Source organism: Heterodontus francisci, chromosome X (assembly GCF_036365525.1).
Source record: "Heterodontus francisci isolate sHetFra1 chromosome X, sHetFra1.hap1, whole genome shotgun sequence".
NCBI lineage: Eukaryota > Metazoa > Chordata > Chondrichthyes > Heterodontiformes > Heterodontidae > Heterodontus > Heterodontus francisci.
The window spans coordinates 36,416,168-36,481,636 of NC_090421.1; positions in this window are offsets into that span (position 1 = coordinate 36,416,168).

The following is a 65,469-nucleotide window of genomic DNA, read 5'->3' on the forward strand; positions in this document are numbered from 1 at the left end:
CAATGACAACTGGCTGTTCACCCTCTCCCTTTAGAATGTTCTGCAGCCGATCTGAGACGTCCCTGACCCGTGCACCTGGGAGGCAACATACCATTCGGGAGCCTCGTTTTCGACCACAGAACCGCCTATCTACTCCCCTTACAATCGAATCCCCTACGACTATAGCCCTTCCACTCTTTTTCCCGCCCTTCGGAACAGCAGAGCCAGCCACGGTGCCATGGACCTGGCTACTGCTGCCTTCCCCTGGTGAGCCATCTCCCTCAACAGTATCCAAAACGGTATACTTGTTTTGGAGGGAGATGACCGCAGGGGACTCCTGCGCTGCCTTCCTGCTCTTTCTCTGCCTTTTGGTCACCCATTTCCTTTCTCCCTCAGCAATCCTAATCTGCGGTGTGACCAATTCACTAAACGTGCGATCCACGACCTCCTCAGCATCGCGCATGCTCCAAAGTGAGTCCATCCGCAGCTCGAGAGCCGTCATGCGGTCTAACAAGAGCTGCAGCTGGACACACTTCCTGCACGTGAAGGAGTCAGGGTCATCAGCCATGTCCCGGAGCTCCCACATTGAGCAAGAGGAGCATGATACGGGTGTTACAGTTTGTGGGGAAGGTGTTTCAGTGTGTGGGGAAGTCGTTTCAAAGTGTGGGGAAGGGTTTCAGTGTGTGGGGATGTGATTTCCGTGTGTGCGGAATGTGTTTCAGTGTGTGGGGAAGGTGTTTCAGTGCGTGGGGAAGGGGTTTCAGTGTGTGGGGAAGGTGTTTCAGTGCGTGTGGATGTGCTTCAGTGTGTGGGGATCTGTTTCAGTGTGTGGGGATGTGTTTCAGCGTGTGGGGAAGGTGTTTCAGTGTGTGGTGATGGGTTTCAGTGTGTGGGGAAGGTGTTTCAGTGTGTGGGGAAGGTGTTTCAGTGTATGCGGAAGGTGTTTCAGTGTGTGCGGAAGGGGTTTCAGTGTGTGGGGAAGGTGTTTCAATGTGTGGGGATGTGTTTCAGTGTGTGGGGAAGGGTTTCACTGTGAGCCGAAGGGGTTTCAGTGTGTGGGGAAGGTGTTTCAGTGTGTGGCGAAGGTGTTTCAGTTAGTGCGGAAGGGGTTTCAGTGTGTGGGGATGTGCTTCATTGTGTGGGGAAGGAGTTTCATTGTGTGTGGAAGGGTTTCACTGTGTGCGGAAGGGGTTTCAGTGTGTGGGGAAGGGGTTTCAGTGTGTGGGGAAGGTGTTTCAGTATGTGCGGAAGGGGTTTCATTGTGTTGGGAAGGTGTTTCAATGTGTGGGGAAGGTTGTTCAGTGTGTGCGGAAGGGGTTTCAGTGTGTGCGGAAGGCGTTTCCGTGTGTGGGGAAGGGGTTTCAGTGTGTGGGGAAGGGGTTTCAGTGTGTGGGGAATGTGTTTCAGTGTGTTTGGAAGGCTTTCAGTGTGTGGGGAATGTGTTTCAGTGTGTGGTGAATGGGTTTCAGTGTTTGGGGAAGTGTTTCAGTGTGCGGGGAAGGTGTTTCAGTGAGTGGGGAAGGTGTTTCAGAATGTGAGGAAGGGGTTTCAGTGTGTGGGGAAGGGGTTTCAGTGTGTGGGGATGGATCTCAGAGTGTGGGGATGGGTTTCTGTGTGTGCGGAAAAGGGTTTCAGTTTGTGGGGAAGGGGTTTCAGTGCGTGGGGAAGGGTTTCGGTGTGTGGGGAAGGGGTTTCGGTGTGTGGGTAAGGTGTTCCAGTGTGTGCGGAAGGCGTTTCAGTGTGTGGGGAAGGTGTTTCAGTGTGTGGAGATGGTGTTTCAGTGTGTGGGGAAGGGGTTTCAGTGTGTGGGGAATGGTTTCTTTGTGTGGGGAAGGTGTTTCAGTGTGTGCAGAAGGGGTTTCAGTGTGTGGGGAAGGTGTTTCAGTGTGTGGGGAATGTGTTTCAGTGTGTGGGGAAGCTGTTTCAGTGTGTGGGGAAGGGGTTTCCGTGTTTGGGGAAGGTGTTTCAGGGTGTGGGGAAGGGTTCCAGTGCGTGGGTAAGGGGTTTCAGTGTGTGGGAAAGGTGTTTCAGTGTGTGGGGATGGTATTTCAGTGTGTGGGGAAGGAGTGTCAGTGTGTGTGGAAGGGTTTCACTGTGTGCGGAAGGGGTTTCAGTGTGTGGGGAAGGTGTTTCAATGTGTGGGGATGTGTTTCAGTGTGTGGGGATGGGTTTCACTGTGAGCTGAAGGGGTTTCAAAGTGTGGGGAAGGGTTTCAGTGTGTAGGGATGTGATTTCCGTGTGTGGGGAATGTGTTTCAGTGTGTGGGGAAGGAGTTTCAGTGTGTGGGGAAGGGGTTTCAGTGTGTGGGGAAGGTGTTTCAGTGCGTGTGGATGTGCTTCAGTGTGTGGGGATCTGTTTCAGTGTGTGGGGATGTGTTTCAGTGTGTGGGGAAGGTGTTTCAGTGTGTGGGGATGGGTTTCAGTGTGTGGGGAAGGTGTTTCAGTGTGTGGGGAAGGTGTTTCAGTGTGTGCGGAAGGTGTTTCAGTGTGTGCGGAAGGGGTTTCAGTGTGTGGGGAAGGTGTTTCAATGTGTGGGGATGTGTTTCAGTGTGTGGGGAAGGGTTTCACTGTGAGCTGAAGGGGTTTCAGTGTGTGGGGAAGGTGTTTCAGTGTGTGGCGAAGGTGTTTCAGTTAGTGCGGAAGGGGTTTCAGTGTGTGGGGATGTGCTTCAGTGTGTGGGGAAGGAGTTTCAGTGTGTGTGGAAGGGTTTCACTGTGTGCGGAAGGGGTTTCAGTGTGTGGGGAAGGGCTTTCCTTGTGTTGGGAAGGTGTTTCAATGTGTGGGGAAGGTGGTTCAGTGTGTGCGGAAGGGGTTTCAGTGTGTGCGGAAGGCGTTTCAGTGTGTGGAGAAGGGGTTTCAGTGTGTGGGGAAGGGGTTTCAGTGTGTGGGGAATGTGTTTCAGTGTGTTTGGAAGGCTTTCAGTGTGTGGGGAATGTGTTTCAGTGTGTGGTGAATGGGTTTCAGTGTTTGGGGAAGTGTTTCAGTGTGCGGGGAAGGGGTTTCAGTGTGTGGGGAAGGTGTTTCAGCGCGTGGGGATGTGCTTCAGAGTGTGGGGAAGGGGTTTCAGTGTGTGGGGAAGGGTTTCAGTGTGTGGGGATGCATTTCAGTATGAGGGGAAGGGGTTTCAGTGTGTGGGGATGGGTTTCTCTGTGTGCGGAAGGGGTTTCAGTGAGTGGGGAAGGGGTTTCAGTGCGTGGGGAAGGCGGTTCAGTGTGTGGGGAAGGGGTTTCAGTGTGTCGGGATGTGTTTCAGTGTGTGGGGAGGGGGTTTCAGAGTGTGGGGATGTGTTTCAGTGTGTGGGGAAGGTGTTTCAGTGTGTGGGGAAGGGTTTCACTGTGTGTTGAAGGTGTTTCAGTGTGTGGGGAAGGCGTTTCAGTGTGTGGGGAAGATGTTTCAGTGTGTGGGGAAGGTGTTTCAGAGTGTGTGGAAGGGGTTTCAGTGTGTGGGGATGTGTTTCAGTGTTTGGGGAAGGGGTTTCAGTGTGTGGGGATGTGTTTCAGTGTGTGGGGAAGGTGTTTCAGTGTGTGGGGAAGAGTTGCACTGTGTGCGGAAGGGGTTGCAGTGTGTGGGGAAGGGGTTTCAGTGTGTGGGGAAGGTGTTTCAGTATGTGCGGAAGGGGTTTCAGTGTGTGGGGAAGGGGTTTCAGTCTGTGGGGAATCTGTCTCAGTGTTTGCAGAAGGGGTTTCAGTGTGTGGGGAAGGGGTTTCAGTGATTGGGCAATGTGTTTCAGTTTGTGGTGAATGGGTTTCAGTGTTTGGGGAAGGGTTTCAGTGTGTGGGGAAGGGGTTTCAGTGTGTGGGGAAGGTGTTTCAGTGTGTGGGGAAGGGTTTCAGTGTGTGGGGATTGGGGTTCATAGTGTGGGGAAGGTGGTTCAGTGTGTGGGGATGTGGTTTCAGTGTGTGGGGAAGGGGTTCCAGTGTGTGGGGAAGGTTTTTCAGTGTGTGGGGAAGTGTTTCAGTGTGTGGGGAATGTGTTTCAGAGTGTGGGGAAGGGTTTCAGTGTGTGGGGAATGTGTTTCAGTGTGTTTGGAAGGGGTTTCCGTGTGTGGGGAAGGGGTTTCGGTGTGTGGGGAACGTGTTTCAGTTTGTGGGGAAGGCGTTTCAGTTTGTGGGGAAGGTGTTTCAGTGTGTGCGGAAGGGGTTTCAGTGTGTGGGGAATGGGTTTCAGTGTGTGGCAAAGGTGTTCCAGTGTGTGCGGAAGGAATTTCAGTTTGTGCGGAAGGGGTTTCAGTGTGTGGGGAAGGTGTTTAAGTGTGTGCGGAAGGGGTTTCAGTGTGTGGGGAAGGGGTTTCAATGTGTGGGGATGTGTTTCAGTGTGTGGGGAAGGGTTTCACTGTGAGCCGAAGGGGTTTCAGTGTGTGGGGAAGGTGTTTCAGTGTGTGGCGAAGGTGTTTCAGTTAGTGCGGAAGGGGTTTCAGTGTGTGGGGATGTGCTTCAGTGTGTGGGGAAGGAGTTTCAGTGTGTGGGGAAGGGTTTCACTGTGTGCGGAAGGGGTTTCAGTGTGTGGGGAAGGGTTTTCAGTGTGTGGGGAAGGGGTTTCAGTGTGTGGGGAAGGTGTTTCAGTATGTGCGGAAGGGGTTTCAGTGTGTGCGGAAGGGGTTTCAGTGTGTGCGGAAGGCGTTTCAGTGTGTGGGGAAGGGGTTTCAGTGTGTGGTGAATGGGTTTCAGTGTTTGGGGAAGTGTTTCAGTGTGCAGGGAAGGTGTTTCAGTGTGTGGGGAAGGTGTTTCTGCGCGTGGGGATGTGCTTCAGTGTGTGGGGAAGTGGTTTCAGTGTGTGGGGAAGGGTTTCAGTGTGTGGGATGTATTTCAGTGTGTGGGGAAGGGGTTTCAGTGTGTGGGGATGGGTTTCTCTGTTTGCGGAAGGGGTATCAGTGTGTGGGGAAGGGGTTTCAGTGCGTGGGGAAGGTGTTTCAGTGTGTGGGGAAGGGGTTTCAATGTGTGGGGATGTGTTTCAGTGTGTGTGGAAGGGGTTTCAGTGTGTGGGGATGTGTTTCATTGTGTGCGGAAGGGGTTTCAGTGTGTGGGGAAGGTGTTACAGTTTGTGGGGAAGGTGTTTCAGTGTGTGGGGAAGTCGTTTCAAAGTGTGGGGAAGGGTTTCAGTGTGTGGGGATGTGATTTCCGTGTGTGGGGAATGTGTTGCAGTGTGTGGCGAAGGGGTTTCAGTGTGTGGGGAAGGTGTTTCAGTGCGTGTGGATGTGCTTCAGTGTGTGGGGATCTGTTTCAGTGTGTGGGGATGTGTTTCAGTGTGTGGGGAAGGAGTTTCAGTGTGTGGGGATGGGTTTCAGTGTGTGGGGAAGGTGTTTCAGTGTGTGGGGAAGGTGTTTCAGTGTGTGCGGAAGGTGTTTCAGTGTGTGCGGAAGGGGTTTCAGTGTGTGGGGAAGGTGTTTCAATGTGTGGGGATGTGTTTCAGTGTGTGGGGAAGGGTTTCACTGTGAGCCGAAGGGGTTTCAGTGTGTGGGGAAGGTGTTTCAGTGTGTGGCGAAGGTGTTTCAGTTAGTGCGGAAGGGGTTTCAGTGTGTGGGGATGTGCTTCAGTGTGTGGGGAAGGAGTTTCAGTGTGTGTGGAAGGGTTTCACTGTGTGCGGAAGGGGTTTCAGTGTGTGGGGAAGGGGTTTCAGTGTGTGGGGAAGTTATTTCAGTATGTGCGGAAGGGGTTTCATTGTGTTGGGAAGGTGTTTCAATGTGTGGGGAAGGTGGTTCAGTGTGTGCGGAAGGGGTTTCAGTGTGTGCGGAAGGCGTTTCTGTGTGTGGGGAAGGGGTTTCAGTGTGTGGGGAAGGGGTTTCAGTGTGTGGGGAATGTGTTTCAGTGTGTTTGGAAGGCTTTCAGTGTGTGGGGAATGTGTTTCAGTGTGTGGTGAATGGGTTTCAGTGTTTGGGGAAGTGTTTCAATGTGCGGGGAAGGGGTTTCAGTGTGTGGGGAAGGTGTTTCAGCGCGTGGGGATGTGCTTCAGTGTGTGGGGAAGGGGTTTTAGTGTGTGGGGATGGGTTTCAGTGTGTGGGGATGCATTTCAGTGTGAGGGGAAGGGGTTTCAGTGTGTGGGGATGGGTTTCTCTGTGTGCGGAAGGGGTTTCAGTGTGTGCGGAAGGGTTTTCAGTGCGTGGGGAAGGTGTTTCAGTGTGTGGGGAAGGGGTTTCAGTGTGTGGGGATGTGTTTCAGTGTGTGGGGAAGGGGTTTCAGTGTGTGGGGATGTGATTTCCGTGTGTGGGGAATGTGTTGCAGTGTGTGGCGAAGGGGTTTCAGTGAGTGGGGAAGGTGTTTCAGTGCGTGTGGATGTGCTTCAGTGTGTGGGGATCTGTTTCAGTGTGTGGGGATGTGTTTCAGTGTGTGGGGAAGGAGTTTCAGTGTGTGGGGATGGGTTTCAGTGTGTGGGGAAGGTGTTTCAGTGTGTGGGGAAGGTGTTTCAGTGTGTGGGGATGTGTTTCAGTGTGTGGGGAAGGGGTTTCAGTGTGTGGGGAAGGCGTTTCAGTGTGTGGGGAAGATGTTTCAGTGTGTGGGGAAGGTGTTTCAGAGTGTGTGGAAGGGGTTTCAGTGTGTGGGGATGTGTTTCAGTGTGTGGGGAAGGGGTTTCAGTTTGTGGGGATGTGTTTCAGTGTGTGGGGAAAGTGTTTCAGTGTGTGGGGAAGAGTTTCACTGTGTGCGGAATGGGTTGCAGTGTGTGGGGAAGGAGTTTCAGTGTGTGGGGAAGTGTTTCAGTGTGTGGGGTTTGTGTTTCAGTGTGTGGGGAAGGGTTTCAGTGTGTGGGGAAGGTGTTTCAGTGTGTTTGGAAGGGGTTTCCGTGTGTGGGGAAGGGGTTTCGGTGTGTGGGGAAGGTGTTTCAATGTGTGGGGATGTGTTTCAGTGTGTGGGGAAGGGTTTCACTGTGAGCTGAAGGGGTTTCAGTGTGTGGGGAAGGTGTTTCAGTGTGTGGCGAAGGTGTTTCAGTGTGTGTGGAAGGGTTTCACTGTGTGCGGAAGGCGTTTCAGTGTGTGGGGAAGGGGTTTCAGTGTGTGGGGATGTGTTTCAGTGTGTGGGGAAGGTGTTTCAGTGTGTGGGGAAGAGTTTCACTGTGTGCGGAAGGGGTTGCAGTGTGTGGGGAAGGGGTTTCAGTGTGTGGGGAAGGTGTTTCAGTATGTGCGGAAGGGGTTTCAGTGTGTGGGGAAGGGGTTTCAGTCTGTGGGGAATCTGTCTCAGTGTTTGCAGAAGGGGTTTCAGTGTGTGGGGAAGGGGTTTCAGTGATTGGGCAATGTGTTTCAGTTTGTGGTGAATGGGTTTCAGTGTTTGGGGAAGGGTTTCAGTGTGTGGGGAAGGGGTTTCAGTGTGTGGGGAAGGTGTTTCAGTGTGTGGGGAAGGGTTTCAGTGTGTGGGGATTGGGGTTCATAGTGTGGGGGGGGTTTCCGTGTGTGGGGATGTGGTTTCAGTGTGTGGGGAAGGGGTTCCAGTGTGTGGGGAAGGTTTTTCAGTGTGTGGGGAAGTGTTTCAGTGTGTGGGGAATGTGTTTCAGAGTGTGGGGAAGGGTTTCAGTGTGTGGGGAATGTGTTTCAGTGTGTTTGGAAGGGGTTTCCGTGTGTGGGGAAGGGGTTTCGGTGTGTGGGGAACGTGTTTCAGTTTGTGGGGAAGGCGTTTCAGTTTGTGGGGAAGGTGTTTCAGTGTGTGCGGAAGGGGTTTCAGTGTGTGGGGAATGGGTTTCAGTGTGTGGCAAAGGTGTTCCAGTGTGTGCGGAAGGAATTTCAGTTTGTGCGGAAGGGGTTTCAGTGTGTGGGGAAGGTGTTTAAGTGTGTGCGGAAGGGGTTTCAGTGTGTGGGGAAGGGGTTTCAATGTGTGGGGATGTGTTTCAGTGTGTGGGGAAGGGTTTCACTGTGAGCCGAAGGGGTTTCAGTGTGTGGGGAAGGTGTTTCAGTGTGTGGCGAAGGTGTTTCAGTTAGTGCGGAAGGGGTTTCAGTGTGTGGGGATGTGCTTCAGTGTGTGGGGAAGGAGTTTCAGTGTGTGGGGAAGGGTTTCACTGTGTGCGGAAGGGGTTTCAGTGTGTGGGGAAGGGTTTTCAGTGTGTGGGGAAGGGGTTTCAGTGTGTGGGGAAGGTGTTTCAGTATGTGCGGAAGGGGTTTCAGTGTGTGCGGAAGGGGTTTCAGTGTGTGCGGAAGGCGTTTCAGTGTGTGGGGAAGGGGTTTCAGTGTGTGGTGAATGGGTTTCAGTGTTTGGGGAAGTGTTTCAGTGTGCAGGGAAGGTGTTTCAGTGTGTGGGGAAGGTGTTTCTGCGCGTGGGGATGTGCTTCAGTGTGTGGGGAAGTGGTTTCAGTGTGTGGGGAAGGGTTTCAGTGTGTGGGATGTATTTCAGTGTGTGGGGAAGGGGTTTCAGTGTGTGGGGATGGGTTTCTCTGTTTGCGGAAGGGGTATCAGTGTGTGGGGAAGGGGTTTCAGTGCGTGGGGAAGGTGTTTCAGTGTGTGGGGAAGGGGTTTCAATGTGTGGGGATGTGTTTCATTGTGTGCGGAAGGGGTTTCAGTGTGTGGGGAAGGTGTTACAGTTTGTGGGGAAGGTGTTTCAGTGTGTGGGGAAGTCGTTTCAAAGTGTGGGGAAGGGTTTCAGTGTGTGGGGATGTGATTTCCGTGTGTGGGGAATGTGTTGCAGTGTGTGGCGAAGGGGTTTCAGTGTGTGGGGAAGGTGTTTCAGTGCGTGTGGATGTGCTTCAGTGTGTGGGGATCTGTTTCAGTGTGTGGGGATGTGTTTCAGTGTGTGGGGAAGGAGTTTCAGTGTGTGGGGATGGGTTTCAGTGTGTGGGGAAGGTGTTTCAGTGTGTGGGGAAGGTGTTTCAGTGTGTGCGGAAGGTGTTTCAGTGTGTGCGGAAGGGGTTTCAGTGTGTGGGGAAGGTGTTTCAATGTGTGGGGATGTGTTTCAGTGTGTGGGGAAGGGTTTCACTGTGAGCCGAAGGGGTTTCAGTGTGTGGGGAAGGTGTTTCAGTGTGTGGCGAAGGTGTTTCAGTTAGTGCGGAAGGGGTTTCAGTGTGTGGGGATGTGCTTCAGTGTGTGGGGAAGGAGTTTCAGTGTGTGTGGAAGGGTTTCACTGTGTGCGGAAGGGGTTTCAGTGTGTGGGGAAGGGGTTTCAGTGTGTGGGGAAGTTATTTCAGTATGTGCGGAAGGGGTTTCATTGTGTTGGGAAGGTGTTTCAATGTGTGGGGAAGGTGGTTCAGTGTGTGCGGAAGGGGTTTCAGTGTGTGCGGAAGGCGTTTCAGTGTGTGGGGAAGGGGTTTCAGTGTGTGGGGAAGGGGTTTCAGTGTGTGGGGAATGTGTTTCAGTGTGTTTGGAAGGCTTTCAGTGTGTGGGGAATGTGTTTCAGTGTGTGGTGAATGGGTTTCAGTGTTTGGGGAAGTGTTTCAGTGTGCGGGGAAGGGGTTTCAGTGTGTGGGGAAGGTGTTTCAGCGCGTGGGGATGTGCTTCAGTGTGTGGGGAAGGGGTTTTAGTGTGTGGGGATGGGTTTCAGTGTGTGGGGATGCATTTCAGTGTGAGGGGAAGGGGTTTCAGTGTGTGGGGATGGGTTTCTCTGTGTGCGGAAGGGGTTTCAGTGTGTGCGGAAGGGTTTTCAGTGCGTGGGGAAGGTGATTCAGTGTGTGGGGAAGGGGTTTCAGTGTGTGGGGATGTGTTTCAGTGTGTGGGGAAGGGGTTTCAGTGTGTGGGGATGTGATTTCCGTGTGTGGGGAATGTGTTGCAGTGTGTGGCGAAGGGGTTTCAGTGTGTGGGGAAGGTGCTTCAGTGCGTGTGGATGTGCTTCAGTGTGTGGGGATCTGTTTCAGTGTGTGGGGATGTGTTTCAGTGTGTGGGGAAGGAGTTTCAGTGTGTGGGGATGGGTTTCAGTGTGTGGGGAAGGTGTTTCAGTGTGTGGGGAAGGTGTTTCAGTGTGTGGGGATGTGTTTCAGTGTGTGGGGAAGGGGTTTCAGTGTGTGGGGAAGGCGTTTCAGTGTGTGGGGAAGATGTTTCAGTGTGTGGGGAAGGTGTTTCAGAGTGTGTGGAAGGGGTTTCAGTGTGTGGGGATGTGTTTCAGTGTGTGGGGAAGGGGTTTCAGTTTGTGGGGATGTGTTTCAGTGTGTGGGGAAAGTGTTTCAGTGTGTGGGGAAGAGTTTCACTGTGTGCGGAATGGGTTGCAGTGTGTGGGGAAGGAGTTTCAGTGTGTGGGGAAGTGTTTCAGTGTGTGGGGATTGTGTTTCAGTGTGTGGGGAAGGGTTTCAGTGTGTGGGGAAGGTGTTTCAGTGTGTTTGGAAGGGGTTTCCGTGTGTGGGGAAGGGGTTTCGGTGTGTGGGGAAGGTGTTTCAATGTGTGGGGATGTGTTTCAGTGTGTGGGGAAGGGTTTCACTGTGAGCTGAAGGGGTTTCAGTGTGTGGGGAAGGTGTTTCAGTGTGTGGCGAAGGTGTTTCAGTGTGTGTGGAAGGGTTTCACTGTGTGCGGAAGGGGTTTCAGTGTGTGGGGAAGGGGTTTCAGTGTGTGGGGAAGGTGTTTCAGTATGTGCGGAAGGGGTTTCATTGTGTTGGGAAGGTGTTTCAATGTGTGGGGAAGGTTGTTCAGTGTGTGCGGAAGGGGTTTCAGTGTGTGCGGAAGGCGTTTCCGTGTGTGGGGAAGGGGTTTCAGTGTGTGGGGAAGGGGTTTCAGTGTGTGGGGAGTGTGTTTCAGTGTGTTTGGAAGGCTTTCAGTGTGTGGGGAATGTGTTTCAGTGTGTGGTGAATGGGTTTCAGTGTTTGGGGAAGTGTTTCAGTGTGCGGGGAAGGTGTTTCAGTGAGTGGGGAAGGTGTTTCAGAGTGTGGGGAAGGGGTTTCAGTGTGTGGGGAAGGGGTTTCAGTGTGTGGGGATGGGTCTCGGAGTGTGGGGATGGGTTTCAGTGTGTGCGGAAAAGGGTTTCAGTTTGTGGGGAAGGGGTTTCAGTGCGTGGGGAAGGGCTTCGGTGTGTGGGGAAGGGGTTTCGGTGTGTGGGTAAGGTGTTCCAGTGTGTGCAGAAGGCGTTTCAGTGTGTGGGGAAGGTGTTTCAGTGTGTGGAGATGGTGTTTCAGTGTGTGGGGAAGGGGTTTCAGTGTGTGGGGAATGGTTTATTTGTGTGGGGAAGGTGTTTAAGTGTGTGCAGAAGGGGTTTCAGTGTGTGGGGAAGGTGTTTCAGTGTGTGGGGAATGTGTTTCAGTGTGTGGGGAAGCTGTTTCAGTGTGTGGGGAAGGGGTTTCCGTGTTTGGGGAAGGTGTTTCAGGGTGTGGGGAAGGGATCCAGTGCGTGGGTAAGGGGTTTCAGTGTGTGGGAAAGGTGTTTCAGTGTGTGGGGATGGTACTTCAGTGTATGGGGAATGTGTTTCAGTGTGTGGGGAAGATGTATTAGTGTGTGGGGAAGGGGTCTCAGTGTGTGGGGAAGGTGTTTCAGTGTGTGGGGATGGGTTTCAGTGTGTGGGGATGGGTTTCAGTGTGTGGGGATGGGTTTCAGTGTGTGAGGAAGGAGTTTCCGAGTGTGGGGAAGGTTTTTCAGTGTGTGGGGAAGAGGTTTCAGTGTGTGGGGAAGGGGTTTCAGTGTGTGGGGATGGGTGTCAGTTTGTGGGGATGGGTTTCATTGTGTGCGGAAGGGGTTTCAGTGTGTGGGGCAGGTGTTACAGTTTGTGAGGAAGGTGTTTCAGTGTGTGGGGAAGTCGTTTCAAAGTGTGGGGAAGGGTTTCAATGTGTATGGATGTGATTTCCGTGTGTGGGGAATGTGTTTCAGTGTGTGGGGAAGGAGTTTCAGTGTGTGGGGAAGGGGTTTCAGTGTGTGGGGCAGGTGTTTCAGTGCGTGTGGATGTGCTTCAGTGTGTGGGGATCTGTTTCAGTGTGTGGGGATGTGTTTCAGTGTGTGGGGAAGGTGTTTCAGTGTGTGGGGATGGGTTTCAGTGTGTGGGGAAGGTGTTTCAGTGTGTGGGGAAGGTGTTTCAGTGTGTGCGGAAGGTGTTTCAGTGTGTGCGGAAGGGGTTTCAGTGTGTGGGGAAGGTGTTTCAATGTGTGGGGATGTGTTTCAGTGTGTGGGGAAGGGTTTCACTGTGAGCTGAAGGGGTTTCAGTGTGTGGGGAAGGTGTTTCAGTGTGTGGCGAAGGTGTTTCAGTTAGTGCGGAAGGGGTTTCAGTGTGTGGGGATGTGCTTCAGTGTGTGGGGAAGGAGTTTCAGTGTGTGTGGAAGGGTTTCACTGTGTGCGGAAGGGGTTTCAGTGTGTGGGGAAGGGCTTTCATTGTGTTGGGAAGGTGTTTCAATGTGTGGGGAAGGTGGTTCCGTGTGTTCGGAAGGGGTTTCAGTGTGTGCGGAAGGCGTTTCAGTGTGTGGAGAAGGGGTTTCAGTGTGTGGGGAATGTGTTTCAGTGTGTGGTGAATGCGTTTCAGTGTTTGGGGAAGTGTTTCAGTGTGCGGGGAAGGGGTTTCAGTGTGTGGGGAAGGTGTTTCAGCGCGTGGGGATGTGCTTCACAGTGTGGGGATGTGTTTCCAGTGTGTGGGGAAGGTGTTTCAGTGTGTGGGGAAGGTGTTTCAGTGTGTGGGGAAGGGGTTTCAGTGTGTGGGGAAGGTGTTTCAGCGCGTGGGGATGTGCGTCAGTGTGTGGGGATGTGTTTCAGTGTGTGGGGATATGTTTCAGTGTGTGGAGAAGGGTTTCAGTGTGTGGGGAAGGGGATTCAGTGTGTGGGGAAGGTGTTTCAGTGTGTGGGAAGGGTTTCACTGTGTGCGGAGGGGGTTTCGGTGTGTGAGGAAGGGGTATCAGTGTGTGGGGAAGGTGTTTCAGTATGTGTGGAAGGGGTTTCAGTGTGTGGGGAAGGGGTTTCAGTCTGTGGGGAAGCTGTTTCAGTGTGTGCGGAAGGGGTTTCATTGTGTGCGGAAGGCATTTCAGCGTGTGAGGAAGGGGTTTCAGTGTGTGGGGAATATGTTTCAGTTTGTGGTGAATGGGTTTCAGTGTTTGGGGAAGGGTTTCAGTGTGTGGGGAAGCTGTTTCAGTGTGTGGGGATGTGTTGCAGTGAGTGGTGATGGGGTTTCAGAGTGTGGGGAAGGTGTTTCAGTGTGTGGGGAAGGGTTTTCAGTGAGTGGGGAAGGGGTTCCAGTGTGTGGGGAAGGTGTTTCAGTGTGTGGGGAAGTGTTTCAGTGTGTGGGGAATTTTTTTCAGTGTGTGGGGAAGGTGTTTCAGAGTGTGGGGAAGGGGTTTTCAGTGTGTGGGGAAGGGGTTTCAGTGTGTGGGGATGGGTTTCAGTGTTTGGCGAAGGGTTTCAGTGTGTGGGGAAGGTGTTTCAGTGTGTGGGGATGTGTTGCAGTGTGTGGTAATGGGGTTTCAGAGTGTGGGGAAGGTGTTTCGGTGTGTGGGGAAGGGTTTTCAGTGCGTGGGGAAGGGGTTCCAGTGTGTGGGGAAGGTGTTTCAGTGTGTGGGGAAGTGTTTCAGTGAGTGGGGAATTGTTTTCAGTATGTGGGGAAGGGTTTCAGTTTGTGGGGATGGTGTTTCAGTGTGTGGGGAAGGGGTTTCAGTGTGTGGGGATGGGTTTTAGTGTGTGGGGATGTTTTTCAGTGTGTGGGGATGGTTTTCAGTGTGTGGGGATGGGTTTCAGTGTGTGAGGAAGGAGTTTAAGTGTGTGGGGAAGGTGTTTCAGTGTGTGGGGAAGGGGTTTCAGTGTGTGGGGATGTGTTTCAGTGAGTGGGGAAGGTGTTTCAGTGTGTGGGGAAGGTTTTCTGTGTGTGGGGAAGGGGTTTCTGTGTGTGGGGAAGGGGTTTCAGTGTGTGGGGAAGGTGCTTCAGTGTGTGGGGATGGGTTTCAGTGTGTGGGGATGGGTTTCAGTGTGTGTTGAAGGTGTTCCAGTGTGTGGGGAATGTGTTTCTGTGTGTGGGGAAGGTGTTTCAGAGTGTGGGGAAGGGGTTTCAGTGTGTGGGGAAGGGGTTTCAGTGTGCGGGGATGGGTTTCAGAGTGTGGGGACGGGTTTCAATGTGTGCGGAAGGGGTTTCAGTGTGTGCGAAGGTGTTTCAGTGTGTGGGGAAGGGGTTTTGGTGTGTGGGGAAGGGGTTTCAGTGTGCGGGGAAGGTGTTTCAGTGTGCTTGGAAGGGGTTTCCGTGTGTGGGGAAGGGGTTTCGGTGTGTGGGGAAGTTGTTTCAGTGTATGGGGAAGGGGTTTCAGTGTGTGGGGAAGGTGTTTCAGTGTGTGGAGAAGGTGTTTCAGTGTGTGGGGAAGGGGTTTCAGTGTGTGGGGAAGGGTTTCATTGTGTGGGGAAGGGGTTTCAGTGTGTGGGGAAGGGTGTCAGTCTGTGGGGAAGCTTTTGCAGTGTGTGCGGTAAGGGTTTCAGTGTTTGAGGAAGGTGTTTCAGTGTGTGGGGAATTTATTTCAGTGTGTGGGGAAGGTGTTTCAGTGTGTGGGGAAGGGGTTTCAGTTTGTGGGGAAGCTGTTTCAGTGTGTGGGGAAGGGGTTTCAGTGTTTGGGGAAGGTGTTTCAGTGCGTGGGGAAGGGTTCCAGTGTGTGGGGAAGGGGTTTCAGTGTGTGGGAAAGGTGTTTCAGTGTGTGGGGATGGTATTTCAGTGTGTGGGGAAAGTGTTTCAGTGTGTGGAGAAGGTGTTTCAGTGTGTGGGGAAGGGGTTTCAGTGTGTGGGGAAGGGTTTCATTGTGTGGGGAAGGGGTTTCAGTGTGTGGGGAAGGGTGTCAGTCTGTGGGGAAGCTTTTGCAGTGTGTGCGGTAAGGGTTTCAGTGTTTGAGGAAGGTGTTTCAGTGTGTGGGGAATTTATTTCAGTGTGTGGGGAAGGTGTTTCAGTGTGTGGGGAAGGGGTTTCAGTTTGTGGGGAAGCTGTTTCAGTGTGTGGGGAAGGGGTTTCAGTGTTTGGGGAAGGTGTTTCAGTGCGTGGGGAAGGGTTCCAGTGTGTGGGGAAGGGGTTTCAGTGTGTGGGAAAGGTGTTTCAGTGTGTGGGGATGGTATTTCAGTGTGTGGGGAAAGTGTTTCAGTGTGCGGGGAAGATGTTTTAGTGTGTGGGGAAGGGGTCTCAGTGTGTGGGGAAGGTGTTGCAGTGTGTGGGGATGTGTTTCAGTGTGTGGGGATGTGTTTCAGTGTGTGGGGAAGGGTTTCAGTGTGTGGGGAAGGTGTTTCAGTGTGTGGGGATGGGTTTTAGTGTGTGGGGATGGTTTTCAGTCTGTGAGCAAGGAGTTTCAGTGTGTGGGGAAGGTGTTTCAGTGTGTGGGGAAGGGGTTTCAGTGTGTGGGGAAGGTGTTACCGTTTGTGGGGAAGGTGTTTCAGTGTGTGGGGAATGTGTTTCAGTGTGTGGGGAAGGTGTTTCAGTGAGTGGCGAAGGGGTTTCAGTTTGTGGGGAAGCTGTTTCAGTCTGTGAGAAAGGGGTTTCAGTGTTTGGGGAAGGTGTTTCAGTGTGTGTGGAAGGGGCTTCAGTGTGTGGGAAAGGTGTTTCAGTGTGTGGTGATGGTATTTCAGTGTGTGGGGAAGGTGTTTCAGTGTGCGGGGAAGATGTTTTAGTGTGTGGGGAAGGGGTCTCAGTGTGTGGAGAAGGTGTGTCAGTGTGTGGGGATGTGTTTCAGTGTGTGGGGATGTTTTTCAGTGTGTGGGGATGGGTTTCAGTGTGTGGGGATGGGTTTCAGTGTGTGAGGAAGGAGTTTAAGTGTGTGGGGAAGGTGTTTCAGTGTGTGGGGAAGGGGTTTCAGTGTGTGGGGAAGGTGTTCCCGTTTGTGGGGAAGGTGTTTCAGTGTGTGGGGAAGTGGTTTCAGAGTGTGGGGAAGGGTTTCAGTATGTGGGGATGTGATTTCAGTGTGTGGGGAAGGTGTTTCAGTGTGTGGGGAAGGTGTTTCAGTGTGTGGGGAAGGGGTTTCAGTGTGTGGGGAAGGTGTTTCAGCGCGTGGGGATGTGCTTCAGTGTGTGGGGATGTGTTTCAGTGTGTGGGGATATGTTTCAGTGTGTGGAGAAGGGTTTCAGTGTGTGGGGAAGGGGATTCAGTGTGTGGGGAAGGTGTTTCAGTGTGTGGGAAGGGTTTCACTGTGTGCGGAGGGGGTTTCGGTGTGTGAGGAAGGGGTATCAGTGTGTGGGGAAGGTGTTTCAGTATGTGCGGAAGGGATTTCAGTGTGTGGGGAAGGGGTTTCAGTCTGTGGGGAAGCTGTTTCAGTGTGTGCGGAAGGGGTTTCATTGTGTGCGGAAGGCATTTCAGCGTGTGGGGAAGGGGTTTCAGTGTGTGGGGAATGTGTTTCAGTTTGTGGTGAATGGGTTTCAGTGTGTGGGGAAGGGGTTTCAGTGTGTGGGGAAGGTGTTTCAGCGCGTGGGGATGTGCTTCAGTGTGTGGGGATGTGTTTCAGTGTGTGGGGATATGTTTCAGTGTGTGGAGAAGGGTTTCAGTGTGTGGGGAAGGGGATTCAGTGTGTGGGGAAGGTGTTTCAGTGTGTGGGAAGGGTTTCACTGTGTGCGGAGGGGGTTTCGGTGTGTGAGGAAGGGGTATCAGTGTGTGGGGAAGGTGTTTCAGTATGTGAGGAAGGGATTTCAGTGTGTGGGGAAGGGGTTTCAGTCTGTGGGGAAGCTGTTTCAGTGTGTGCGGAAGGGGTTTCATTGTGTGCGGAAGGCATTTCAGCGTGTGGGGAAGGGGTTTCAGTGTGTGGGGAATGTGTTTCAGTTTGTGGTGAATGGGTTTCAGTGTTTGGGGAAGGGTTTCAGTGTATGGGGAAACTGTTTCAGTGTGTGGGGATGTGTTGCAGTGAGTGGGGAAGGGTGTCAGTCTGTGGGGAAGGTGTTTCAATGTGTGCGGAAGGGGTTTCAGTGTTTGCGGAAGGTGTTTCAGTGTGTGGGGAATTTATTTCAGTGTGTGGGGAAGGGTTTTCAGTGCGTGGGGAAGGGGTTCCAGTGTGTGGGGAAGGTGTTTCAGTGTGTGGGGAAGTGTTTCAGTGTGTGGGGAATTTTTTTCAGCGTGTGGGGAAGGGTTTCAGTGTGTGGGGAAGTGGTTTCAGTGAGTGGGAAAGGTGTTTCAGTGTGTGGGGTGGTATTTCAGTGTGTGGGGAAAGTGTTTCAGTGTGCGGGGAAGATGTTTTAGTGTCTGGGGAAGGGGTCTCAGTGTGTGGGGAAGGTGTTGCAGTGTGTGGGGATGTGTTTCAGTGTGTGGGGATGTGTTTCAGTGTGTGGGGAAGGGTTTCAGTGTGTGGGGAAGGTGTTTCAGTGTGTGGGGATGGGTTTCAGTGTGTGGGGATGGTTTTCAGTCGGTGAGCAAGGAGTTTCAGTGTGTGGGGAAGGTGTTTCAGTGTGTGGGGAAGGGGTTTCAGTGTGTGGGGAAGGTGTTACCGTTTGTGGGGAAGGTGTTTCAGTGTGTGGGGAATGTGTTTCAGTGTGTGGGGAAGGCGTTTCAGTGTGTGGCGAAGGGGTTTCAGTTTGTGGGGAAGCTGTTTCAGTGTGTGGGAAAGGGGTTTCAGTGTTTGGGGAAGGTGTTTCAGTGTGTGGGGAAGGGTTCCAGTGTGTTTGGAAGGGGCTTCAGTGTGTGGGAAAGGTGTTTCAGTGTGTGGTGATGGTATTTCAGTGTGTGGGGAAGGTGTTTCAATGTGTGCGGAAGGGGTTTCAGTGTTTGCGGAAGGTGTTTCAGTGTGTGGGGAATTTATTTCAGTGTGTGGGGAAGGGTTTTCAGTGCGTGGGGAAGGGGTTCTAGTGTGTGGGGAAGGTGTTTCAGTGTGTGGGGAAGTGTTTCAGTGTGTGGGGAATTTTTTTCAGCGTGTGGGGAAGGGTTTCAGTGTGTGGGGAAGGTGTTTCAGTGTGTGGGGATGGTATTTCAGTGTGTGGGGAAAGTGTTTCAGTGTGCGGGGAAGGTGTTTTAGTGTCTGGGGAAGGGGTCTCAGTGTGTGGGGAAGGTGTTGCAGTGTGTGGGGATGTGTTTCAGTGTGTGGGGATGTGTTTCAGTGTGTGGGGAAGGGTTTCAGTGTGTGGGGAAGGTGTTTCAGTGTGTGGGGATGGGTTTCAGTGTGTGGGGATGGTTTTCAGTCTGTGAGCAAGGAGTTTCAGTGTGTGGGGAAGGTGTTTCAGTGTGTGGGGAAGGGGTTTCACTGTGTGCGGAGGGGGTTTCGGTGTGTGAGGAAGGGGTATCAGTGTGTGGGGAAGGTGTTTCAGTATGTGCGGAAGGGATTTCAGTGTGTGGGGAAGGGGTTTCAGTTTGTGGGGAAGCTGTTTCAGTGTGTGGGAAAGGGGTTTCAGTGTTTGGGGAAGGTGTTTCAGTGTGTGGGGAAGGGTTCCAGTGTGTTTGGAAGGGGCTTCAGTGTGTGGGAAAGGTGTTTCAGTGTGTGGTGATGGTATTTCAGTGTGTGGGGAAGGTGTTTCAATGTGTGCGGAAGGGGTTTCAGTGTTTGCGGAAGGTGTTTCAGTGTGTGGGGAATTTATTTCAGTGTGTGGGGAAGGGTTTTCAGTGCGTGGGGAAGGGGTTCCAGTGTGTGGGGAAGGTGTTTCAGTGTGTGGGGAAGTGTTTCAGTGTGTGGGGAATTTTTTTCAGCGTGTGGGGAAGGGTTTCAGTGTGTGGGGAAGTGGTTTCAGTGAGTGGGAAAGGTGTTTCAGTGTGTGGGGATGGTATTTCAGTGTGTGGGGAAAGTGTTTCAGTGTGCGGGGAAGATGTTTCAGTGTCTGGGGAAGGGGTCTCAGTGTGTGGGGAAGGTGTTGCAGTGTGTGGGGATGTGTTTCAGTGTGTGGGGATGTGTTGCAGTGTGTGGGGAAGGGTTTCAGTGTGTGGGGAAGGTGTTTCAGTGTGTGGGGATGGGTTTCAGTGTGTGGGGATGGTTTTCAGTCTGTGAGCAAGGAGTTTCAGTGTGTGGGGAAGGTGTTTCAGTGTGTGGGGAAGGGGTTTCAGTGTGTGGGGAAGGTGTTACCGTTTGTGGGGAAGGTGTTGCAGTGTGTGGGGAATGTGTTTCAGTGTGTGGGGAAGGTGTTTCAGTGTGTGGCGAAGTGGTTTCAGTTTGTGGGGAAGCTGTTTCAGTGTGTGGGAAAGGGGTTTTCAGTGTGTGGGGAAGGGGTTTCAGTGTGTGGGGATGGGTTTCAGTGTTTGGCGAAGGGTTTCAGTGTGTGGGGAAGGTGTTTCAGTGTGTGGGGATGTGTTGCAGTGTGTGGTAATGGGGTTTCAGAGTGTGGGGAAGGTGTTTCGGTGTGTGGGGAAGGGTTTTCAGTGCGTGGGGAAGGGGTTCCAGTGTGTGGGGAAGGTGTTTCAGTGTGTGGGGAAGTGTTTCAGTGTGTGGGGAATTGTTTTCAGTGTGTGGGGAAGGGTTTCAGTTTGTGGGGATGGTGTTTCAGTGTGTGGGGAAGGGGTTTCAGTGTGTGGGGATGGGTTTTAGTGTGTGGGGATGTTTTTCAGTGTGTGGGGATGGTTTTCAGTGTGTGGGGATGGGTTTCAGTGTGTGAGGAAGGAGTTTAAGTGTGTGGGGAAGGTGTTTCAGTGTGTGGGGCAGGGGTTTCAGTGTGTGGGGATGTGTTTCAGTGTGTGGGGAAGGTGTTTCAGTGTGTGGGGAAGGTTTTCTGTGTGTGGGGAAGGGGTTTCTGTGTGTGGGGAAGGGGTTTCAGTGTGTGGGGAAGGTGCTTCAGTGTGTGGGGATGGGTTTCAGTGTGTGGGGATGGGTTTCAGTGTGTGTTGAAGGTGTTCCAGTGTGTGGGGAATGTGTTTCTGTGTGTGGGGAATGTGTTTCAGAGTGTGGGGAAGGGGTTTCAGTGTGTGGGGAAGGGGTTTCAGTGTGCGGGGATGGGTTTCAGAGTGTGGGGACGGGTTTCAATGTGTGCGGATGGGGTTTCAGTGTGTGCGAAGGTGTTTCAGTGTGTGGGGAAGGGGTTTCGGTGTGTGGGGAAGGGGTTTCAGTGTGCGGGGAAGGTGTTTCAGTGTGCTTGGAAGGGGTTTCCGTGTGTGGGGAAGGGGTTTCGGTGTGTGGGGAAGTTGTTTCAGTGTATGGGGAAGGGGTTTCAGTGTGTGGGGAAGGTGTTTCAGTGTGTGGAGAAGGTGTTTCAGTGTGTGGGGAAGGGGTTTCAGTGTGTGGGGAAGGGTTTCATTGTGTGGGGAAGGGGTTTCAGTGTGTGGGGAAGGGTGTCAGTCTGTGGGGAAGCTGTTGCAGTGTGTGCGGTAAGGGTTTCAGTGTTTGAGGAAGGTGTTTCAGTGTGTGGGGAATTTATTTCAGTGTGTGGGGAAGGTGTTTCAGTGTGTGGGGAAGGGGTTTCAGTTTGTGGGGAAGCTGTTTCAGTGTGTGGGGAAGGGGTTTCAGTGTTTGGGGAAGGTGTTTCAATGTGTGGGGAAGGGTTCCAGTGTGTGGGGAAGGGGTTTCAGTGTGTGGGAAAGGTGTTTCAGTGTGTGGGGATGGTATTTCAGTGTGTGGGGAAAGTGTTTCAGTGTGCGGGGAAGATGTTTTAGTGTGTGGGGAAGGGGTCTCAGTGTGTGGGGAAGGTGTTGCAGTGTGTGGGGATGTGTTTCAGTGTGTGGGGATGTGTTTCAGTGTGTGGGGAAGGGTTTCAGTGTGTGGGGAAGGTGTTTCAGTGTGTGGGGATGGGTTTCAGTGTGTGGGGATGGTTTTCAGTCTGTGAGCAAGGAGTTTCAGTATGTGGGGAAGGTGTTTCAGTGTGTGGGGAAGGGGTTTCAGTGTGTGGGGAAGGTGTTACCGTTTGTGGGGAAGGTGTTTCAGTGTGTGGGGAATGTGTTTCAGTGTGTGGGGAAGGTGTTTCAGTGAGTGGCGAAGGGGTTTCAGTTTGTGGGGAAGCTGTTTCAGTGTGTGAGAAAGGGGTTTCAGTGTTTGGGGAAGGTGTTTCAGTGTGTGTGGAAGGGGCTTCAGTGTGTGGGAAAGGTGTTTCAGTGTGTGGTGATGGTATTTCAGTGTGTGGGGAAGGTGTTTCAGTGTGCGGGGAAGATGTTTTAGTGTGTGGGGAAGGGGTCTCAGTGTGTGGAGAAGGTGTGTCAGTGTGTGGGGATGTGTTTCAGTGTGTGGGGATGTTTTTCAGTGTGTGGGGATGGGTTTCAGTGTGTGGGGATGGGTTTCAGTGTGTGAGGAAGGAGTTTAAGTGTGTGGGGTAGGTGTTTCAGTGTGTGGGGAAGGGGTTTCTGTGTGTGGGGAAGGTGTTCCCGTTTGTGGGGAAGGTGTTTCAGTGTGTGGGGAAGTGGTTTCAGAGTGTGGGGAAGGGTTTCAGTGTGTGGGGATGTGATTTCAGTGTGTGGGGAAGGTGTTTCAGTGTGTGGGGAAGGTGTTTCAGTGTGTGGGGAAGGGGTTTCAGTGTGTGGGGAAGGTGTTTCAGCGCGTGGGGATGTGCTTCAGTGTGTGGGGATGTGTTTCAGTGTGTGGGGATATGTTTCAGTGTGTGGAGAAGGGTTTCAGTGTGTGGGGAAGGGGATTCAGTGTGTGGGGAAGGTGTTTCAGTGTGTGGGAAGGGTTTCACTGTGTGCGGAGGGGGTTTCGGTGTGTGAGGAAGGGGTATCAGTGTGTGGGGAAGGTGTTTCAGTATGTGCGGAAGGGATTTCAGTGTGTGGGGAAGGGGTTTCAGTCTGTGGGGAAGCTGTTTCAGTGTGTGCGGAAGGGGTTTCATTGTGTGCGGAAGGCATTTCAGCGTGTGGGGAAGGGGTTTCAGTGTGTGGGGAATGTGTTTCAGTTTGTGGTGAATGGGTTTCAGTGTTTGGGGAAGGGTTTCAGTGTATGGGGAAACTGTTTCAGTGTGTGGGGATGTGTTGCAGTGAGTGGGGAAGGGTGTCAGTCTGTGGGGAAGGTGTTTCAATGTGTGCGGAAGGGGTTTCAGTGTTTGCGGAAGGTGTTTCAGTGTGTGGGGAATTTATTTCAGTGTGTGGGGAAGGGTTTTCAGTGCGTGGGGAAGGGGTTCCAGTGTGTGGGGAAGGTGTTTCAGTGTGTGGGGAAGTGTTTCAGTGTGTGGGGAATTTTTTTCAGCGTGTGGGGAAGGGTTTCAGTGTGTGGGGAAGTGGTTTCAGTGAGTGGGAAAGGTGTTTCAGTGTGTGGGGTGGTATTTCAGTGTGTGGGGAAAGTGTTTCAGTGTGCGGGGAAGATGTTTCAGTGTCTGGGGAAGGGGTCTCAGTGTGTGGGGAAGGTGTTGCAGTGTGTGGGGATGTGTTTCAGTGTGTGGGGATGTGTTTCAGTGTGTGGGGAAGGGTTTCAGTGTGTGGGGAAGGTGTTTCAGTGTGTGGGGATGGGTTTCAGTGTGTGGGGATGGTTTTCAGTCGGTGAGCAAGGAGTTTCAGTGTGTGGGGAAGGTGTTTCAGTGTGTGGGGAAGGGGTTTCAGTGTGTGGGGAAGGTGTTACCGTTTGTGGGGAAGGTGTTTCAGTGTGTGGGGAATGTGTTTCAGTGTGTGGGGAAGGCGTTTCAGTGTGTGGCGAAGGGGTTTCAGTTTGTGGGGAAGCTGTTTCAGTGTGTGGGAAAGGGGTTTCAGTGTTTGGGGAAGGTGTTTCAGTGTGTGGGGAAGGGTTCCAGTGTGTTTGGAAGGGGCTTCAGTGTGTGGGAAAGGTGTTTCAGTGTGTGGTGATGGTATTTCAGTGTGTGGGGAAGGTGTTTCAATGTGTGCGGAAGGGGTTTCAGTGTTTGCGGAAGGTGTTTCAGTGTGTGGGGAATTTATTTCAGTGTGTGGGGAAGGGTTTTCAGTGCGTGGGGAAGGGGTTCTAGTGTGTGGGGAAGGTGTTTCAGTGTGTGGGGAAGTGTTTCAGTGTGTGGGGAATTTTTTTCAGCGTGTGGGGAAGGGTTTCAGTGTGTGGGGAAGGTGTTTCAGTGTGTGGGGATGGTATTTCAGTGTGTGGGGAAAGTGTTTCAGTGTGCGGGGAAGATGTTTTAGTGTCTGGGGAAGGGGTCTCAGTGTGTGGGGAAGGTGTTGCAGTGTGTGGGGATGTGTTTCAGTGTGTGGGGATGTGTTTCAGTGTGTGGGGAAGGGTTTCAGTGTGTGGGGAAGGTGTTTCAGTGTGTGGGGATGGGTTTCAGTGTGTGGGGATGGTTTTCAGTCTGTGAGCAAGGAGTTTCAGTGTGTGGGGAAGGTGTTTCAGTGTGTGGGGAAGGGGTTTCACTGTGTGCGGAGGGGGTTTCGGTGTGTGAGGAAGGGGTATCAGTGTGTGGGGAAGGTGTTTCAGTATGTGCGGAATGGATTTCAGTGTGTGGGGAAGGGGTTTCAGTCTGTGGGGAAGCTGTTTCAGTGTGTGCGGAAGGGGTTTCATTGTGTGCGGAAGGCATTTCAGCGTGTGGGGAAGGGGTTTCAGTGTGTGGGGAATGTGTTTCAGTTTGTGGTGAATGGGTTTCAGTGTTTGGGGAAGGGTTTCAGTGTATGGGGAAACTGTTTCAGTGTGTGGGGATGTGTTGCAGTGAGTGGGGAAGGGTGTCAGTCTGTGGGGAAGGTGTTTCAATGTGTGCGGAAGGGGTTTCAGTGTTTGCGGAAGGTGTTTCAGTGTGTGGGGAATTTATTTCAGTGTGTGGGGAAGGGTTTTCAGTGCGTGGGGAAGGGGTTCCAGTGTGTGGGGAAGGTGTTTCAGTGTGTGGGGAAGTGTTTCAGTGTGTGGGGAATTTTTTTCAGCGTGTGGGGAAGGGTTTCAGTGTGTGGGGAAGTGGTTTCAGTGAGTGGGAAAGGTGTTTCAGTGTGTGGGGTGGTATTTCAGTGTGTGGGGAAAGTGTTTCAGTGTGCGGGGAAGATGTTTTAGTGTCTGGGGAAGGGGTCTCAGTGTGTGGGGAAGGTGTTGCAGTGTGTGGGGATATGTTTCAGTGTGTGGGGATGTGTTTCAGTGTGTGGGGAAGGGTTTCAGTGTGTGGGGAAGGTGTTTCAGTGTGTGGGGATGGGTTTCAGTGTGTGGGGATGGTTTTCAGTCTGTGAGCAAGGAGTTTCAGTGTGTGGGGAAGGTGTTTCAGTGTGTGGGGAAGGGGTTTCAGTGTGTGGGGAAGGTGTTACCGTTTGTGGGGAAGGTGTTTCAGTGTGTGGGGAATGTGTTTCAGTGTGTGGGGAAGGTGTTTCAGTGTGTGACGAAGGGGTTTCAGTTTGTGGGGAAGCTGTTTCAGTGTGTGGGAAAGGGGTTTCAGTGTTTGGGGAAGGTGTTTCAGTGTGTGGGGAAGGGTTCCAGTGTGTTTGGAAGGGGCTTCAGTGTGTGGGAAAGGTGTTTCAGTGTGTGGTGATGGTATTTCAGTGTGTGGGGAAGGTGTTTCAATGTGTGCGGAAGGGGTTTCAGTGTTTGCGGAAGGTGTTTCAGTGTGTGGGGAATTTATTTCAGTGTGTGGGGAAGGGTTTTCAGTGCGTGGGGAAGGGGTTCCAGTGTGTGGGGAAGGTGTTTCAGTGTGTGGGGAAGTGTTTCAGTGTGTGGGGAATTTTTTTCAGCGTGTGGGGAAGGGTTTCAGTGTGTGGGGAAGTGGTTTCAGTGAGTGGGAAAGGTGTTTCAGTGTGTGGGGATGGTATTTCAGTGTGTGGGGAAAGTGTTTCAGTGTGCGGGGAAGATGTTTCAGTGTCTGGGGAAGGGGTCTCAGTGTGTGGGGAAGGTGTTGCAGTGTGTGGGGATGTGTTTCAGTGTGTGGGGATGTGTTGCAGTGTGTGGGGAAGGGTTTCAGTGTGTGGGGAAGGTGTTTCAGTGTGTGGGGATGGGTTTCAGTGTGTGGGGATGGTTTTCAGTCTGTGAGCAAGGAGTTTCAGTGTGTGGGGAAGGTGTTTCAGTGTGTGGGGAAGGGGTTTCAGTGTGTGGGGAAGGTGTTACCGTTTGTGGGGAAGGTGTTGCAGTGTGTGGGGAATGTGTTTCAGTGTGTGGGGAAGGTGTTTCAGTGTGTGGCGAAGTGGTTTCAGTTTGTGGGGAAGCTGTTTCAGTGTGTGGGAAAGGGGTTTCAGTGTTTGGGGAAGGTGTTTCAGTGTGTGGGGAAGGGTTCCAGTGTGTGTGGAAGGGGCTTCAGTGTGTGGGAAAGGTGTTTCAGTGTGTGGTGATGGTATTTCAGTGTGTGGGGAAGGTGTTTCAGTGTGCGGGGAAGATGTTTTAGTGTGTGGGGAAGGGGTCTCAGTGTGTGGGGATGGGTTTCAGTGTGTGGGGATGGGTTTCAGTGTGTGAGGAAGGAGTTTAAGTGTGTGGGGAAGGTGTTTCAGTGTGTGGGGAAGGGGTTCAGTGTGTGGGGAAGGTGTTCCCGTTTGTGGGGAAGGTGTTTCAGTGTGTGGGGAAGTGGTTTCAGAGTGTGGGGAAGGGTTTCAGTGTGTGGGGATGTGATTTCAGTGTGTGGGGAAGGTGTTTCAGTGTGTGGGGAAGGTGTTTCAGTGTGTGGGGAAGGGGTTTCAGTGTGTGGGGAAGGTGTTTCAGCGCGTGGGGATGCGCTTCAGTGTGTGGGGATGTGTTTCAGTGTGTGGGGATATGTTTCAGTGTGTGGAGAAGTGTTTCAGTGTGTGGGGAAGGGGATTCAGTGTGTGGGGAAGGTGTTTCAGTGTGTGGGAAGGGTTTCACTGTGTGCGGAGGGGGTTTCGGTGTGTGAGGAAGGGGTATCAGTGTGTGGGGAAGGTTTTTCAGTACGTGCGGAAGGGGTTTCAGTGTGTGGGGAAGGGGTTTCAGTCTGTGGGGAAGCTGTTTCAGTGTGTGCGGAAGGGGTTTCATTGTGTGCGGAAGGCATTTCAGCGTGTGGGGAAGGGGTTTCAGTTTGTGGGGAATGTGTTTTAGTTTGTGGTGAATGGGTTTCAGTGTTTGGGGAAGTGTTTCAGTGTGTGGGGAAGCTGTTTCAGTCTGTGGGGATGTGTTGCAGTGAGTGGTAATGGGGTTTCAGAGAGTGGGGAAGGTGTTTCAGTGTGTGGGGAAGGGTTTTCAGTGCGTGGGGAAGGGGTTCCAGTGTGTGGGGAAGGTGTTTCAGTGTGTGGGGATGGGTTTCAGTGTGTGGGGATGGTTTTCAGTCTGTGAGCAAGGAGTTTCAGTGTGTGGGGAAAGTGTTTCAGTGTGTGGGGAAGGGGTTTCAGTGTGTGGGGAAGGTGTTACCGTTTGTGGGGAAGGTGTTTCAGTGTGTGGGGAATGTGTTTCAGTGTGTGGGGAAGGTGTTTCAGTGTGTGGCGAAGGGGTTTCAGTTTGTGGGGAAGCTGTTTCAGTGTGTGGGAAAGGGGTTTCAGTGTTTGGGGAAGGTGTTTCAGTGTGTGGGGAAGGGTTCCAGTGTGTTTGGAAGGGGCTTCAGTGTGTGGGAAAGGTGTTTCAGTGTGTGGTGATGGTATTTCAGTGTGTGGGGAAGGTGTTTCAATGTGTGCGGAAGGGGTTTCAGTGTTTGCGGAAGGTGTTTCAGTGTGTGGGGAATTTATTTCAGTGTGTGGGGAAGGGTTTTCGGTGCGTGGGGAAGGGGTTCTAGTGTGTGGGGAAGGTGTTTCAGTGTGTGGGGAAGTGTTTCAGTGTGTGGGGATTTTTTTTCAGCGTGTGTGGAAGGGTTTCAGTGTGTGGGGAAGTGGTTTCAGTGAGTGGGAAAGGTGTTTCAGTGTGTGGGGATGGTATTTCAGTGTGTGGGGAAAGTGTTTCAGTGTGAGGGGAAGATGTTTTAGTGTCTGGGGAAGGGGTCTCAGTGTGTGGGGAAGGTGTTGCAGTGTGTGGGGATGTGTTTCAGAGTGTGGGGATGTGTTTCAGTGTGTGGGGAAGGGTTTCAGTGTGTGGGGAAGGTGTTTCAGTGTGTGGGGATGGGTTTCAGTGTGTGGGGATGGTTTTCAGTCTGTGAGCAAGGAGTTTCAGTGTGTGGGGAAGGTGTTTCAGTGTGTGGGGAAGGGGTTTCAGTGTGTGGGGAAGGTGTTACCGTTTGTGGGGAAGGTGTTGCAGTGTGTGGGGAATGTGTTTCAGTGTGTGGGGAAGGTGTTTCAGTGTGTGGCGAAGTGGTTTCAGTTTGTGGGGAAGCTGTTTCAGTGTGTGGGAAAGGGGTTTCAGTGTTTGGGGAAGGTGTTTCAGTTTGTGGGGAAGGGTTCCAGTGTGTGTGGAAGGGGCTTCAGTGTGTGGGAAAGGTGTTTCAGTGTGTGGTGATGGTATTTCAGTGTGTGGGGAAGGTGTTTCAGTGTGCGGGGAAGATGTTTTAGTGTGTAGGGAAGGGGTCTCAGTGTGTGGGGATGGGTTTCAGTTTGTGGGGATGGGTTTCATTGTGTGAGGAAGGAGTTTAAGTGTGTGGGGAAGGGGTTTCAGTGTGTGGGGAAGGTGTTCCCGTTTGTGGGGAAGGTGTTTCAGTGTGTGGGGAAGTGGTTGCAGAGTGTGGGGAAGGGTTTCAGTGTGTGGGGATGTGATTTCAGTGTGTGGGGAAGGTGTTTCTGTGTGTGGGGAAGGGGTTTCAGTGTGTGGGGAAGGTGTTTCAGCGCGTGGGGATGTGCTTCAGTTTGTGGGGATGTGTTTCAGTGTGTGGGGATATGTTTCAGTGTGTGAAGAAGGGTTTCAGTGTGTGGGGAAGGGGATTCAGTGTGTGGGGAAGGTGTTTCAGTGTGTGGGAAGGGTTTCACTGTGTGCGGAGGGGGTTTCGGTGTGTGAGGAAGGGGTATCAGTGTGTGGGGAAGGTTTTTCAGTACGTGCGGAAGGGGTTTCAGTGTGTGGGGAAGGGGTTTCAGTCTGTGGGGAAGCTGTTTCAGTGTGTGCGGAAGGGGTTTCATTGTGTGCGGAAGGCATTTCAGCGTGTGGGGAAGGGGTTTCAGTGTGTGGGGAATGTGTTTTAGTTTGTGGTGAATGGGTTTCAGTGTTTGGGGAAGGGTTTCAGTGTGTGGGGAAGCTGTTTCAGTGTGTGGGGATGTGTTGCAGTGAGTGGTAATGGGGTTTCAGAGTGTGGGGAAGGTGTTTCAGTGTGTGGGGAAGGGTTTTCAGTGCGTGGGGAAGGGGTTCCAGTGTGTGGGGAAGGTGTTTCAGTGTGTGGGGAAGTGTTTCAGTGTGTGGGGAATTTTATTCAGTGTGTGGGGAAGGTGTTTCAGAGTGTGGGGAAGGGGTTTTCAGTGTGTGGGGAAGGGGTTTCAGTGTGTGGGGATGGGTTTCAGTGTTTGGCGAAGGGTTTCAGTGTGTGGGGAAGGTGTTTCAGTGTGTGGGGATGTGTTGCAGTGTGTGGTAATGGGGTTTCAGAGTGTGGGGAAGGTGTTTCGGTGTGTGGGGAAGGGTTTTCAGTGCGTGGGGAAGGGGTTCCAGTGTGTGGGGAAGGTGTTTCAGTGTGTGGGGAAGGTGCTTCAATGTGTGGGGATGGGTTTCAGTGTGTGGGGATGGGTTTCAGTGTGTGAGGAAGGGGTTTCAGTGTGTGGGGAAGGTGTTTCTGTGTGTGGGGAAGGTGCTACAGAGTGTGGGGAAGGGGTTACAGTGTGTGGGGATGGTTTTCAGTGTGTGGGGATGGGTTTTAGTGTGTGAGGAAGGGGTTTCAGTGTGTGGGGATGTGTTTCAGTGTGTGGGGAAGGTGTTTCAGTGTGTGGGGAAGGGTTTCTGTGTGTGGGGAAGTGGTTTCTGTGTGTGGGGAAGGGGTTTCAGTGTGTGGGGAAGGTGCTTCAGTGTGTAGGGATGGGTTTCAGTGTGTGGGGATGGGTTCAGTGTGTGGGGATGGGTTTCAGTGTGTGGGGAAGGTGTTTCTGTGTGTGGGGAAGGTGCTACAGAGAGTGTGGAAGGGGTTTCAGTGTGTGGGGAAGGGGTTTCGGTGTGTGGGGACGGGTTTCAATGTGTGCGGAAGGGGTTTCAGTGTGTGCGAAGGTGTTTCAGTGTGTGGGGAAGGGGTTTCGGTGTGTGGGGAAGGGGTTTCAGTGCGCGGGGAAGGTGTTTCAGTGTGTGTGGAAGGGGTTTCCGTGTGTGGGGAAGGGGTTTCGGTGTGTGGGGAAGGTGTTTCAGTGTATGGGGAAGGCGTTTCAGTGTGTGGGGAAGGTGTTTCAGTGTGTGGAGAAGGTGTTTCAGTGTGTGGGGAAGGGGTGTCAGTGTGTGGGGAAGTGTATCATTGTGTGGGGAAGGGGTTTCAGCGTGTGGGGAAGGGTGTCAGTCTGTGGGGAAGATGTTTCAGTGTGTGTGGAAGGGGTTTCAGTGTTTGAGGAAGGTGTTTCAGTGTGTGGGGAATTTATTTCAGTGTGTGGGGAAGGTGTTTCAGTGTTTGGGGAAGGGGTTTCAGTGTGTGGGGAAGGTGCTTCAGTGTGTGGGGAAGGTGTTTTAGTGTGTGGGGAAGGGGTTTCTGTGTGTGGGGATGTGTTTCAGTGTGTGGTGAAGGTGTTTCAGTGAGTGGGAAAGGTGTTTCAGTGTGTGGGGATGGTATTTCAGTGTGTGGGGAAAGTGTTTCAGTGTGCGGGGAAGATGTTTTAGTGTCTGGGGAAGGGGTCTCAGTGTGTGGGGAAGGTGTTGCAGTGTGTGGGGATGTGTTTCAGTGTGTGGGGATGTGTTTCAGTGTGTGGGGAAGGGTTTCAGTGTGTGGGGAAGGTGTTTCAGTGTGTGGGGATGGGTTTCAGTATGTGGGGATGGTTTTCAGTCTGTGAGCAAGGAGTTTCAGTGTGTGGGGAAGGTGTTTCAGTGTGTGGGGAAGGGGTTTCAGTGTGTGGGGAAGGTGTTACCGTTTGTGGGGATGGTGTTTCAGTGTGTGGGGAATGTGTTTCAGTGTGTGGGGAAGGTGTTTCAGTGTGTGGCGAAGGGGTTTCAGTTTGTGGGGAAGCTGTTTCAGTGTGTGGGAAAGGGGTTTCAGTGTTTGGGGAAGGTGTTTCAGTGTGTGGGGAAGGGTTCCAGTGTGTGTGGAAGGGGCTTCAGTGTGTCGGAAAGGTGTTTCAGTGTGTGGTGATGGTATTTCAGTGTGTGGGGAAGGTGTTTCAATGTGTGCGGAAGGGGTTTCAGTGTTTGCTGAAGGTGTTTCAGTGTGTGGGGAATTTATTTCAGTTTGTGGGGAAGGGTTTTCAGTGCGTGGGGAAGGGGTTCCAGTGTGTGGGGAAGGTGTTTCAGTGTGTGGGGAAGTGTTTCAGTGTGTGGGGAATTTTTTTCAGCGTGTCGTGAAGGGTTTCAGTGTGTGGGGAAGTGGTTTCAGTGAGTGGGAAAGGTGTTTCAGTGTGTGGGGATGGTATTTCAGTGTGTGGGGAAAGTGTTTCAGTGTGCGGGGAAGATGTTTTAGTGTCTGGGGAAGGGGTCTCAGTGTGTGGGGAAGGTGTTGCAGTGTGTGGGGATGTGTTTCAGTGTGTGGGGATGTGTTTCAGTGTGTGGGGAAGGGTTTCAGTGTGTGGGGAAGGTGTTTCAGTGTGTGGGGATGGGTTTCAGTGTGTGGGGATGGTTTTCAGTCTGTGAGCAAGGAGTTTCAGTGTGTGGGGAAGGTGTTTCAGTGTGTGGGGAAGGGGTTTCAGTGTGTGGGGAAGGTGTTACCGTTTGTGGGGAAGGTGTTTCAGTGTGTGGGGAATGTTTTTCAGTGTGTGGGGAAGGTGTTTCAGTGTGTGGCGAAGTGGTTTCAGTTTGTGGGGAAGCTGTTTCAGTGTGTGGGAAAGGGGTTTCAGTGTTTGGGGAAGGTGTTTCAGTGTGTGGGGAAGGGTTCCAGTGTGTGTGGAAGGGTCTTCAGTGTGTGGGAAAGGTGTTTCAGTGTGTGGTGATGGCATTTCAGTGTGTGGGGAAGGTGTTTCAGTGTGCGGGGAAGATGTTTTAGTGTCTGGGGAACGGGTCTCAGTGTGTGGGGAAGGTGTTGCAGTGTGTGGGGATGTGTTTCAGTGTGTGGGGATGTGTTTCAGTGTGTGGGGAAGGGTTTCAGTGTGTGGGGAAGGTGTTTCAGTGTGTGGGGATGGGTTTCAGTGTGTGGGGATGGTTTTCAGTCTGTGAGCAAGGAGTTTCAGTGTGTGGGGAAGGTGTTTCAGTGTGTGGGGAAGGGGTTTCAGTGTGTGGGGAAGGTGTTCCCGTTTGTGGGGAAGGTGTTTCAGTGTGTGGGGAATGTTTTTCAGTGTGTGGGGAAGGTGTTTCAGTATGTGGCGAAGTGGTTTCAGTTTGTGGGGAAGCTGTTTCAGTGTGTGGGAAAGGGGTTTCAGTGTTTGGGGAAGGTGTTTCAGTGTGTGGGGAAGGGTTCCAGTGTGTGTGGAAGGGGCTTCAGTGTGTGGGAAAGGTGTTTCAGTGTGTGGTGATGGCATTTCAGTGTGTGGGGAAGGTGTTTCAGTGTGCGGGGAAGATGTTTTAGTGTGTGGGGAAGGGGTCTCAGTGTGTGGGGAAGGTGTTTCAGTGTGTGGGGATGTGTTTCAGCGTGTGGGGATGTTTTTCAGTGTGTGGGGATGGTTTCAGTGTGTGGGGATGGGTTTCAGTGTGTGAGGAAGGAGTTTAAGTGTGTGGGGAAGGTGTTTCAGAATGTGGGGAAGGGGTTTCAGTGTGTGGGGAAGGTGTTCCCGTTTGTGGGGAAGGTGTTTCAGTGTGTGGGGAAGTGATTTCAGAGTGTGGGGAAGGGTTTCAGTGTGTGGGGATGTGATTTCAGTGTGTGGGGAAGGTGTTTCAGTGTGTGGGGAAGGTGTTTCAGTGTGTGGGGAAGGGGTTTCAGTGTGTGGGGATGTGTTTCAGTGTGTGGGGATATGTTTCAGTGTGTGGAGAAGGGTTTCAGTGTGTGGGGAAGGGGATTCAGAGTGTGGGGAAGGTGTTTCAGTGTGTGGGGAAGGTGTTTCAGTGTGTGGGGAAGGGGTTTCAGTGTGTGGGGAAGGTGTTTCAGCGCGTGGGGATGTGCTTCAGTGTGTGGGGATATGTTTCAGTGTGTGGGGAAGGTTTTTCAGTACGTGCGGAAGGGAGTTCAGTGTGTGGGGAAGGGGTTTCAGTCTGTGGGGAAGCTGTTTCAGTGTGTGCGGAAGGGGTTTCATTGTGTGCGGAAGGCATTTCAGCGTGTGGCGAAGGGGTTTCAGTTTGTGCGGCATGTGTTTCAGTTTGTGGTGAATGGGTTTCAGTGTTTGGGGAACGGTTTCAGTGTGTGGGGAAGCTGTTTCAGTGTGTGGGGATGTGTTGCAGTGCGTGGTAATGGGGTTTCAGAGTGTGGGGAAGGTGTTTCAGTGTGTAGGGAAGGGTTTTCAGTGCGTGGGGAAGGGGTTCCAGTGTGTGGGGAAGGTGTTTCAGTGTGTGGGGAAGTGTTTCAGTGTGTGGGGAATTTTATTCAGTGTGTGGGGAAGGTGTTTCAGAGTGTGGGGAAGGGGTTTTCAGTGTGTGGGGAAGGGGTTTCAGTGTGTGGGGATGGGTTTCAGTGTTTGGCGATGGGTTTCAGTGTGTGGGGAAGGTGTTTCAGTGTGTGGGGATGTGTTGCAGTGTGTGATAATGGGGTTTCAGAGTATGGGGAATGTGTTTCCGTGTGTGGCGAAGGGTTTTCAGTGCGTGGGGAAGGGGTTCCAGTGTGTGGGGAAGGTGTTTCAGTGTGTGGGGAAGTGTTTCAGTGTGTGGGGAATTTTGTTCAGTGTGTGAGGAAGGGTTTCAGTTTGTGGGGATGGTGTTTCAGTGAGTGGGGAAGGGGTTTCAGTGTGTGGGGATGGGTTTTAGTGTGTGGGGAAGGAGTTTCAGTGTGTGGGGATGTGTTTCAGTGTGTGGGGAAGGTGTTTCAGTGTGTGGGGAAGGGTTTCTGTGTGTGGGGAAGGGGTTTCTGTGTGTGGGGAAGGGGTTTCAGTGTGTGGGGAAGGTGCTTCAGTGTGTGGGGATGGGTTTCAGTGTGTGGGGATGAGTTTCAGTGTGTGCGGAAGGGGTTTCAGTGTTTGGGGAAGGTGTTTCTGTGTGTGGGGAAGGTGCAACAGAGTGTGGGGAAGGGGTTTCAGTGTGTGGGGAAGGTGTTTCAGTGTGTGGGGAAGGTGTTTCAGTGTGTGGGGAAGGGGTTTCAGTGTGTGGGGAAGGTGTTTCAGCGCGTGGGGATGTGCTTCAGTGTGTGGGGATGTGTTTCAGTGTGTGGGGATATGTTTCAGTGTGTGGAGAAGGGTTTCAGTGTGTGGGGAAGGGATTCAGAGTGTGGGGAAGGTGTTTCAGTGTGTGGGGAAGGTGTTTCAGTGTGTGGGGAAGGGGTTTCAGTGTGTGGGGAAGGTGTTTCAGCGCGTGGGGATGTGCTTCAGTGTGTGGGGATGTGTTTCAGTGTGTGGGGATATGTTTCAGTGTGTGGGGAAGGTTTTTCAGTACGTGCGGAAGGGGTTTCAGTGTGTGGGGAAGGGGTTTCAGTCTGTGGGGAAGCTGTTTCAGTGTGTGCGGAAGGGGTTTCATTGTGTGGGGATGGGTTTTAGTGTGTGGGGAAGGAGTTTCAGTGTGTGTGGATGTGTTTCAGTGAGTGGGGAAGGTGTTTCAGTGTGTGGGGAAGAGTTTCTGTGTGTGGGGAAGGGGTTTCTGTGTGTGGGGAAGGGGTTTCAGTGTGTGGGGAAGGTGCTTCAGTGTGTGGGGATGGGTTTCAGTGTGTGGGGATGGGTTTCAGTGTGTGCGGAAGGGGTTTCAGTGTGTGGGGAAGGTGTTTCTGTGTGTGGGGAAGGTGCTACAGAGTGTGGGGAAGGGGTCTCAGTGTGCGGGGAAGGGGTTTCAGTGTGCGGGGATGGGTTTCAGAGTGTGGGGACGGGTTTCAATGTTTGCGGAAGGGGTTTCAGTGTGTGCGAAGGTGTTTCAGTGTGTGGGGAAGGGGTTTCGGTGTGTTGGGAAGGGGTTTCAGTGCGCGTGGAAGGTGTTTCAGTGTGTGTGGAAGGGGTTTCCGTGTGTGGGGAAGGGGTTTCGATGTGTGGGGAAGGGGTTTCAGTGTATGGGGAAGGCGTTTCAGTGTGTGGGGAAGTTGTTTCAGTGTGTGGAGAAGGTGTTTCAGTGTGTGGGGAAGGGGTTTCAGTGTGTGGGGAAGGGTTTCATTGTGTGGGGAAGGGGTTTCAGTGTGTGGGGAAGGGTGTCAGTCTGTGGGGAAGGTGTTTCAGTGTGTGCGGAAGGGGTTTCAGTGTTTGAGGAAGGTGTTTCAGTGTGTGGGGAATTTATTTCAGTGTGTGGGGAAGGGGTTTCAGTGTGTGGGGAAGGTGTTTCAGTGTGTGGGGAAGGTGTTTCAGTGTGTGGGGAAGGGGTTTCAGTGTGTGGGGAAGGTGTTTCAGCGCGTGGGGATGTGCTTCAGTGTGTGGGGATGTGTTTCAGTGTGTGGGGATATGTTTCAGTGTGTGGGGAAGGTTTTTCAGTACGTGCGGAAGGGGTTTCAGTGTGTGGGGAAGGGGTTTCAGTCTGTGGGGAAGCTGTTTCAGTGTGTGCGGAAGGGGTTTCATTGTGTGGGGATGGGTTTTAGTGTGTGGGGAAGGAGTTTCAGTGTGTGTGGATGTGTTTCAGTGAGTGGGGAAGGTGTTTCAGTGTGTGGGGAAGAATTTCTGTGTGTGGGGAAGGGGTTTCTGTGTGTGGGGAAGGGGTTTCAGTTTGTGGGAAAGGTGCTTCAGTGTGTGGGGATGGGTTTCAGTGTGTGGGGATGGGTTTCAGTGTGTGCGGAAGGGGTTTCAGTGTGTGGGGAAGGTGTTTCTGTGTGTGGGGAAGGTGCTACAGAGTGTGGGGAAGGGGTTTCAGTGTGTGGGGAAGGGGTTTCAGTGTGCGGGGATGGGTTTCAGAGTGTGGGGACGGGTTTCAATGTGTGCGGAAGGGGTTTCAGTGTGTGCGAAGGTGTTTCAGTGTGTGGGGAAGGGGTTTCGGTGTGTTGGGAAGGGGTTTCAGTGCGCGTGGAAGGTGTTTCAGTGTGTGTGGAAGGGGTTTCCGTGTGTGGGGAAGGGGTTTCGATGTGTGGGGAAGGGGTTTCAGTGTATGGGGAAGGCGTTTCAGTGTGTGGGGAAGGTGTTTCAGTGTGTGGAGAAGGTGTTTCAGTGTGTGGGGAAGGGGTTTCAGTGTGTGGGGAAGGGTTTCATTGTGTGGGGAAGGGGTTTCAGTGTGTGGGGAAGGGTGTCAGTCTGTGGGGAAGGTGTTTCAGTGTGTGCGGAAGGGGTTTCAGTGTTTGAGGAAGGTGTTTCAGTGTGTGGGGAATTTATTTCAGTGTGTGGGGAAGGGGTTTCAGTGTGTGGGGAAGGTGTTTCAGTGTGTGGGGAAGGTGTTTCAGTGTGTGGGGAAGGGGTTTCAGTGTGTGGGGAAGGTGTTTCAGCGCGTGGGGATGTGCTTCAGTGTGTGGGGATGTGTTTCAGTGTGTGGGGATATGTTTCAGTGTGTGGGGAAGGTTTTTCAGTACGTGCGGAAGGGGTTTCAGTGTGTGGGGAAGGGGTTTCAGTCTGTGGGGAAGCTGTTTCAGTGTGTGCGGTAGGGGTTTCATTGTGTGGGGATGGGTTTTAGTGTGTGGGGAAGGAGTTTCAGTGTGTGTGGATGTGTTTCAGTGAGTGGGGAAGGTGTTTCAGTGTGTGGGGAAGAATTTCTGTGTGTGGGGAAGGGGTTTCTGTGTGTGGGGAAGGGGTTTCAGTGTGTGGGGAAGGTGCTTCAGTGTGTGGGGATGGGTTTCAGTGTGTGGGGATGGGTTTCAGTGTGTGCGGAAGGGGTTTCAGTGTGTGGGGAAGGTGTTTCTGTGTGTGGGGAAGGTGCTACAGAGTGTGGGGAAGGGGTTTCAGTGTGTGGGGAAGGGGTTTCAGTGTGCGGGGATGGGTTTCAGAGTGTGGGGACGGGTTTCAATGTGTGCGGAAGGGGTTTCAGTGTGTGCGAAGGTGTTTCAGTGTGTGGGGAAGGGGTTTCGGTGTGTTGGGAAGGGGTTTCAGTGCGCGTGGAAGGTGTTTCAGTGTGTGTGGAAGGGGTTTCCGTGTGTGGGGAAGGGGTTTCGATGTGTGGGGAAGGGGTTTCAGTGTATGGGGAAGGCGTTTCAGTGTGTGGGGAAGGTGTTTCAGTGTGTGGAGAAGGTGTTTCAGTGTGTGGGGAAGGGGTTTCAGTGTGTGGGGAAGGGTTTCATTGTGTGGGGAAGGGGTTTCAGTGTGTGGGGAAGGGTGTCAGTCTGTGGGGAAGGTGTTTCAGTGTGTGCGGAAGGGGTTTCAGTGTTTGAGGAAGGTGTTTCAGTGTGTGGGGAATTTATTTCAGTGTGTGGGGAAGGGGTTTCAGTGTGTGGGGAAGGTGTTTCAGTGTGTGGGGAAGGTGTTTTAGTGTGTGGGGAAGGGGTTTCTGTGTGTGGGGATGTGTTTCAGTGTATGGTGAAGGTGTTTCAGTGTGTGGGGAAGGGTTTCACTGTGTGCGGAATGTGTTTAAGTGTGTGGGGAAGGTGTATCAGTGTGTGGGGAAGGTGTTACAGTGTGTGGGGATGGGTTTCAGTGTGTGTGGAAGGGGTTTCAGTGTGTGGGGAAGGTGTTTCAGTGTGTGGGGAAGGGGTTTCAGTGTGTGGGGAAGGGGTTTCAGTGTGTGGGGAAGGTGTTTCAGTATGTGGGGAATGGGTTTCAGAGTGTGGGTAAGGGTTTCAGTGCGTGGGGAAGGGGTTTCAGTGAGTGGGGAATGGGTTTCTGAGTGTGGGGAAGGGTTTCAGTGTGGGGGTAAGTGTTTTCAGTGTGTGGGGAAGGGGTTTCAGTGTGCGGGAAGGGGTTTCATTGTGTGTGGATATGTTTCAGTGTGTGAGGAAGGGGTTTCAGTGTGTGGGGAAGGGGTTTCAGTGCGTGGGGAAGTGTTTCACGATGTGCGGAAGGGGTTTCAGTGTGTGGTGAAGGGGTTTCAGCGTGTGGGGAAGGTGTTTCAGTGTGCGCGGAAGGGCTTTCAGTGTGTGGGGAATGGGTTTCTGTGTGTGCGGAAGGAGTTTCAGTGTGTGGGGATGGGTTTGAGTGTGTGCGGAAGGGGTTTCAGTGTGTGGGGAAGGTGTTTCAGTGTGTGAGGAAGGGGTTTCATAGTGTGGGGAAGGGGTTTCAGTGTGTGGGGATGGGATTCAGTGTGTGGGGATCGGTTTCAGTGTGGGGGGAAGTGTTTTCAGTGTGTGGGGAAGGGGTTTCAGTGTGTAGGGAAGGGGTTTCAGAGTGTGGGGATGTGTTTCAGTGTCTGAGGAAAGGGTTTCAGTGTGTGCGGCAAGGGTTTCCGTGTGTGGGGAAGGGGTTTCAGTGTTCGGGGAAGGTGTGTCAGTGTGTGCGGAAGGGGTTTCAGTGTGTGGGGAAGGTGTTTCAGTGTGTGGGGATGTATTTCAGTGTGTGGATGGGGTATCAGTGTGTGGGGAAGGGTTTCTCTGTGTGCGGAAGGGGTTTCAGTGTGTGGGGAAGGTGTTTCAGTGTGTGGGGAAGTTGTTTCAGTGTTTGGGGAAGGGGTTTCAGTGTGTGGGGATCTGTTTCACCGCGTGGGGAAGGGGTTTCTGTGTTTGGGGATGTGTTTCAGAGTGTGGGGAAGGTGTTTCAGTGTGTGGGGAAGGGTTTCACTGTGTGCGGAAGGGGTTTCAGTGTGTGGGGAAGGTGTTTCAGTATGTGCGGAAGGTGTTTCAGTGTGTGCGGAAGCCATCTCGGTGTGTGGGTAAAAGGTTTCAGTGTGTGTTGAAGGGGTTTCATTGTGTGGGGAAGGTGTTTCAGTGTGTGCGGAAGGGGTTGCAGTGTGTGGGGAAGGGGTTTCAGTGTGTGGCGAAGGTGTTTCAGTGTGTGCGGAAGGGGTTTCCGTGTGTGTGGAAGGGGTTTCAGTGTGTGGGGAATGGGTTTCAGTGTGTGTGGACGGTGTTTCAGTGTGTGCGGAAGGGGTTTCAGTGTGTGGGGAATGGGTTTCAGTGTGTGGGGATGTGTTTTAGTGTGTGGGGAAGGGGTTTCAGAGTGTGGGGAAGGGTTTCACTGTGTGCGGAATGGGTTTCAGCGTGTGGGGAAGGTGTTTCAGTGTGTGGCGAAGGTGGTTCAGTGTGTGCAGAAGGGGTTTCAGTGTGTGGGGATTTGTTTCAATGTGTGGGGAAGGAGTTTCAGTGTGTGGGGATGTGTTTCAGTGTGTGGGGAAGATGTTTCAGTGTGTGGGGATGGGTTTCACTGTGTGCGGAAGGGGTTTCAGTGTGTGGGGAAGGGGTTTCAGTGTGTGGGGAAGGTGTTTCAGTATGTGCGGAAGGCGTTTCAGTGTGTGGGGAAGGGGTTTCAGTGTGTGGGGAAGGTGTTTCAGTGTGTGCGGAAGGGGTTTCAGTGTGTGCGGAAGGCGTTTCAGTGTGTGGGGAAGGGGTTTCAGTGTGTGGGGATGTGTTTTAATGTGTGGCGAAGGGGTGTCAGTGTGTGGGGAAGGGTTTCACTGTGTGCGGAAGGGGTTTCAGTGTGTGCGGAAGCTGTTTCAGTGTGTGGCGAAGGTGTTTCAGTGTGTGCAGAAGGGGTTTCAGTGTGTGGGGATGGGTTTCAGTGTTTGGGGAAGGGTTTCAGTGTGTGGGGAAGGTGTTTCAGTGTGTGGGGATGTGTTGCAGGGAGTGGTAATGGGGTTTCAGAGTGTGGGGAAGGTGTTTCAGTGTGTGGGGAAGGGTTTTCAGTGCGTGGGGAAGGGGTTCCAGTGTGTGGGGAAGGTGTTTCAGTGTGTGGGGAACTGTTTCAGTGTGTGGGGAATTTTTTTCAGTGTGTGGGGAAGGGTTTCAGTGTGTGGGGATGGGGTTTCAGTGTGTGGGGTAGGGGTCTCAGTGTGTGGGAAGGGGTTTTAGTGTGTGGGGAAGGAGTTTCAGTGTGTGGGGATGTGTTTCAGTGTGTGGGGAAGGTGTTTCAGTGTGTGGGGAAGGGTTTCTGTGTGTGAGGAAGGTGTTTCTGTGTGTGGGGAAGGGGCTTCAGTGTGTGGGGAAGGTGCTTCAGTGTGTGGGGATGGGTTTCAGTGTGTGGGGATGGATTTCAGTGTGTGCGGAAGGGGTTTCAGTGTGTGGGGAAGGTGTTTCTGTGCGTGGGGAAGGTGTTTCAGAGTGTGGGGAAGGGGTTTCAGTGTGTGGGGAATGGGTTTCTGTGTGTGGGGAAGGTGTTTCAGTTTGTGGGGATGGGTTTGAGTGTGTGCGGAAGGGGTTTCAGTGTGTGGGGAAGGTGTTTCAGTGTGTGAGGAAGGGGTTTCAGTGTGTGGGGAAGGGGTTTCAGTGTGTGGGGATGGGATTCAGTGTGTGGGGATCGGTTTCAGTGTGGGGGAAGTGTTTTCAGTGTGTGGGGAAGCGGTTTCAGTGTGTGGGGAAGGGGTTTCAGAGTGTGGGGATGTGTTTCAGTGTCTGAGGAAGGGGTTTCAGTGCGTGGGGAAGGGGTTTCAGTGTATGGGGAAGGGGTTTCAGTGTGTGCGGAAAGGGTTTCCGTGTGTGGGGAAGGGGTTTCAGTGTGCGGGGAAGGTGTTTCAGTGTGTGCGGAAGGGGTTTCAGTGTGTGGGGAAGGGGTTTCTGTGTGTGGGGATGTATTTCAGTGTGTGGGGATGGTGTTTCAGTGTGTGGGGAAGGGTTTCTCTGTGTGCGGAAGGGGTTTCAGTGTGTGGGGAAGGTGTTTCAGTGTGTGGGGAAGGTGTTTCAGTGTGTGGGGAAGGGGTTTCAGTGTGTGGGGATGTGTTTCACTGTGTGGGGAAGGGGTTTCTGTGTTTGGGGATGTGTTTCAGAGTGTGGGGAAGGTGTTTCAGTGTGTGGGGAAGGGTTTCACTGTGTGCAGAAGGGGTTTCAGTGTGTGGGGAAGGTGTTTCAGTATGTGCGGAAGGGGTTTCAGTGTGTGCGGAAGCCGTTTCGGTGTGTGGGTAAAAGGTTTCAGTGTGTGGTGAAGGGGTTTCAGTGTGTGGTGAAGGTGTTTCAGTGTGTGCGGAAGGGGTTGCAGTGTGTGGGGAAGGGGTTTCAGTGTGTGGCGAAGGTGTTTCAGTGTGTGCGGAAGGGGTTTCAGTGTGTGCGGAAGGGCTTTCAGTGTGTGGGGAACGGGTTTCAGTGTGTGTGGACGGTGTTTCAGTGTGTGCGGAAGGGGTTTCAGTGTGTGGGGAATGGGTTTCAGTGTGTGGGGAAGGGGTTTCAGTGTGTGGCGAAGGTGTTTCAGTGTGTGCGGAAGGGGTTTCCGTGTGTGTGCAAGGGGTTTCAGTGTGTGGGGAATGGGTTTCAGTGTGTGTGGACGGTGTTTCAGTGTGTGCGGAAGGGGTTTCAGTGTGTGGGGAATGGGTTTCAGTGTGTGGGGATGTGTTTTAGTGTGTGGGGAAGGGGTTTCAGAGTGTGGGGAAGGGTTTCACTGTGTGCGGAATGGGTTTCAGCGTGTGGGGAAGGTGTTTCAGTGTGTGGCGAAGGTGGTTCAGTGTGTGCAGAAGGGGTTTCAGTGTGTGGGGATTTGTTTCAATGTGTGGGGAAGGAGTTTCAGTGTGTGGGGATGTGTTTCAGTGTGTGGGGAAGATGTTTCAGTGTGTGGGGAAGGGTTTCACTGTGTGCGGAAGGGGTTTCAGTGTGTGGGGAAGGGGTTTCAGTGTGTGGGGAAGGTGTTTCAGTATGTGCGGAAGGCGTTTCAGTGTGTGGGGAAGGGGTTTCAGTGTGTGGGGAAGGTGTTTCAGTGTGTGCGGAAGGGGTTTCAGTGTGTGCGGAAGGCGTTTCAGTGTGTGGGGAAGGGGTTTCAGTGTGTGGGGATGTGTTTTAATGTGTGGCGAAGGGGTGTCAGTGTGTGGGGAAGGGTTTCACTGTGTGCGGAAGGGGTTTCAGTGTGTGCGGAAGCTGTTTCAGTGTGTGGCGAAGGTGTTTCAGTGTGTGCAGAAGGGGTTTCAGTGTGTGGGGATGGGTTTCAGTGTTTGGGGAAGGGTTTCAGTGTGTGGGGAAGGTGTTTCAGTGTGTGGGGATGTGTTGCAGGGAGTGGTAATGGGGTTTCAGAGTGTGGGGAAGGTGTTTCAGTGTGTGGGGAAGGGTTTTCAGTGCGTGGGGAAGGGGTTCCAGTGTGTGGGGAAGGTGTTTCAGTGTGTGGGGAACTGTTTCAGTGTGTGGGGAATTTTTTTCAGTGTGTGGGGAAGGGTTTCAGTGTGTGGGGATGGGGTTTCAGTGTGTGGGGTAGGGGTCTCAGTGTGTGGGAAGGGGTTTTAGTGTGTGGGGAAGGAGTTTCAGTGTGTGGGGATGTGTTTCAGTGTGTGGGGAAGGTGTTTCAGTGTGTGGGGAAGGGTTTCTGTGTGTGAGGAAGGTGTTTCTGTGTGTGGGGAAGGGGCTTCAGTGTGTGGGGAAGGTGCTTCAGTGTGTGGGGATGGGTTTCAGTGTGTGGGGATGGATTTCAGTGTGTGCGGAAGGGGTTTCAGTGTGTGGGGAAGGTGTTTCTGTGCGTGGGGAAGGTGTTTCAGAGTGTGGGGAAGGGGTTTCAGTGTGTGGGGAATGGGTTTCTGTGTGTGGGGAAGGTGTTTCAGTTTGTGGGGATGGGTTTGAGTGTGTGCGGAAGGGGTTTCAGTGTGTGGGGAAGGTGTTTCAGTGTGTGAGGAAGGGGTTTCAGTGTGTGGGGAAGGGGTTTCAGTGTGTGGGGATGGGATTCAGTGTGTGGGGATCGGTTTCAGTGTGGGGGAAGTGTTTTCAGTGTGTGGGGAAGCGGTTTCAGTGTGTGGGGAAGGGCTTTCAGAGTGTGGGGATGTGTTTCAGTGTCTGAGGAAGGGGTTTCAGTGCGTGGGGAAGGGGTTTCAGTGTATGGGGAAGGGGTTTCAGTGTGTGCGGAAAGGTTTTCCGTGTGTGGGGAAGGGGTTTCAGTGTGCGGGGAAGGTGTTTCAGTGTGTGCGGAAGGGGTTTCAGTGTGTGGGGAAGGGGTTTCAGTGTGTGGGGATGTATTTCAGTGTGTGGGGATGGTGTTTCAGTGTGTGGGGAAGGGTTTCTCTGTGTGCGGAAGGGGTTTCAGTGTGTGGGGAAGGTGTTTCAGTGTGTGGGGAAGGTGTTTCAGTGTGTGGGGAAGGGGTTTCAGTGTGTGGGGATGTGTTTCACTGTGTGGGGAAGGGGTTTCTGTGTTTGGGGATGTGTTTCAGAGTGTGGGGAAGGTGTTTCAGTGTGTGGGGAAGGGTTTCACTGTGTGCAGAAGGGGTTTCAGTGTGTGGGGAAGGTGTTTCAGTATGTGCGGAAGGGGTTTCAGTGTGTGCGGAAGCCGTTTCGGTGTGTGGGTAAAAGGTTTCAGTGTGTGGTGAAGGGGTTTCAGTGTGTGGTGAAGGTGTTTCAGTGTGTGCGGAAGGGGTTGCAGTGTGTGGGGAAGGGGTTTCAGTGTGTGGCGAAGGTGTTTCAGTGTGTGCGGAAGGGGTTTCAGTGTGTGCGGAAGGGCTTTCAGTGTGTGGGGAACGGGTTTCAGTGTGTGTGGACGGTGTTTCAGTGTGTGCGGAAGGGGTTTCAGTGTGTGGGGAATGGTTTTCAGTGTGTGGGGATGTGTTTTAGTGTGTGGAGAAGGGGTTTCAGTGTGTGAGGATGGGTTTCACTGTGTGCGGAAGGGGTTTCAGCGTGTGGGGAAGGTGTTTCAGTGTGTGGCGAAGGTGTTTCAGTGTGTGCAGAAGGGGTTTCAGTGTGTGGGGATGTGTTTCAATGTGTGGGGAAGGAGTTTCAGTGTGTGGGGATGTGTTTCAGTGTGTGGGGAAGATGTTTCAGTGTGTGGGGAAGGGTTTCACTGTGTGCGGAAGGGTTTTCAGTGTGTGGGGATGGGGTTTCAGTGTGTGGGGAAGGTGTTTCAGTATGTACGGAAGGCGTTTCAGTGTGTGGGGAAGGGGTTTCAGTGTGTGGGGAAGGTGTTTCAGTGTGTGCAGAAGGGGTTTCAGTGTGTGCGGAAGGCGTTTCAGTGTGTGGCGAAGGGGTTTCAGTGTGTGGGGATGTGTTTTAGTGTGTGGCGAGGGGGTGTCAGTGTGTGGGGAAGGGTTTCACTGTGTGCGGAAGGGGTTTCAGTGTGTGGGGAAGCTGTTTCAGTGTCTGGCGAAGGTGTTTCAGTGTGTGCAGAAGGGGGTTCAGTGTGTGGGGATGGGTTTCAGTGGTGGGGATGGGGTTTCAGAGTGTGGGGAAGGTGTTGCAGTGTGTGGGGAAGGGTTTTCAGTGCGTGGGGAATGTTTTTCAGTGTGTGGGGAAGGGTTTCAGTGTGTGAGGAAGGTGTTTCTGTGTGTGGGGAAGGGGTTTCAGTGTGTGGGGAAGGTGCTTCAGTGTGTGGGGATGGGTTTCAGTGTGTGGGGATGGGTTTCAGTGTGTGCGGAAGGGGTTTCAGTGTGTGGTGAAGGTTTTTCTGTGCGTGGGGAAGGTGTTTCAGAGTGTGGGGAAGGGGTTTCAGAGTGTGGGGAAGGGGTTTCAGTGTGTGGGGAAGGGGTTTCAGTGTGTGGGGATGGGTTTCAGAGTGTGGGGACGGGTTTCAATGTGTGCTGAAGGGGTTTCAGTGTGTGCGGAAGGTGTTTCAGTGTATGGGGAAGGGGTTTCGGTGTGTGGGGAATGGGTTTCAGTGTGTGGGGAAGGTGTTTCTGTGTGTGTGGAAGGGGTTTCGGTGTGTGGGGAAGGGGTTTCGGTGTGTGGGGAAGGTGTTTCAGTGTGTGGGGAAGGTGTTTCAGTTTTTGGAGAAGGTGTGTCAGTGTGTGGGGAAGGGTTTCATTGTGTGGGGAAGGGGTTTCAGTGTGTGGGTTAGGGTGTCAGTCTGTGGGGAAGGTGTTTCAGTGTGTGCGGAAGGGGTTTCAGTGTTTGAGGAAGGTGTTTCTGTGCGTGGGGAAGGTGTTTCAGAGTGTGGGGAAGGGGATTCAGTGTGTGGGGAAGGGGTTTCAGTGTGTAGGGATGGGTTTCAGAGTGTTGGGACGGGTTTCAATGTGTGCGGAAGGGGTTTCAGTGTGTGCGGAATGTGTTTCAGTGTGTGGGGAAGGGGTTTCGGTGTGTGGGGAAGGGTTTCATTGTGTGGGGAAGGTGTTTCAGTGTGTGGGGAAGGGTCTTCAGTTTGTGGGGAAGCTGTTTCAGTGTGTGGGGAAGGGGTTTCAGTGTTTGGGGAATGTATTTCAGTGTGTGGGGAAGGGTTCCAGTGAGTGGGGAAGGGGTTTCAGTGTGTGGGAAAGGAGTTTCAGTGTGTGGGGATGGTATTTCAGTCTGTGGGGAAGGTGTTTCAGTGTGTGGGGATGTGTTTCAGTGTGTGGGGATGTGTTTCAGTGTGTGGGGAAGGGTTTCAGTGTATGGGGAAGGTGTTTCAGTGTGTGGGGATGGGTTTCAGTGTGTGGGGATGGTTTTCAGTCTGTGAGGAAGGAGTTTCAGTGTGTGGGGAAGGTGTTTCAGTGAGTGGGGAAGGGGTTTCAGTGTGTGGGGAAGGTGTTACCGTTTGTGGGGAATGTGTTTCAGTGTGTGGGGAAGTGGTTTCAGAGTGTGGGGAAGGGTTTCATTGTGTGGGAATGTGATTTCAGTGTGTGTGGAAGGTGTTTCAGTGTGTGGGGAAGGTGTTTCAGTTAGTGGGGAAGGGGTTTCAGTGTGTGGGGAAGGTGTTTCAGCGCGTGGCGATGTGCTTCAGTGTGTCGGGATGTGTTTCAGTGTGTGGGGAAGGTGTTTCACTGTGTGGGGAAGGTGTTTCAGTTTGTGGGGAAGGGGTTTCAGTGTGTGGGGAAGGTGTTTCAGTGTGTGGGGAAGGTGTTTCAGCGTGTGGAGATGGGTTTCAGTGTGTGGGAAAGGTGTTTCAGTCTGTGGGGAAGGGGTTTCAGTGTGTGTGGAAGGTGTTTCAGTATGTGGGGATGTGTTTCAGTGTGTGGGGATGTATTTCAGTGTGTGGGGAAGGGTTTCAGTGTGTGGGGAAGGTGTTTCAGTGTGGGGGAAGGGGTTTCAGTGTGTGGGGAAGGGGTTTCAGTGTGTGGGGAAGGTGTTCCCGTTTGTGGGGAAGGTGTTTCGGTGTGTGGGGAAGGGTTTTCAGTGCGTGGGGAAGGGGTTCCAGTGTGTGGGGAAGGTGTTTCAGTGTGTGGGGAAGGGTTTCAGTTTGTGGGGATGGTGTTTCAGTGTGTGGGGAAGGTGTTTCAGTGTGTGGGGATGGGTTTTAGTGTGTGGGAAAGGAGTTTCAGTGTGTGGGGATGTGTTTCAGTGTGTGGGGAAGGTGTTTCAGTGTGTGGGGAAGGGTTTCTGTGTGTGGGGAAGGGGTTTCTGTGTGTGGGGATGGGGTTTCAGTGTGTGGGGAAGGTGCTTCAGTGTGTGGGGATGGGTTTCAGTGTGTGGGGATGGGTTTCAGTGTGTGCGGAAGGTGTTTCAGTGTGTGGGGAATGTGTTTCTGTGTGTGGGGAAGGTGTTTCAGAGTGTGGGGAAGGGGTTTCACTGTGTCGGGAAGGGGTTTCAGTGTGCGGCGATGGGTTTCAGAGTGTGGGGACGGGTTTCAATGTGTGCGGAAGGGGTTTCAGTGTGTGCGAAGGTGTTTCAGTGTGTCGGGAAGGGGTTTCGGTGTGTGGGGAAGGGGTTTCAGTGTGCGGGGAAGGTGTTTCAGTGTGTGTTGAAGGGGTTTCCGTGTGTGGGGAAGGGGTTTCGGTGTGTGGGGATGGTGTTTCAGTGTATGGGGAAGGCGTTTCAGTGTGTGGGGAAGGTGTTTCAGTGTGTGGAGAAGGTGTTTCAGTGTGCGGGGAAGGTGTTTCAGTGTGTGGGGAAGGGTTTCATTGTGTGGGGAAGGGGTTTCAGGGTGTGGGGAAGGGTGTCAGTCTGTGGGGAAGGTGTTGCAGTGTGTGCGGTAAGGGTTTCAGTGTTTGAGGAAGGTGTTTCAGTGTGTGGGGAATTTATTTCAGTGTGTGGGGAGGTGTTTCAGTGTGTGGGGAAGGGGTTTCAGTTTGTGGGGAAGCTGTTTCAGTGTGTGGGGAAGTGGTTTCAGTGTTTGGGGAAGGTGTTTCAGTGTGTGCGGAAGGGTTCCAGTGTGTGGGGAAGGGGTTTCAGTGTGTGGGAAAGGTGTTTCAGTGTGTGGGGATGGTATTTCAGTGTGTGGGGAAAGTGTTTCAGTGTGCGGGGAAGATGTTTTAGTGTGTGGGGAAGGGGTCTCAGTGTGTGGGGCAGGTGTTGCAGCGTGTGGGGATGTGTTTCAGTGTGTGGGGATGTGTTTCAGTGTGTGGGGAAGGGTTTCAGTGTGTGGGGAAGGTGTTTCAGTGTGTGGGGATGGGTTTCAGTGTGTGGGGATGGTTTTCAGTCTGTGAGCAAGGAGTTTCAGTGTCTGGGGAAGGTGTTTCAGTGTGTGGGGAAGGGGTTTCAGTTTGTGGGGAAGGTGTTAGCGTTTGTGGGGAAGGTGTTTCAGTGTGTGGGGAATGTGTTTCAGTGTGTGGGGAAGGTGTTTCAGTGAGTGGCGAAGGGGTTTCAGTTTGTGGGGAAGCTGTTTCAGTGTGTGGGAAAGGGGTTTCAGTGTTTGGGGAAGGTGTTTCAGTGTGTGGGGAAGAGTTCCAGTGTGTGTGGAAGGGGCTTCAGTGTGTGGGAAAGGTGTTTCAGTGTGTGGTGATGGTATTTCAGTGTGTGGGGAATGTGTTTCAGTGTGCGGGGAAGATGTTTTAGTGTGTGGGGAAGGGGTCTCAGTGTGTGGGGAAGGTGTGTCAGTGTGTGGGGATGTGTTTCAGTGTGTGGGGATGTTTTTCAGTGTGTGGGGAAGGTGTTACAGTGTGTGGGGATGTGTTTCAGTGTGTGTGGAAGGAGTTTAAGTGTGTGGAGAAGGTGTTTCAGTGTGTGGGGAAGGGGTTTCAGTGTGTGGGGAAGGTGTTTCAGATTGTGGGGAATGGGTTTCAGAGTGTGGGTAAGGGTTTCAGTGCGTGGGGAAGGGGTTACAGTGAGTGGGGAATGGGTTTTTGAGTGTGGGGAAGGGTTTCAGTGTGGGGGGAAGTGTTTTCAGTGTGTGGGGAAGGGGTTTCAGTGTGCGGGAAGGGGTTTCAGTGTGTGTGGATATGTTTCAGTGTGTGAGGAAGTGTTTTCAGTGTGTGGGGAAGGGGTTTCAGTGTGCGGGAAGGGGTTTCAGTGTGTGTGGATATGTTTCAGTGTGTGAGGAAGGGGTTTCAGTGTGTGGGGAAGGGGTTTCAGTGCGTGGGGAAGTGTTTCACGATGTGCGGAAGGGGTTTCAGTGTGTGGTGAAGGGGTTTCAGCGTGTGGGGAAGGTGTTTCAGTGTGCGCGGAAGGGCTTTCAGTGTGTGGGGAATGGGTTTCTGTGTGTGCGGAAGGTGTTTCAGTGTGTGGGGATGCGTTTGAGTGTGTGCGGAAGGGGTTTCAGTGTGTGGGGAAGGTGTTTCAGTGTGTGAGGAAGGGGTTTCATAGTGTGGGGAAGGGGTTTCAGTGTGTGGGGATGGGATTCAGTGTGTGGGGATCGGTTTCAGTGTGGGGGGAAGTGTTTTCAGTGTGTGGGGAAGGGGTTTCAGTGTGTGGGGAAGGGGTTTCAGAGTGTGGGGATGTGTTTCAGTGTCTGAGGAAGGGGTTTCAGTGTGTGGGGAAGAGGTTTCAGTGTGTGCGGAAAGGGTTTCCGTGTGTGGGGAAGGGGTTTCAGTGTGCGGGGAAGGTGTTTCAGTGTGTGCGGAAGGGGTTTCAGTGTGTGGGGAAGGGGTTTCAGTGTGCGGGAAGGGGTTTCAGTGTGTGTGGATATGTTTCAGTGTGTGAGGAAGGGGTTTCAGTGTGTGGGGAAGGGGTTTCAGTGCGTGGGGAAGTGTTTCACGATGTGCGGAAGGGGTTTCAGTGTGTGGTGAAGGGGTTTCAGCGTGTGGGGAAGGTGTTTCAGTGTGCGCGGAAGGGCTTTCAGTGTGTGGGGAATGGGTTTCTGTGTGTGTGGAAGGTGTTTCAGTGTGTGGGGATGCGTTTGAGTGTGTGCGGAAGGGGTTTCAGTGTGTGTGGAAGGTGTTTCAGTGTGTGAGGAAGGGGTTTCATATTGTGGGGAAGGGGTTTCAGTGTGTGGGGATGGGATTCAGTGTGTGGGGTTCGGTTTCAGAGTGGGGGGAAGTGTTTTCAGTGTGTGGGGAAGGGGTTTCAGTGTGTGGGGAAGGGGTTTCAGAGTGTGGGGATGTGTTTCAGTGTCTGAGGAAGGGGTTTCAGTGTGTGGGGAAGGGGTTTCAGTGTATGGGGAAGAGGTTTCAGTGTGTGCGGAAAGGGTTTCCGTGTGTGGGGAAGGGGTTTCAGTGTGCGGGGAAGGTGTTTCAGTGTGTGCGGAAGGGGTTTCAGTGTGTGGGGAAGGGGTTTCAGTGTGTGGGGATGTATTTCAGTGTGTGGGGATGGGGTTTCAGTGTGTGGGGAAGGGTTTCTCTGTGTGCGGAAGGGGTTTCAGTGTGTGGGGAAGGTGTTTCAGTGTGTGGGGAAGGTGTTTCAGTGTGTGGGGAAGAGGTTTCAGTGTGTGGGGATGTGTTTCACTGCGTGGGGAAGGGGTTTCTGTGTTTGGGGATGTGTTTCAGAGTGTGGGGAAGGTGTTTCAGTGTGTGGGGAAGGGTTTCACTGTGTGCGGAAGGGGTTTCAGTGTGTGGGGAAGGTGTTTCAGTATGTGCGGAAGGGGTTTCAGTGTGTGCGGAAGCCGTTTCGGTGTGTGGGTAAAAGGTTTCAGTGAGTGGTGAAGGGGTTTCAGTGTGTGGGGAAGGTGTTTCAGTGTGTGCGGAAGGGGTTTCAGTGAGTGTGGAAGGGGTTTCAGTGTGTGGGGAATGGGTTTCAGTGTGTGTGGAAGGTGTTTCAGTGTGTGCGGAAGGGGTTTCAGTGTGTGGGGAATGGGTTTCACTGCGTGGGGAAGGGGTTTCTGTGTGTGGGGATGTGTTTTAGTGTGTGGGGAAGGGGTTTCAGTGTGTGGGGAAGGGTTTCACTGTGTGCGGAAGGGGTTTCAGCGTGTGGGGAAGGTGTTTCATTGTGTGGCGAAGGTGTTTCAGTGTGTGCAGAAGGGGTTTCAGTGTGTGGGGATGTGTTTCAATGTGTGGCGAAGGAGTTTCAGTGTGTGGGGATGTGTTTCAGTGTGTGGGGAAGATGTTTCAGTGAGTGGGGAAGGGTTTCACTGTGTGCAGAAGGGGTTTCAGTGTGTGGGGAAGGGGTTTCAGTGTGTGGGGAAGGTGTTTCAGTATGTGCGGAAGGCGTTTCAGTGTGTGGGGAAGGGGTTTCAGTGTGTGGGGAAGGTGTTTCAGTGTGTGCGGAAGGGGTTTCAGTGTGTCGGGATGGGTTTCAGTGTTTGGGGAAGGGTTTCAGTGTGTGGGGAAGGTTTTTCAGTGTGTGGGGATGTGTTGCAGTGTGTTGTAATGGGGTTTCAGAGTGTGGGGAAGGTGTTTCAGTGCGCGGGGAAGGGGTTCCAGTGTGTGGGGAAGGTGTTTCAGTGTGTGGGGAAGTGTTTCAGTGTGTGGGGAATTTTTTTCAGTGTGTGGGGTAGGGGTTTCAGTTTGTGGGAATGGGTTTTAGTGTGTGGGGAAGGGGTTTCAGTGTGTGGGGACGTGTTTCAGTGTGTGGGGAAGGTGTTTCAGTGTGTGGGGAAGGGTTTCTGTGTGTGAGGAAGGTGTTTCTGTGTGTGGGGAAGGGGCTTCAGTGTGTGGGAAAGGTGCTTCAGTGTGTGGGGATGGGTTTCAGTGTGTGGGGATGGGTTTCAGTATGTGCGGAAGGGGTTTCAGTGTGTGGGGAAGGTGTGTCTGTGCGTGGGGAAGGTGTTTCAGAGTGTGGGGAAGGGGTTTCAGTGTGTGGGGAATGGGTTTCTGTGTGTGGGGAAGGTGTTTAAGTGTGTGGGGATGGGTTTGAGTCTGTGCGGAAGGGGTTTCAGTGTGTGCGGAAGGGGTTTCATTGTGTGGGGAATGAGTTTCAGTGTGTGGGGATGGGATTCAGTGTGTGGGGATCGGTTTCAGTGTGGGGGAAGTGTTTTCAGTGTGTGGGGAAGCGGTTTCAGTGTGTGGGGAAGGGGTTTCAGAGTGTGGGGATGTGTTTCAGTGTCTGAGGAAGGGGTTTCAGTGTGTGAGGAAGGGGATTCAGTGTATGGGGAAGGGGTTTCAGTGTTTGCAGAAAGGGTTTCCGTGTGTGGGGAAGGGGTTTCAGTGTGCGGGGAAGGTGTTTCAGTGTGTGCGGAAGGGGTTTCAGTGAGTGGGGAAGGGGTTTCAGTGTGTGGGGATGTATTTCAGTGTGTGGGGATGGTGTTTCAGTGTGTGGGGAAGGGTTTCTCTGTGTGCGGAAGGGGTTTCAGTGTGTGGGGAAGGTGTTTCAGTGTGTGGGGAAGGTGTTTCAGTGTGTGGGGAAGGGGTTTCAGTGTGTGGGGATGTGTTTCACTGTGTGGGGAAGGGGTTTCTGTGTTTGGGGATGTGTTTCAGAGTGTGGGGAAGGTGTTTCAGTGTGTGGGGAAGGGTTTCACTGTGTGCGGAAGGGGTTTCAGTGTGTGGGGAAGGTGTTTCAGTTTGTGCGGAAGGGGTTTCAGTGTGTGCGGAAGCCGTTTCGGTGTGTGGGTAAAAGGTTTCAGTGTGTGATGAAGGGGTTTCAGTGTGTGGGGAAGGTGTTTCAGTGTGTGCGGAAGGGGTTGCAGTGTGTGGGGAAGGGGTTTCAGTGTGTGGCGAAGGTGTTTCAGTGTGTGCGGAAGGGGTTTCAGTGTGTGCGGAAGGGTTTTCAGTGTGTGGGGAACGCGTTTCAGTGTGTGTGGACGGTGTTTCAGTGTGTGCGGAAGGGGTTTCAGTGTGTGGGGAATGGGTTTCAGTGTGTGGGGATGTGTTTTAGTGTGTGGGAAGGGGTTTCTGTGTGTGGGGATGGGTTTCACTGTGTGCGGAAGGGGTTTCAGCGTGTGGGGAAGGTGTTTCAGTGTGTGGCGAAGGTGTTTCAGTGTGTGCAGAAGGGGTTTCAGTGTGTGGGGATGTGTTTCAATGTGTGGGGAAGGAGTTTCAGTGTGTGGGGATGTGTTTCAGTGTGTGGGGAAGATGTTTCAGTGTGTGGGGAAGAGTTTCACTGTGTGCGGAAGGTGATTCAGTGTGTGGGGAAGGGGTTTCAGTGTGTGGGGCAGGTGTTTTAGTATGTGCGGAAGGCGTTTCAGTGTGTCGGGAAGGGGTTTCAGTGTGTGGGGAAGGTGTTTCAGTGTGTGCGGAAGGGGTTTCAGTGTGTGCGGAAGGCGTTTCAGTGTGTGGGGAAGGGGTTTCAGTGTGTGGGGATGTGTTGTAGTGTGTGGCGAGGGGGTGTCAGTGTGTGGGGAAGGGTTTCACTGTGTGCGGAAGGGGTTTCAGTGTGTGGGGAAGCTGTTTCAGTGTGTGGCGAAGGTGTTTCAGTGTGTGCAGAAGGGGGTTCAGTGTGTGGGGATGGGTTTCAGTGTGTGGGGATGGGGTTTCAGAGTGTGGGGAAGGTGTTTCAGTGTGTGGGGAAGGGTTTTCAGTGCGTGGGGAAGGGGTTCCAGTGTGTGGGGAAGGTGTTTCAGTGTGTGGGGAAGTGTTTCAGTGTGTGGGGAATGTTTTTCAGTGTGTGGGGAAGGGTTTCAGTGTGTGGGGATGGGGTTTCAGTGTGTGGGGTAGGGGTTTCAGTGTGTGGGGATGGGTTTTAGTGTGTGGGGAAGGAGTTTCAGTGTGTGGGGATGTGTTTCCGTGTGTGGGGAAGGTGTTTCAGTGTGTGGGGAAGGGTTTCTGTGTGTGAGGAAGGTGTTTCTGTGTGTGGGGAAGGGGTTTCAGTGCGTGGGGAAGGTGCTTCAGTGTGTGGGGATGGGTTTCAGTGTGTGGGGATGGGTTTCAGTGTGTGCAGAAGGGGTTTCAGTGTGTGGTGAAGGTGTTTCTGTGCGTGGGGAAGGTGTTTCAGACTGTGGGGGAGGGGTTTCAGTGTGTGGGGAAGGGGTTTCAGTGTGTGGGGATGGGTTTCAGAGTGTGGGGACGGGTTTCAATGTGTGCTGAAGGGGTTTCAGTGTGTGCGGAAGGTGTTTCAGTGTATGGGGAAGGGGTTTCGGTGTGTGGGGAAGGGTTTCATTGTGTGGGGAAGGTGTTTCAGTGTGTGTGGAAGGGGTTTCGGTGTGTGGGGAAGGGGTTTCGGTGTGTGGGGAAGGTGTTTCAGTGTGTGGGGAAGGTGTTTCAGTGTGTGGAGAAGGTGTTTCAGTGTGTGGGGAAGGGGTTTCATTGTGTGGGGAAGGGTTTCATTGTGTGGGGAAGGGGTTTCAGTGTGTGGGGAAGGGTGTCAGTCTGTGGGGAAGGTGTTTCAGTGTGTGAGGAAGGGGTTTCAGTGTTTGAGGAAGGTGTTTCTGTGCGTGGGGAAGGTGTTTCAGAGTGTGGGGAAGGGGTTTCAGTATGTAGGGAAGGGGTTTCAGTGTGTGGGGATGGGTTTCAGAGTGTGGGGACGGGTTTCAATGTGTGCGGAAGGGGTTTCAGTGTGTGCGGAAGGTGTTTCAGTGTGTGGGGAAGGGGTTTCGGTGTGTGGGGAAGGGTTTCATTGTGTGGGGAAGGTGTTTCAGTGTGTGGGGAAGGGGCTTCAGTTTGTGGGGAAGCTGTTGCAGTGTGTGGGGAAGGGGTTTCAGTGTTTGGGGAATGTGTTTCAGTGTGTGGGGAAGGGTTCCAGTGTGTGGGGAAGGGGTTTTAGTGTGTGGGAAAGGTGTTTCAGTGTGTGGGGATTGTATTTCAGTGTGTGGGGAATGTGTTTCAGTGTGTGGGGATGTGTTTCAGTGTGTGGGGAAGGGTTTCAGTGTATGGGGAAGGTGTTTCAGTGTGTGGGGATGGGTTTCAGTGTGTGGGGATGGTTTTCAGTCTGTGAGGAAGGAGTTTCAGTGTGTGGGGAAGGTGTTTCAGTGAGTGGGGAAGGGGTTTCAGTGTGTGGGGAAGGTGTTACCGTTTGCGGGGAAGGTGTTTCAGTGTGTGGGGAAGTGATTTCAGAGTGTGGGGAAGGGTTTCAGTGTGTGGGAATGTGATTTCAGTGTGTGTGGAAGGTGTTTCAGTGTGTGGGGAAGGTGTTTCAGTTAGTGGGGAAGGGGTTTCAGTGTGTGGGGAAGGTGTTTCAGCGCGTGGCGATGTGCTTCAGTGTGTCGGGATGTGTTTCAGTGTGTGGGGAAGGTGTTTCAGTGTGTGGGGAAGGTGTTTCAGTTTGTGGGGAAGGGGTTTCAGTGTGTGGGGAAGGTGTTTCAGTGTGTGGGGAAGGTGTTTCAGCGTGTGGAGATGGGTTTCACTGTGTGGGGAAGGTGTTTCAGTCTGTGGGGAAGGGGTTTCAGTGTGTGCGGAAGTTGTTTCGGTGTATGGGGAAGGTGTTTCAGTGTGTGGGGATGTATTTCAGTGTGTGGGGAAGGGTTTCAGTGTGTGGGGAAGGTGTTTCTGTGTGGGGGAAGGGGTTTCAGTGTGTGGGGAAGGGATTTCAGTGTGTGTGGAAGAGTTTCTCTGTGTGCGGAAGGGGTTTCAGTGTGTGGGGATGTGTTTCAGTGTGTGGGGAAGGGTTTCTGTGTATGGGGAAGGTGTTTCGGTGTGTGGGGATGGGTTTCAGTGTGTGGGGATGGTTTTCAGTCTGTGAGGAAGGAGTTTCAGTGTGTGGGGAAGGTGTTTCAGTGAGAGGGGAAGGGGTTTCAGTGTGTGGGGAAGGTGTTACCGTTTGTGGGGAAGGTGTCTCAGTGTGTGGGGAAGTGGTTTCAGAGTGTGGGGAAGGGTTTCAGTGTGTGGGAATGTGATTTCAGTGTGTGTGGAAGGTGTTTCAGTGTGTGGGGAAGGTGTTTCAGTTAGTGGGGAAGGGGTTTCAGTGTGTGGGGAAGGTGTATCAGCGCGTGGCGATGTGCTTCAGTGTGTCGGGATGTGTTTCAGTGTGTGGGGAATGTGTTTCAGTGTGTGGGGAAGATGTTTCAGTTTGAGGGGAAGGGGTTTCAGTGTGTGGGGAAGGTGTTTCAGTGTGTGGGGAAAGTGTTTCAGCGTGTGGAGATGGGTTTCAGTGTGTGGGGAAGGTGTTTCAGTCTGTGGGGAAGGGGTTTCAGTGTGTGCGGAAGGTGTTTCAGTGTGTGGGGATGTGTTTCAGTGTGTGGGGATGTATTTCAGTGTGTGGGGAAGGGTTTCAGTGTGTGGGGAAGGTGTTTCAGTGTGTGGGGTAGGGGTTTCAGTGTGTGGGGATGTGTTTCAGTGTGTGGGGAAGAGGTTTCTGTGTGTGGGGATGTGTTTCAGTGTGTGGGGAAGGTGTTTCAGTGTGTGGGGAAGGGTTTCATTGTGTGCGGAAGGTGTTTCAGTGTGTGGGGAAGGGGTTTCAGTGTGTGGGGAAGGTATTACAGTGTGTGGGATGGGTTTCAGTGTGTGTGGAAGGGGTTTCAGTGTGTGCGGAAGGTGTTTCAGTGTATGGGGAAGGGGTTTCGGTGTGTGGGGAAGGGTTTCATTGTGTGGGGAAGGTGTTTCAGTGTGTGTGGAAGGGGTTTCGGTGTGTGGGGAAGGGGTTTCGGTGTGTGGGGAAGGTGTTTCAGTGTGTGGGGAAGGTGTTTCAGTGTGTGGAGAAGGTGTTGCAGTGTGTGGGGAAGGGGTTTCATTGTGTGGGGAAGGGTTTCATTGTGTGGGGAAGGGGTTTCAGTGTGTGGGGAAGGGTGTCAGTCTGTGGGGAAGGTGTTTCAGTGTGTGAGGAAGGGGTTTCAGTGTTTGAGGAAGGTGTTTCTGTGCGTGGGGAAGGTGTTTCAGAGTGTGGGGAAGGGGTTTCAGTGTGTAGGGAAGGGGTTTCAGTGTGTGGGGATGGGTTTCAGAGTGTGGGGACGGGTTTCAATGTGTGCGGAAGGGGTTTCAGTGTGTGCGGAAGGTGTTTCAGTGTGTGGGGAAGGGGTTTCGGTGTGTGGGGAAGGGTTTCATTGTGTGGGGAAGGTGTTTCAGTGTGTGGGGAAGGGGCTTCAGTTTGTGGGGAAGCTGTTGCAGTGTGTGGGGAAGGGGTTTCAGTGTTTGGGGAATGTGTTTCAGTGTGTGGGGAAGGGTTCCAGTGTGTGGGGAAGGGGTTTTAGTGTGTGGGAAAGGTGTTTCAGTGTGTGGGGATTGTATTTCAGTGTGTGGGGAATGTGTTTCAGTGTGTGGGGATGTGTTTCAGTGTGTGGGGATGTGTTTCAGTGTGTGGGGAAGGGTTTCAGTGTATGGGGAAGGTGTTTCAGTGTGTGGGGATGGGTTTCAGTGTGTGGGGATGGTTTTCAGTCTGTGAGGAAGGAGTTTCAGTGTGTGGGGAAGGTGTTTCAGTGAGTGGGGAAGGGGTTTCAGTGTGTGGGGAAGGTGTTACCGTTTGTGGGGAAGGTATTTCAGTGTGTGGGGAAGTGATTTCAGAGTGTGGGGAAGGGTTTCAGTGTGTGGGAATGTGATTTCCGTGTGTGTGGAAGGTGTTTCAGTGTGTGGGGAAGGTGTTTCAGTTAGTGGGGAAGGAGTTTCAGTGTGTGGGGAAGGTGTTTCAGCGCGTGGCGATGTGCTTCAGTGTGTCGGGATGTGTTTCAGTCTGTGGGAAGGTGTTTCAGTGTGTGGGGAAGGTGTTTCAGTTTGTGGGGAAGGGGTTTCAGTGTGTGGGGAAGGTGTTTCAGTTTGTGGGGAAGGTGTTTCAGCGTGTGGAGATGGGTTTCACTGTGTGGGGAAGGTGTTTCAGTCTGTGGGGAAGGGGTTTCAGTGTGTGCGGAAGTTGTTTCGGTGTGTGGGGATGTGTTTCAGTGTGTGGGGATGTATTTCAGTGTGTGGGGAAGGGTTTCAGTGTGTGCGGAAGGTGTTTCTGTGTGGGGGAAGGGGTTTCAGTGTGTGGGGAAGGGATTTCAGTGTGTGTGGAAGTGTTTCTCTGTGTGCGGAAGGGGTTTCAGTGTGTGGGGATGTGTTTCAGTGTGTGGGGAAGGGTTTCTGTGTATGGGGAAGGTGTTTCAGTGTGTGGGGATGGGTTTCAGTGTGTGGGGATGGTTTTCAGTCTGTGAGGAAGGAGTTTCAGTGTGTGGGGAAGGTGTTTCAGTGAGAGGGGAAGGGGTTTCAGTGTGTGGGGAAGGTGTTACCGTTTGTGGGGAAGGTGTCTCAGTGTGTGGGGAAGTGGTTTCAGAGTGTGGGGAAGGGTTTCAGTGTGTGGGAATGTGATTTCAGTGTGTGTGGAAGGTGTTTCAGTGTGTGGGGAAGGTGTTTCTGTTAGTGGGGAAGGGGTTTCAGTGTGTGGGGAAGGTGTTTCAGCGCGTGGCGATGTGCTTCAGTGTGTCGGGATGTGTTTCAGTGTGTGGGGAATGTGTTTCAGTATGTGGGGAAGATGTTTCAGTTTGTGGGGAAGGGGTTTCAGTGTGTGGGGAAGGTGTTTCAGTGTGTGGGGAAGGTGTTTCAGCGTGTGGAGATGGGTTTCAGTGTGTGGGGAAGGTGTTTCAGTCTGTGGGGAAGGGGTTTCAGTGTGTGCGGAAGGTGTTTCAGTGTGTGGGGATGTGTTTCAGTGTGTGGGGATGTATTTCAGTGTGTGGGGAAGGGTTTCAGTGTGTGGGGAAGGTGTTTCAGTGTGTGGGGTAGGGGTTTCAGTGTGTGGGGATGTGTTTCAGTGTGTGGGGAAGAGGTTTCTGTGTGTGGGGATGTGTTTCAGTGTGTGGGGAAGGTGTTTCAGTGTGTGGGGAAGGGTTTCACTGTGTGCGGAAGGTGTTTCAGTGTGTGGGGAAGGGGTTTCAGTGTGTGGGGAAGGTGTTACAGTGTGTGGGATGGGTTTCAGTGTGTGTGGAAGGGGTTTCAGTGTGTGGGGAAGGTGTTTCAGTGTGTGGGGAAGGGGTTTAAGTGTGTGGGGAAGGGGTTTCAGTGTGTGGGGAAGGTGCTTCAGTATGTGGGGAATGGGTTTCAGAGTGTGGGTAAGGGTTTCAGTGTGTGGGGAAGGGGTTTCAGTGAGTGGGAATGGGTTTCTGAGTGTGGGGAAGGGTTTCAGTGTGGGGCGAAGTGTTTTCAGTGTGTGGGGAAGTGGTTTCAGTGTGCGGGAATGGGTTTCAGTGTGTGTGGATATGTTTCAGTGTGTTGGGAAGGGGTTTCAGTGTGTGGGGAAGGGGTTTCAGTGCGTGGGGAAGTGTTTCACGATGTGCGGAAGGGGTTTCAGTTTGTGGTGAAGGGGTTTCAGCGTGTGGGGAAGGTGTTTCAGTGTGCGCGGAAGGGGTTTCAGTGTGTGGGGAATGGGTTTCTGTGTGTGGGGAAGGTGTTTCAGTGTGTGGGGATGGGTTTTAGTGTGTGGGGATGGGTTTCAGTGTGTGCGGAAGGGGTTTCAGTGTGTGGGGAAGGTGTTTCAGTGTGTGGGGAAGGGGTTTCATTGTGTGGGGAAGGGGTTTCAGTGTGTGGGGATGGGATTCAGTGTGTGGGGATCGGTTTCAGTGTGGGGGGAAGTGTTTTCAGTGTGTGGGGAAGGGGTTTCAGAGTGTGGGGAAGGGGTTTCAGAGTGTGGGGATGTGTTTCAGTGTCTGAGGAAGGGGTTTCAGTGTGTGGGGAAGAGGTTTCAGTGTATGGGGAAGGGGTTTCAGTGTGTGCGGAAAGGGTTTCCGTGTGTGGGGAAGGGGTTTAAGTGTGCGGGGAAGGTGTTTCAGTGTGTGCGGAAGGGGTTTCAGTGTGTGGGGAAGGGGTTTCAGTGTGTGGGGATGTATTTCAGTGTGTGGGGAAGGGGTTTCAGTGTGTGGGGAAGGGTTTCTCTGTGTGCGGAAGGTGTTTCAGTGTGTGGGGAAGGTGTTTCAGTGTGTGGGGAAGGGGTTTCAGTATGTGGGGATGTGTTTCACTGAGTGGGGAAGGGGTTTCTGTGTTTGGGGATGTGTTTCAGAGTGTGCGGAAGGGGTTTCAGTGTGTGGGGAAGGGGTTTCAGTGTGTGGGGATGTATTTCAGTGTGTGGGGAAGGGGGTTCAGTGTGTGGGGAAGGGTTTCTCTGTGTGCGGAAGGTGTTTCAGTGTGTGGGGAAGGTGTTTCAGTGTGTGGGGAAGGGGTTTCAGTGTGTGGGGATGTGTTTCACTGTGTGGGGAAGGTGTTTCAGTGTGTGGGGAAGGTGTTTCAGTGTGTGGGGAAGGGGTTTAAGTGTGTGCCGAAGGTGTTTCAGTGTGTGGGGAAGGTGTTTCAGCGTGTGGAGATGGGTTTCAGTGTGTGGGGAAGGTGTTTCAGTCTGTGGGGAAGGGGTTTCAGTGTGTGCGGAAGGTGTTTCAGTGTGTGGGGATGTGTTTCAGTGTGTGGGGATGTATTTCAGTGTGTGGGGAAGGGTTTCAGTGTGTGGGGAAGGTGTTTCAGTGTGGGGGAAGGGGTTTCAGTGTGTGGGGAAGGGGTTTCAGTGTGTGGGGATGTATTTCAGTGTGTGGGGAAGTGGTTTCAGTGTGTGTGGAAGTGTTTCTCTGTGTGCGGAAGGGGTTTCAGTGTGTGGGGATGTGTTTCTGTGTGTGGGGAAGGGTTTCAGTGTATGGGGAAGGTGTTTCACTGTGTGGGGATGGGTTTCAGTGTGTGGGGATAGTTTTCAGTCTGTGAGGAAGGAGTTTCAGTGTGTGGGGAAGGTGTTTCAGTGAGTGGGGAAGGGGTTTCAGTGTGTGGGGAAGGTGTTACCGTTTGTGGGGAAGGTGTCTCAGTGTGTGGGGATGTGGTTTCAGAGTGTGGGGAAGGGTTTCAGTGTGTGGGAATGTGATTTCAGTGTGTGTGGAAGGTGTTTCAGTGTGTGGGGAAGGTGTTTCAGTTAGTGGGGAAGGGGTTTCAGTGTGTGGGGAAGGTGTTTCAGCGCGTGGCGATGTGCTTCAGTGTGTCGGGATGTGTTTCAGTGTGTGGGGAAGGTGTTTCAGTGTGTGGGGAAGGTGTTTCAGTTTGTGGGGAAGGGGTTTCAGTGTGTGGGGAAGGTGTTTCAGTGTGTGGGGAATGTGTTTCAGCGTGTGGAGATGGGTTTCAGTGTGTGGGGAAGGTGTTTCAGTCTGTGGGGAAGGGGTTACAGTGTGTGCGGAAGGTGTTTCAGTGTGTGGGGATGTGTTTCAGTGTGTGGGGATGTATTTCAGTGTGTGGGGAAGGGGTTTCACTGTGTGCGGAAGGTGTTTCAGTGTGTGGGGATGTGTTTCAGTGTGTGGGGATGTATTTCAGTGTTTGGGGAAGGGTTTCAGTGTGTGGGGAAGGTGTTTCAGTGTGTGGGGTAGGGGTTTCAGTGTGTGGGGATGTGTTTCAGTGTGTGGGGAAGAGGTTTCTGTGTGTGGGGATGTGTTTCAGTGTGTGGGGAATGTGTTTCAGTGTGTGTGGAAGGGTTTCACTGTGTGCGGAAGGTGTTTCAGTGGGTGGGGAAGGGGTTTCAGTGTGTGGGGAAGGTGTTACAGTGTGTGGGGATGGGTTTCAGTGTGTGTGGAAGGGGTTTCAGTGTGTGGGGAAGGTGTTTCAGTGTGTGGGGAAGGGGTTTAAGTGTGTGGGGAAGGGGTTTCAGTGTGTGGGGAAGGTGCTTCAGTATGTGGGGAATGGGTTTCAGAGTGTGGGTAAGGGTTTCAGTGTGTGGGGAAGGGGTTTCAGTGAGTGGGGAATGGGTTTCTGAGTGTGGGGAAGGGTTTCAGTGTGGGGCGAAGTGTTTTCAGTGTGTGGGGAAGTGGTTTCAGTGTGCGGGAATGGGTTTCAGTGTGTGTGGATATGTTTCAGTCTGTTAGGAAGGGGTTTCAGTGTGTGGGGAAGGGGTTTCAGTGCGTGGGGAAGTGTTTCACGATGTGCGCAAGGGGTTTCAGTGTGTGGCGAAGGGGTTTCAGCGTGTGGGGAAGGTGTTTCAGTGTGCGCGGAAGGGGTTTCAGTGTGTGGGGAATGGGTTTCTGTGTGTGGGGAAGGTGTTTCAGTGTGTGGGGATGGGTTTTAGTGTGTGGGGATGGGTTTCAGTGTGTGCGGAAGGGGTTTCAGTGTGTGGGGAAGGTGTTTCAGTGTGTGGGGAAGGGGTTTCATTGTGTGGGGAAGGGGTTTCAGTGTGTGGGGATGGGATTCAGTGTGTGGGGATCGGTTTCAGTGTGGGGGGAAGTGTTTTCAGTGTGTGGGGAAGGGGTTTCAGTGTGTGGGGAAGGGGTTTCAGAGTGTGGGGATGTGTTTCAGTGTCTGAGGAAGGGGTTTCAGTGTGTGGGGAAGAGGTTTCAGTGTATGGGGAAGGGTTTTCAGTGTGTGCGGAAAGGGTTTCTGTGTGTGGGGAAGGGGTTTAAGTGTGCGGGGAAGGTGTTTCAGTGTGTGCGGAAGGGGTTTCAGTGTGTGGGGAAGGGGTTTCAGTCTGTGGGGATGTATTTCAGTGTGTGGGGAAGGGGTTTCAGTGTGTGGGGAAGGGTTTCTCTGTGTGCGGAAGGTGTTTCAGTGTGTGGGGAAGGGGTTTCAGTGTGTGGGGATGTGTTTCACTGTGTGGGGAAGGGGTTTCTGTGTTTGGGGATGTGTTTCAGAGTGTGCGGAAGGGGTTTCAGTGTGTGGGGAAGTGGTTTCAGTGTGTGGGGATGTATTTCAGTGTGTGGGGAAGGGGTTTCAGTGTGTGGGGAAGGGTTTCTCTGTGTGCGGAAGGTGTTTCAGTGTGTGGGGAAGGTGTTTCAGTGTGTGGGGAAGGGGTTTCAGTGTGTGGGGATGTGTTTGACTGTGTGGGGAAGGGGTTTCTGTGTTTGGGGATGTGTTTCAGAGTGTGGGGAAGGTGTTTCAGCGCGCGGCGATGTGCTTCAGTGTGTCGGGATGTGTTTCAGTGTGTGGGGAAGGTGTTTCAGTGTGTGGGGAAGGTGTTTCAGTTTGTGGGGAAGTGTTTCAGTGTGTGGGGAAGGTGTTTCAGTGTGTGGGGAAGGTGTTTCAGCGTGTGGAGATGGGTTTCAGTGTGTGGGGAAGGTGTTTCAGTCTGTGGGGAAGGGGTTTCATGTGTGCGGAAGGTGTTTCAGTGTGTGGGGATGTGTTTCAGTGTGTGGGGATGTATTTCAGTGTGTGGGGAAGGGTTTCAGTGTGTGGGGAAGGTGTTTCAGTGTGGGGGAAGGGGTTTCAGTGTGTGGGGAAGGGGTTTCAGTGTGTGGGGATGTATTTCAGTGTGTGGGGAAGTGGTTTCAGTGTGTGTGGAAGTGTTTCTCTGTGTGCGGAAGGGGTTTCAGTGTGTGGGGAAGGTGTTTCAGTGTGTGGGGATGGGTTTCAGTGTGTGAGGATGGTTGTCAGTCTGTGAGGAAGGAGTTTCAGTGTGTGGGGAAGGTGTTTCAGTGAGTGGGGAAGGGGTTTCAGTGTGTGGGGAAGGTGTTACCGTTTGTGGGGAAGGTGTCTCAGTGTGTGGGGAAGTGGTTTCAGAGTGTGGGGAAGGGTTTCAGAGTGTGGGAATGTGATTTCAGTGTGTGTGGAAGGTGTTGCAGTGTGTGGGGAAGGTGTTTCAGTGTGTGGGGAAGGTGTTTCAGCGCGTGGCGATGTGCTTCAGTGTGTCGGGATGTGTTTCAGTGTGTGGGGAAGGTGTTTAAGTGTGTGGGGAAGGTGTTTCAGTTTGTGGGGAAGGGGTTTCAGTGTGTGGGGAAGGTGTTTCAGTGTGTGGGGAAGGTGTTTCAGCGTGTGGAGATGGGTTTAAGTGTGTGGGGAAGGTGTTTCAGTCTGTGGGAAAGGGGTTTCAGTGTGTGCGGTAGGTGTTTCAGTCTGTGGGGATGTGTTTCAGTGTGTGGGGATGTATTTCAGTGTGTGGGGAAGGGTTTCAGTGTGTGGGGAAGGTGTTTCAGTGTGGGGGAAGGGGTTTCAGTGTGTGGGGAAGGGGTTTCAGTGTGTGGGGATGTATTTCAGTGTGTAGGGAAGTGGTTTTAGTGTGTGTGGAAGTGTTTCTCTGTGTGCGGAAGGGGTTTCAGTGTGTGGAGAAGGTGTTTCAGTGTGTGGGGAAGGTGTTTCAGTGTGTGGGGTAGGGGTTTCAGTGTGTGGGGATGTGTTTCAGTGTGTGGGGAAGAGGTTTGTGTGTGTGGGCTTGTGTTTCAGTGTGTGGGGAAGGTGTTTCAGTGTGTGGGGAATGGTTTCACTGTGTGCGGAAGGTGTTTCAGTGTGTGGGGAATGGGTTTCAGTGTGTGTGGAAGGGGTTTCAGTGTGTGGGGAAGGTGTTTCAGTGTGTGGGGAAGGGGTTTAAGTGTGTGGGGAAGGGGTTTCAGTGTGTGGGGAAGGTGCTTCAGTATGTGGGGAATGGGTTTCAGAGTGTGGGTAAGGGTTTCAGTGTGTGGGGAAGGGGTTTCTGTGAGTGGGGAATGGGTTTCTGAGTGTGGGGAAGGGTTTCAGTGTGGGGCGAAGTGTTTTCAGTGTGTGGGGAAGTGGTTTCAGTGTGCGGGAATGGGTTTCAGTGTGTGTGGATATGTTTCAGTGTGTTAGGAAGGGGTTTCAGTGTGTGGGGAAGGGGTTTCAGTGCGTGGGGAAGTGTTTCACGATGTGCGGAAGGGGTTTCAGTGTGTGGGGATGGGTTTTACTGTGTGGGGATGGGTTTCAGTGTGTGCGGAAGGGGTTTCAGTGTGTGGGGAAGGAGTTTCAGTGTGTGGGGAAGGGGTTTCATTGTGTGGGGAAGGGGTTTCAGTGTGTGGGGATGGGATTCAGTGTGTGGGGATCGGTTTCAGTGTGGGGGGAAGTGTTTTCAGTGTGTGGGGAAGGGGTTTCAGTGTGTGGGGAAGGGGTTTCAGAGTGTGGGGATGTGTTTCAGTGTCTGAGGAAGGGGTTTCAGTGTGTGGGGAAGGGGTTTCAGTGTGTGCGGAAAGGGTTTCCGTGTGTGGGGAAGGGGTTTAAGTGTGCGGGGAAGGTGTTTCAGTGTGTGCGGAAGGGGTTTCAGTGTGTGGGGAAGGGGTTTCAGTGTGTGGGGATGTATTTCAGTGTGTGGGGAAGGTGTTTCAGTGTGTGGGGAAGGGGTTGCAGTGTGTGGGGATGTGTTTCACTGTGTGGGGAAGGGGTTTCTGTGATTGGGGATGTGTTTCAGAGTGTGGGGAAGGTGTTTCAGTGTGTGTGGAAGGGTTTCACTGTCTGCGGAAGGGGTTTCAGTGTGTGGGGAACGTGTTTCAGTATGTGCGGAAGGGGTTTCAGTGTGTGCGGAAGCCATTTCGGTGTGTGAGTAAGGGGTTTCAGTGTGTCTGGAAGGGTTTTCAGTGTGTGGGGAAGGTGTTTCAGTGTGTGCGGAAGGGGTTGCAGTGTGTGGGGAAGGGGTTTCCGTGCGTGGCGAAGGTATTTCAGTGTGTGCGGGAGGGGTTTCAGTTTGTGCGGAAGGGGTTTCAGTGTGTGGGGAATGGGTTTCAGTGTGTGTGGACGGTGTTTCTGTGTGTGCGGAAGGGGTTTCAGTGTGTGGGGAATGGGTTTCAGTGTGTGGGGATGTGTTTTAGTGTGTGGGGAAGGGGTTTCAGTGTGTGGGGAAGGGTTTCACTGTGTGCAAAAGGGGTTTCAGCGGGTGGGGAAGGTGTTTCAGTGTGTGGCGAAGGTGTTTCAGTGTGTGCAGAAGGGGTTTCAGTGTGTGGGGATGTGTTTCAGTGTGTGGGGAAGGAGTTTCAGTGTGTGGGGATGTGTTTCAGTGTGTGGGGAAGATGTTTCAGTGTGTGGGGAAGGGTTTCACTGTGTGCGGAAGGGGTTTCAGTGTGTGGGGAAGGGGTTTCAGTGTGTGGGGAAGGTGTTTCAGTATGTGCGGAAGTCGTTTCAGTGAGTGGCGAAGGGGTTTCAGTGTGTGGGGAAGGTGTTTCAGTGTCTGCGGAAGGGTTTTCAGTGTGTGGGGATGTGTTTTAGTGTGTGGCGAAGGGGTTTCAGTGTGTGGGGAAGGGTTTCACTGTTTGCGGAAGGGGTTTCAGTGTGTGGGGAAGCTGTTTCAGTGTGTGGCGAAGGTGTTTCAGTGAGTGCAGAAGGGGTTTCAGTGTGTGGGTAAGGGTTTCAGTGTGTGGGGAAGGGGTTTCAGTGTGTGGGGAAGGCGTTTCAGAGTGTGTGGAAGGGTTTCATTGTGGGGGGAAGTGTTTTCACTGTGTGGGGAAGGGGTTTCAGTGTGTGGGGAAGGGGTTTCAGAGTGTGGGGATGTGTTTCAGTGTCTGAGGAAGGGGTTTCAGTGTGTGGGGAAGGGGTTTTAGTGTGTGGGGAAGGGTTTCACTCTTTGCGGAACGGGTTTCATGTGTGGGGAAGGGGTTTGAGTGTGTGCGGAAGGGGTTTCAGTGTGTGGGGAAGGGGGTTAAGTGTGCGGGGAAGGTGTTTCAGTGTGTGCGGAAGGGGTTTCAGTGTGTGGGGAAGTGGTTTCAGTGTGTGGGGATGTATTTCAGTGTGTGGGTAAGGGTTTCAGTGCGTGGGGAAGGGGTTTCAGTGTGTGGGGAAGGCGTTTCAGAGTGTGTGGAAGGGTTTCATTGTGGGGGGAAGTGTTTTCACTGTGTGGGGAAGGGGTTTCAGTGTGTGGGGAAGGGGTTTCAGAGTGTGGGGATGTGTTTCAGTGTCTGAGGAAGGGGTTTCAGTGTGTGGGGAAGGGGTTTTAGTGTGTGGGGAAGGGTTTCACTCTTTGCGGAACGGGTTTCATGTGTGGGGAAGGGGTTTGAGTGTGTGGGGAAGGGGTTTCAGAGTGTGGGGATGTGTTTCAGTGTCTGAGGAAGGAGTTTCAGTGTGTGGGGAAGGGGTTTCATTGTGTGGGGAAGGGGTTTCAGTGTGTGGGGATGGGATTCAGTGTGTGGGGATCGGTTTCATTGTGGGGGGAAGTGTTTTCACTGTGTGGGGAAGGGGTTTCAGTGTGTGGGGAAGGGGTTTCAGAGTGTGGGGATGTGTTTCAGTGTCTGAGGAAGGGGTTTCAGTGTGTGGGGAAGGTGTTTCAGTGTGTGGGGAAGGTGTTTCAGCGTGTGGAGATGGGTTTAAGTGTGTGGGGAAGGTGTTTCAGTCTGTGGGGAAGGGGTTTCAGTGTGTGCGGAAGGTGTTTCAGTGTGTGGGGATGTGTTTCAGTGTGTGGGGATGTATTTCAGTGTGTGGGGAAGGGTTTCAGTGTGTGGGGAAGGTGTTTCAGTGTGGGGGAAGGGGTTTCAGTGTGTGGGGAAGGGGTTTCAGTGTGTGGGGATGTATTTCAGTGTGTAGGGAAGTGTTTTTAGTGTGTGTGGAAGTGTTTCTCTGTGTGCGGAAGGGGTTTCAGTGTGTGGAGAAGGTGTTTCAGTGTGTGGGGAAGGTGTTTCAGTGTGTGGGGTAGGGGTTTCAGTGTGTGGGGATGTGTTTCAGTGTGTGGGGAAGAGGTTTCTGTGTGTGGGGATGTGTTTCAGTGTGTGGGGAAGGTGTTTCAGTGTGTGGGGAAGGGTTTCACTGTGTGCGGAAGGTGTTTCAGTGTGTGGGGAATGGGTTTCAGTGTGTGTGGAAGGGGTTTCAGTGTGTGGGGAAGGTGTTTCAGTGTGTGGGGAAGGGGTTTAAGTGTGTGGGGAAGGGGTTTCAGTGTGTGGGGAAGGTGCTTCAGTATGTGGGGAATGGGTTTCAGAGTGTGGGTAAGGGTTTCAGTGTGTGGGGAAGGGGTTTCTGTGAGTGGGGAATGGGTTTCTGAGTGTGGGGAAGGGTTTCAGTGTGGGGCGAAGTGTTTTCAGTGTGTGGGGAAGTGGTTTCAGTGTGCGGGAATGGGTTTCAGTGTGTGTGGATATGTTTCAGTGTGTTAGGAAGGGGTTTCAGTGTGTGGGGAAGGGGTTTCAGTGCGTGGGGAAGTGTTTCACGATGTGCGGAAGGGGTTTCAGTGTGTGGGGATGGGTTTTAGTGTGTGGGGATGGGTTTCAGTGTGTGCGGAAGGGGTTTCAGTGTGTGGGGAAGGAGTTTCAGTGTGTGGGGAAGGGGTTTCATTGTGTGGGGAAGGGGTTTCAGTGTGTGGGGATGGGATTCAGTGTGTGGGGATCGGTTTCAGTGTGGGGGGAAGTGTTTTCAGTGTGTGGGGAAGGGGTTTCAGTGTTTGGGGAAGGGGTTTCAGAGTGTGGGGATGTGTTTCAGTGTCTGAGGAAGGGGTTTCAGTGTGTGGGGAAGGGGTTTCAGTGTGTGCGGAAAGGGTTTCCGTGTGTGGGGAAGGGGTTTAAGTGTGCGGGGAAGGTGTTTCAGTGTGTGCGGAAGGGGTTTCAGTGTGTGGGGAAGGGGTTTCAGTGTGTGGGGATGTATTTCAGTGTGTGGGGAAGGTGTTTCAGTGTGTGTGGAAGGGGTTGCAGTGTGTGGGGATGTGTTTCACTGTGTGGGGAAGGGGTTTCTGTGATTGGGGATGTGTTTCAGAGTGTGGGGAAGGTGTTTCAGTGTGTGTGGAAGGGTTTCACTGTCTGCGGAAGGGGTTTCAGTGTGTGGGGAACGTGTTTCA